This window comes from Zingiber officinale, chromosome 4B (assembly GCF_018446385.1).
Source record: "Zingiber officinale cultivar Zhangliang chromosome 4B, Zo_v1.1, whole genome shotgun sequence".
NCBI classification, from domain to species: domain Eukaryota; kingdom Viridiplantae; phylum Streptophyta; class Magnoliopsida; order Zingiberales; family Zingiberaceae; genus Zingiber; species Zingiber officinale.
Window position 1 is genome coordinate 135,716,062 of NC_055993.1, and position 70,559 is coordinate 135,786,620.

The 70,559-nt window shown below is 39.0% G+C and overlaps 7 protein-coding genes across 8 annotated transcripts in view; 6 read left to right on the plus strand and 1 right to left on the minus strand.

Moving 5' to 3' along the window:
• Window positions 1–11,749: 11,749 nt before the first annotated feature.
• Window positions 11,750–15,303, plus strand: LOC121976912 (nuclear transport factor 2-like). 2 transcript variants are annotated; one of them, XM_042529322.1, is made up of 9 exons: window positions 11,750–11,893; window positions 11,976–12,113; window positions 12,200–12,485; window positions 12,574–12,890; window positions 13,294–13,471; window positions 13,540–13,661; window positions 13,744–13,809; window positions 14,518–14,584; window positions 14,924–15,303. In XM_042529322.1, the coding sequence occupies exons 1-9, from the start codon at window positions 11,843–11,845 to the stop codon at window positions 15,145–15,147; spliced, it is 1,449 nt and encodes a 482-aa protein (XP_042385256.1). In that variant the 5' UTR covers window positions 11,750–11,842; the 3' UTR covers window positions 15,148–15,303. The 2 variants fall into 2 exon arrangements, with proteins under 2 accessions (XP_042385256.1, XP_042385257.1); XM_042529323.1 differs by having other exon boundaries at window positions 13,543–13,661.
• Window positions 15,304–15,939: 636 nt separating this feature from the next.
• LOC121978735 (calnexin homolog) lies at window positions 15,940–23,087 on the minus strand. The gene is made up of 7 exons (XM_042531035.1): window positions 23,046–23,087; window positions 19,605–19,922; window positions 19,454–19,523; window positions 16,845–17,974; window positions 16,674–16,745; window positions 16,442–16,558; window positions 15,940–16,358 (listed from the first exon to the last, which is right to left on the minus strand). Exons 1-7 carry the CDS (start codon window positions 23,085–23,087, stop codon window positions 16,218–16,220), a joined length of 1,890 nt encoding a protein of 629 aa, XP_042386969.1. The 3' UTR covers window positions 15,940–16,217.
• A 39-nt stretch (window positions 23,088–23,126) lies between these two features.
• LOC121978736 lies at window positions 23,127–24,023 on the plus strand. The gene is made up of 2 exons (XM_042531036.1): window positions 23,127–23,297; window positions 23,685–24,023. Exons 1-2 carry the CDS (start codon window positions 23,127–23,129, stop codon window positions 24,021–24,023), a joined length of 510 nt encoding a protein of 169 aa, XP_042386970.1.
• An 11,459-nt stretch (window positions 24,024–35,482) lies between these two features.
• Window positions 35,483–40,040, plus strand: LOC121978008. Its single transcript, XM_042530404.1, has 5 exons — window positions 35,483–36,121; window positions 36,252–36,470; window positions 39,119–39,214; window positions 39,448–39,558; window positions 39,666–40,040. Exons 1-5 carry the CDS (start codon window positions 35,555–35,557, stop codon window positions 39,888–39,890), a joined length of 1,218 nt encoding a protein of 405 aa, XP_042386338.1. The 5' UTR covers window positions 35,483–35,554; the 3' UTR covers window positions 39,891–40,040.
• Window positions 40,041–41,205: 1,165 nt separating this feature from the next.
• On the plus strand, window positions 41,206–42,840 carry LOC121978009 (mitochondrial import receptor subunit TOM5 homolog). Its single transcript, XM_042530405.1, has 2 exons — window positions 41,206–41,348; window positions 42,614–42,840. The coding sequence occupies exons 1-2, from the start codon at window positions 41,262–41,264 to the stop codon at window positions 42,689–42,691; spliced, it is 165 nt and encodes a 54-aa protein (XP_042386339.1). The 5' UTR covers window positions 41,206–41,261; the 3' UTR covers window positions 42,692–42,840.
• Window positions 42,841–64,101: 21,261 nt separating this feature from the next.
• LOC121976913 (magnesium transporter MRS2-5-like) lies at window positions 64,102–67,308 on the plus strand. Its single transcript, XM_042529324.1, has 7 exons — window positions 64,102–64,236; window positions 64,366–64,980; window positions 65,463–65,533; window positions 65,707–65,835; window positions 66,192–66,521; window positions 66,828–66,875; window positions 66,957–67,308. Exons 2-7 carry the CDS (start codon window positions 64,548–64,550, stop codon window positions 67,185–67,187), a joined length of 1,242 nt encoding a protein of 413 aa, XP_042385258.1. The 5' UTR covers window positions 64,102–64,236; window positions 64,366–64,547; the 3' UTR covers window positions 67,188–67,308.
• A 1,426-nt stretch (window positions 67,309–68,734) lies between these two features.
• The window catches only part of LOC121976914 (eukaryotic translation initiation factor 6-2-like), a 3,624-nt gene continuing 1,799 nt past the window's right edge, over window positions 68,735–70,559 (plus strand). The window contains exons 1-5 of the mRNA XM_042529325.1: window positions 68,735–68,877; window positions 69,205–69,244; window positions 69,682–69,778; window positions 69,850–69,935; window positions 70,020–70,064. Of these exons, the coding sequence (XP_042385259.1) occupies window positions 69,235–69,244; window positions 69,682–69,778; window positions 69,850–69,935; window positions 70,020–70,064 (238 nt within the window). The 5' untranslated portion in view covers window positions 68,735–68,877; window positions 69,205–69,234. The remainder of the gene's footprint in view (window positions 68,878–69,204; window positions 69,245–69,681; window positions 69,779–69,849; window positions 69,936–70,019; window positions 70,065–70,559) is intronic.

Consider the following 70,559-nt stretch of genomic DNA (forward strand, 5'->3'; position numbering starts at 1 on the left):
TTCCCTGAGCGACGTCTCCAAAGCCTCCCGTGCTCAACTTGAACAGCTGATCGTCGAGGCCGCTCAGCTAAAGGTTGATCTACAAAAGAGCTTCGAGCTACTATAGGTGGAAATGAGCAAGAACGCTGAACAGACTTCCCAACTAGCGAGGCTTAACAAACAAGCCAGCTCCTTTTAGTCGAAGATCAATTCGGCTAACACCTAGAAGCTCCGAACTATTGAGGAACTGGATATCAAGAATAAGGAGGTTCGGGTCTTGGCTCAGAATCTTAAGGAGGTTGAGGTCGCGCTGAGTGTCAAGCTGGAGAGTCGATCGACAAAGCAAGCTGTGGCGAATGTCCAGCTCACCGCCAAGGATGTTGACTTGGAATCATTGAAGGTCGAGTTGGAGGCATCTCGATCGGTCCTACAAACTTATCAAGATGTAGAGCCTGGTTGGTTTGAAGTCCTCAAGTGGGATTATCTCTGCTTGAACACCTTCAACAACCGATTCACGGACCGAGCACTCCACCTCTTCAACTTCGGAATTGATGGGACTCTTACCAGCTAAAGGACGGTGGCTATCTTTCGTTCGCACTGACCAACAAGGTGATCAACCAAGAGAAGCTGACTGAGTCGCTGCCGGATAACGTGTTGGATTACCTCGAGTGACCCCCCCCCCCTTTCTGCTTTGCAGGCCTTCTTTTGCACTCCCTCTGGATGTTATGTATAAAATTTTCTAAGCATCAATGCATGATCGCCCGTTAGGCGCATCTTTCTTCTACTATTTGTTTTCAAGTATTCCCTTATGCATCGTCATTCGGCGTTTCTTCACTTTGTTAGATTTTTTTTTCAAACGTTCCTTCACGCCTCACCATTCAGCTCAAGTGGGTTGTGTACTACTTAACGTTTTGTGAAATTTCTCCAAGTATAATTCACTGCTTTCTCAATTGTCAGTGTAACTAGTCTCAGAGATGTCCGAATGCTCATTCTAGCATAAGTTGAATGGTAAATCATATCGATGCGTCTTTGCTATGATCACTACTACTCAGCCTGTTAACTTTATTGTCGGGCTTTGTGGAGCCGCTCGACCCTGTTCATCGTCGACTTGGTTATAGAGTCGTCGCTCGGCTGCTATTCAATATAGACTCGAGTTTATAGCCACCGCTTGACTGTCGATGCGTAGAATTAGGTTATAGCCGCCACTCGGCTGTTGATGCATATACTTGGATTTATAGTCGCCGCTCAGTTGTATATGAAGACTAGGGTTTATAGTCGACACTCGAATGTTCACGAAGACCAGGGTTTATAATCATCGCTCGACTGTTGACGAAAACCAGGGTTTATAGTTGTCGCTCGACTGTTGATGAAGACTACGGTTTATAGTCACTGCTCGAATGCTGATGAAGACAAGGGTTTATAGTCACCATTCTACTGCTAATGAAGACAAGGGTTTATAGGCACCACTCAACTTTTAACTTGGTCTATTAGCACAAGAGTCTGGAATATTTGAGATTTTTATTCATTGTCTTCCTGCATTCACAAGACACACATTTATACAAGTACATCTAGATTTAACCACGCATGTCTCACCCGATCCTATAGGGTTGGAGATGGTTCGTGTTCTAGGGTCGCTCGAGCCTTCTGTCGTTTTCATCATGTAGGTAGTAGGCTCCCGAGCAGAGTTTCCGAATGACGTTGAAAGGTCCTTCCTAGGAAGTCTCCAGCTTGGTGACGTCTCTGACCAATTTTATTCTTTTTTACACCAGGTCGCCAACCTAGAATAATCTTGGGATCAACCTCCGGTTGTAGTTTTGCTTCATTCGCTGCCTGTATGCCATTAGTCGGACGGTGGCCTTATTCCGTGTTTCACCCACCAAGTCGAGCTTCATGAGTCTCCGCTCAGCGTTCTCCTCGTCGTAGAGCTGCACTTGATGGAAGGGTATCGACGCATTAGACGTGTCTCCATATGTGCCAGTCGGCTTCTTACTCTGTCCCCAAGCGCGTACATGCTCCGCTCGGTCTCTATATCCGACTTGATGGCCCACTACTGAGGTCGTGGGCTCTTACGCCTGCGCTCAGCTATCACTTGCTGTTGTTGTTACTCCACCATTTTTGCTGCTCAGGCTTGTATTAGCATTTCCAGTTCCTCCTTTGTCAGCGTCAGCGTGGTGAGTCGTCCAACATCCTCCATCTTCGTGTTTCGAATATAGGCTACGTTCTCATAGACGATGTCAATATGATCCTGTCTGAAAATTATGGAGATGGCAAGCTGGAGATGTGGTTGCTACGTTGACTGGATGTAGACTCCGCTTTGCTCTGCGGCACAAGAAACATCAATGCCGAGACAAGGAAGGGGTCCCTGGCGTTAACTCTCCAACGCTCAAGTCAGTCACCGGAAAGTGGAAAAAAATGAAGCAACAGTAGACACAGGCGTGAATAGTAAATAATGTGTACCTCCGCCGGTGTATGCCCCCTCTTTATATAGTGTCATGGTGGGCAATATGCACGTTTCTCGAGGCATGGATATGTTCTCCTATTTGTCGTGGGTGCTAGTATAATATTCCCTACGGTCAAGGTTGACCAAGCTGACTGAGCTTGAATTGGTTCAAGCTCGAGTCTTGATGTTTGGATTTCAATATTTGACGATACATGGAGATGGCAGGTGCAATTGTTCATGTGGGGAGATTGTGAAGGAGAGTCAAGTAGGTTAAGGTTGACTGGATACTTGACTGGAAAATCCTGGTGAGTGAAGTCAGGTGAAAGTCCTAACTGGGAGGTTAGGCAGAGAAGAAAATCCTGATGAGTGAAGCCAGGTGAAAGACCTAGTGAGTGAAGCTAGGCAGAAGGAAAGTCTTGGTGAGTGAAGCCAGGCAGATGAAAAGTGCTAGTGACTGAAGCTAGGCAGAAGAAAAGTCCTAGTGAGTGAAGCTAGGCAGAAGGAAAGTCCTGGTGAGTGAAGCCAGGTAGAAGGAAAGTCCTAGTGAGTGAAGCTAGGCAGAAGGAAAGTCCTAGTGAGTGAAGCTAGGCAGATGAGAAGTCCTAGTGAGTGAAGCTAGGCAGAAGGAAAGTCCTGGTGAGTGAAGTCAGGCAGATGTGAAGTCCTAAATGAGTGAAGCTAGGCAGAAGGAAAGTCCTGGTGAGTGAAGTCAGGCAGATGTGAAGTCCTAAATGAGTGAAGCTAGGCAGAAGGGAAGTCCTAGTGAGTGAAGCCAGGCAAGGGAAATCCAGGTGAATCAAGGTTGATCGGACACATGGTGGAGATAAGTTCAAGTGGGTCAAGGATGACCGGACACTTGGCACAAGGAGAAAAGCCCAAGTGGGTCAAAGGGATTGACCGAACACTTGGTGAGAGAGTCCTAGCAAGTCAAGAGTGACCGGATGCTAGCCATGATGTACCAACAGGTCATGGTTGACCGGATGTTGGTTTAGGGGACTTTGGACTTGATTTTGGGCAAAAAAACCATGAGTTGGATCGATCAGCCGATCGATTGGCTCATGCCCAATCGATCGGCTGATCGATTGGGTGAGTCCCCGCGACAAGCCTCCTCCCAATCGATCAGTAGATTGATTGCGAGAAGCTCGCGATCGCACAGAACAGCTCTGGATCGATCGACCGATCGATTCAGAGCCTCCAATCGATTGCCCGATCGATTGGGAGCAGCGATTCTACGCAATATGCCCTGGATCTATCAGTCGATCGATACAGGCAATTCCCAAGAGCACAAAGGCGCTCTGGATCGATCGGTCGATCGATCCAAAGCCTCCCCAATCGATTGGGAGCAATCCAATCGATTGGGATTCGACCATTGGTGTTGTTTTTAACCGTTGGCGAGCGTTTCTCTCGGCAAAACTTCCATGGCTTCGATCTTTCTCTAGAGCGATCTTCACAGCTACTCCACAGAGTTCTCACCGCCAGATCTTGTAGGTTCTTAGAGGCATTTCCAAGTTAAGAGGCGTATCTACAGCAAGAAGAAGAAGCTAGGTTTAGGGTTTCTTGAGTAAACCGTGTAAACTTTCCCTTGTATTTGCTTCTCTTTGTATCTTGTTGTATTGAGAGTGTTGTAGGGCTTCTTCGCCTTCAGTAGTTACCGTAAAGGAGTGTTTTCATAGTGGAGGCTGCGTGAGTGTGTGGATCGTTGGACTAGTCACCTCTTCTTGAGGTGGATACCAAGTAAATCCTCGAGTTGGCGTTGTTGTATTTGTTTTTTTGTATTTTCCGCTGCACGTCATTGAAGAAACAAGCAACGCCAAGCACGAGATCGCGACAAGCTATTCACCCGCCTCTAGCTACATTTTCGATTCCAACAGTGGGTACATTCTCCAATTTGTCCTATGAAAGAACATGTCAGGAAAATGCTTCTGACACTATACCTTAATAGGACATGCATATTGTTGGAACCCCAAGGTTGTTTTGGTGTGATCAACAAGTTAAGTTAGGTCCTGCGTTGTTTCTAACCTTGTGTCTAAGTGTGCAGGAGTTTAGGAGCACAGGTACTCGAGCGGAAGACGCAGCTAGCGAGAAGGACGGCACGCTGTGCGTCCGAGGGACGAGGTGCTGCGGAAGAGTACACCGGCGGACGAGAAGGAAGTTCCGAGGTACGAAAGTCGGAGCGGAAGATTGCTCAGGGAGCAAGAGACGCAGCTAGCGCGAAGGTCGGCACGGGGTGCGACCGAGGGACGAAGTCTGTGGATGAGTACGCTGGTGGACGAGAAGGGACACGCGGTAATTCCGAGGGACGAGAAGCCGGAGGGAAGCACGCTCGAGAAGACCGGAAGATGGGTTCGGGTGAGCCCTATTCCGGATGTCAGAGATCACCCAAGCAAGCGGAGCCGGAGCAGAAAGACCCGGACCAGAGGCGAGCTGAACTAGAGAAGAGAGCACGGACCAAAAGTCAACTGGGTTGACTTTTGGCTCCGGGGCGCCCGGAACTGTCCGGGGAGCCCGGAAGTGACTTTTTCCCAGGATCGAGCTTTGACTCGATCCAACCATTGGGGGATAAATTTTATCCCCCTCAGGGCGCCCGGAACCCATCCAGGCGCCCCGACCAAGGCTATAAATATAGCCTTGGTCCAGAAGCTTTTCAACAATCACGATCATTTTATTTCCAAACACTTGTATGCTTTAAGTTGTAGTTAAGCTTCTATTTTCTGTGCCTAAACGCTGTAAGAGGCTTCTCCGCCTGAAGGAGTTTTTGAGCTTAATCTTCCTTGGATTAACAACCACATCGGTTGTAACCAAGTAAACATCTGGTGCCTCGTCTTTTCTTTTATGCTTTTATTTATCCGCTTAATTCATTTTACAAGTGTTAGCTTAATCGTTCAAGGAAGGGTTGTTTATTTTTCATTGACAGGTTATTTACCAACCCCTCTAGCCGGCCCAACGGTCCTACAAGTGGTATCAGAGCCGAGTACGCCTCAGAAGGACTAACCGCCGTCTGAAGCAACAAAACGATGGCCGGAGCTAGCGACTACCCACCTGCATTCGAGGGGGAGTTTTCCATCTGGAAACAAAACATGGAGGTATACCTTAACTCAGATTCTGATATTTCTTTAATAATGAAATTTGGTTATGAAGAACCAAAGAACACGAACGGAGAAGGACTCGATCTACGCCTCTGGAACGAAAAGCAACGTGAGGAGTCTATGGCAAATGGGCGAGCAAAATATTATCTTCTGAATGTAATACCAAAGGAAGATTTCAAAAAGGTCGCAGATTATGAAAGCGCAAAAGAACTTTGGGAAAAGTTCCTGCAGCTCTACGAAGAACCTTCAGAAGCTGACACCTCAATAGACACCGAGCCACCGACAGAAGAGTCCGAAATCGAGATAAGTACTACAACAGCCGAAGTACATCCTGAGATCGATGAAGGGGGAGAATCTTGGGAAGAAAGCAACTCGATAGGGGGAGAATCAATTACTGACAAGGTAAGTCAGGTATGGACTCGAACCTCTGATCAATTGAATGATTCAATCGAAGAATTGCCTGAAAATTTTTGCGAATCATCGAAAGAGTTTTTTATATTAGAAAATCAATTGTCAAACTTATCCTGCAAATTTGAAATATTATCGAAAGAGTTCTTCGAATTTCAAAATATCTTAACAAAAGAATTTTGCAAGTTAGAAATTTTGTCGAAAAACTTTTGTAAATTGCAAAATATTTTTTCGAAAGAATTATGCAAATTAGAAATGATGTCAAAAACTTTCTTCGAATATTTTTTCGAATTACAAATTACTTTCTCAAAAGAGTTTTGCAATTCAGAAAATGAGTCATCGAAAAAGTGTTTCGGATTAAGAAATCTATTATTAATAAATTCCTGCAAATTAGAATTTTTATTAAAAAATTCTTGCAAATTACAAAATATTCTTTCAAACGAATTTTGCACATTGTCGAAAGAATTTTTTATAGCGTCGAAAATTTTTATCAAGTTAGAATCTATGCTATCGAAATATTTTTGTGAACTTGAAATTCAAAAAATAATAGAAATTAACATGATACAAATTGTTGCATGTTTAATATTTTTTGCTTTAAATCTGGAAAAGTGTGACTTAAGAATTTCTGATAAATTAAAATGGAAATTTAAACCTTCTGATTAAAGCATAAAACAAATAAATAAATGCATAGAAAATTTCTCTTTATGTTATTAATTCTCTGAAATTTTCTTGCATAAAGCTTTCTGTTTAGAAACTTCTTAATCTTGATGTCGAATGACTTAGAAATTTGTCTTGACTTAGAAATATTTCCCTGAAAATTATTGAAATATAGTTTCAAATTTTTTTTAATGTCAACCCTTAGATTTCGTTTGTACCCCATTTTTATTGTGATCAAAGGGGGAGAAGGGAAAGTATAAGTCTAGGGGGAGGTAGAAAAAATTGAAAATTAAAATTTGGAATGTTTGAAATTTAATTTTTTCTATCATGTTGCATGTTATTGCAATAAACTGTTTAATTTCATATCTATTGTTGACCCTAGCTTAACTTGGGTTGATCACACCAAAAAGGGGGAGATTGTTGGAACCCCAAGGTTGTTTTGGTGTGATCAACAAGTTAAGTTAGGTCCTGCGTTGTTTCTAACCTTGTGTCTAAGTGTGCAGGAGCTTAGGAGCACAGGTACTCGAGCGGAAGACGCAGCTAGCGAGAAGGACGGCACGCTGTGCGTCCGAGGGACGAGGCGCTGCGGAAGAGTACACCGGCGGACGAGAAGGAAGTGCGCGCGGTGGTTCCGAGGTACGAAAGCCGGAGCGGAAGATTGCTCGGGGAGCAAGAGGCGCAACTAGCGCGAAGGTCGGCACGGGGTGCGACCGAGGGACGAAGTCTACGGATGAGTACGCTGGTGGACGAGAAGGGACACGCGGTAATTCCGAGGGACGAGAAGCCGGAGGGAAGCACGCTCGAGAAGACCGGAAGATGGGTTCGGGTGAGCCCTATTCCGGATGTCAGAGATCACCCAAGCAAGCGGAGCCGGAGCAGAAAGACCCGGACCAGAGGCGAGCTGAACCAGAGAAGAGAGCACGGACCAAAAGTCAACTGGGTTGACTTTTGGCTCCGGGGTGCCCGGAACTATCCGGGGCGCCCGGAACCATCCGGGGCGCCCGGAACTATCCGGGGCGCCCGGAACCATCCGGGGCGCCCGGAAGGGACTTTTTCACAGGATCGAGCTTTGACTCGATCCAACTGTTGGGGGATAAATTTTATCCCCCTCAGGGCGCCCGGAACCCATCCAGGCGCCCCGACCAAGGCTATAAATATAGCCTTGGTCCAGAAGCTTTTCAACAATCACGATCATTCTATTTCCAAACACTTGTATGCTTTAGTTGTAGTTAAGCTTCTCTTTTCTGTGCCTAAACGCTGTAAGAGGCTTCTCCGCCTGAAGGAGTTTTTGAGCTTAATCTTCCTTGGATTAACAACCACATCGGTTGTAACCAAGTTATTTACCAACCCCTCTAGCCGGCCCAACGGTCTTACACATATCACCAAAACAGTGGATACGTTTGGTTCAAGTTATCATATATAACCTTGGTTATGTGATTACTAGGTAATCACATAACCAAGGTTATGGGGAATAAAACATAACCAAATGTTGTTTGGTTCAATTTAGGTAATGTAACAAAAACTTGTTTGTTCGAAGGTTTTAATGAATAACCTAATTTAATATTTTACTATATTATCCTTAGTTACAAAACCAACTATACATAATAATAATAATAATAATTCATCCTGTTCGAGCGTTGAGTCGATGGACGCTGGGGATGTGGCGCTCTCCGCTGTCTTCTGATGATGGTGTAGACCTCCGGCGGACCTGCAAAGAAGCCGAGCCGGGAGGGGTTTCCTGGCGACGACCCTCCGATGCTCAAGTCAGGCAATGAAGCAGAAGGGAAGCAACGCTACTGTGGCTACAGTGATGAGAATCGCATACCTCCATCGAAGTCTGGGGGTCCTTATATAGGACCCCGGGGAGGCGCGGGCACGCTTCTCAATGCATGCACGTTTCCCCAAACATACCTTAGTAGGGTTGTGTCAGAAAAGCATGTCTGACGCCATTCCGCAATCGTCCGAGCATATCCCTGATATGATAGTGGAAGCTTCCACCGTACGATACTCCGTCCGCTCCGGCAGCCAGCCATACTATTTGTCGGCGGCAGACGTCTCGAGGATGATGTTATCAGCTGTCCCTTTTGTCTCCTAGCGCTCTTACCTGCTCCCGGGCAGAGCGGACCAGCCGCTCGACGCTCATGGCCTCCGGGAATGCGCATACCTCGGCCCGAGCGGGGAAGCCCTGCTCATGTGCTCGGATGGAATTGCGCCTTATTGCCCTGTGGCTTGCCGAGCGGTTTGTCCGCCCGGCCCATAGACTCTTTCTCCTTAAGCATCGGAAACCCGACCCCTGGTCGGACTGTCTTTCATCCGGTCCGGGAGACCCTTGTCCGGCTGTCCGGTCGCCCGAATGCTCGGTTAACCTGTCACTCCGGTTGACCCTCTTGACCATTGACCTCCACGTGTCGTTGACTTCACGTCGACGAGGGTCCCCCATCCCCCCCTTATTATTATTATTATTATTATTATTTAAACTCTACATTTATTTTTAATTTTTTACCTTTTTCTTTATTTTTATATATATTTTTATTTGTTTTACCTTTTTAATTTTTAAGTTTTTTTACTTTTTTTTTTAAATTTCTACGTTTTTTTGTTTTTTTTTTTAAATTTTTTAAATTTTTAATATATTTTTAACGTTTTTTAAATTATTTTTTACTTTTTTTAAAAAAAAATTATTTTTAAGTTTTTTCTATTTTTTAATGTTTTTTTTAATATTTTTAATGTTTTTTTATTTTTTAAAGTTTTTTACCCTTTTTTTAATATTTTATATATTTTTTATTTCTTTCTTTACGTTTTTCCTTTTTGTCATATTTTTTTCTTATCCGAGGATATTTTGGATAAAAAAAATTCATTAACATCGAAATCAAGAAAAACCTCAATTTTTCGAAGTTTTCCAATTTCTGCTTGCATGCCCCCTTTTTGCAGACGTGTTGGATATGGAACATTACTTGAGAATCATGGATTAACTAAACCAAACAGGGTTTTTGTTGATAACCTTGGATGGATAACCAAGGTTATCAAAAATAACCTCCAACCAAACGCACCCTAGAAGTTTTCATCGCATGATCCGTCTGTTGACCATGTCTCGTATCAGCAGCACTATCTTCCAAAACGATATCTCGAAATACATCAGTGATTCCGTTGATCGACCGAGCTAGGAAGCCGCTTGGCTAGGGACACCTAAGATTGGTCAGACTTCCATGCGGTGATCCGACTCGATAGCTTGTTTTCGCCCGACCGTACTAATGCTCCGGTCGTCCCACGCTCCTTTGCTCCGTAATGAGCATTTGATGATCTAAGCTGCACGAGTGTTCTGCTTGGACCACCTCTTTATCGATCGGGCAGTTCATGTTCGATCGGCTATTGTAGGAGTGTTCCACTCAACCCCCTTCGATGAGTTTATTAATTTTTTGACATTGACCTTTTTTATTTTTTATTTTGATCTCTACGTGGATTGTTGTATCTTTTAACCTACTCTTAGTGGGCTTTCTTATCACATATAATTTTGTTCACGTACAAAATGAATACAATAATAAGGAATACGAAAATTTATATAATCCATCAAACTTTACTTCTATTTGGGAGGAGAGGAGTGAAAGGAAAGAAAAGGTCAAGAGAAAGAAAATTTTGTATCCTGGTCTGAGATTGAGTGAGTTACAGAGGGAAATGGAGAGAAAGATAAGTCTTAAATATGCATGCCAAGGAATCAGCATAATTTCTTATATTTTGATTTGGAGTGTAAGAAAGGGGAAAAGAAATTTAGATGTATGTTATTTTAATTTTCTCTCTAATACCAATGGCTATGTTTGACTTCCTCCCGGCGGTAGCACGTCGAGGAGGCAGTGGCTCCGGTGGTGTGGCAGCGGTCGTGTTTGTACATGATAGCAACGATGAAACTCGCTCATGGAGAGAACAATAGGCGATCGTGCCGACAATGAAACACGGGAAAAGAGAGGGATAACTATTGTGGGATTACTGGAGCTCGATTGGCAGACAGTGTGGAGGTGGCACACTTAGAGCGAAGAGGTTGCAAAAGTTTGTATGCGGGTAGGAGAGGAAGAGGAACGACGATAATTAAAACTTAGATTTTAATTTTTGAAACTTGAGATTAAGTTTAACTTCTCATTCAAAATGAATATTTTTTTTGTAACTTTATATATTTAGTGCCCTGTCTTTTCTGTAAAAAAAAAAAAATAACACATGTAACTTTTATTCCCTTTCTTTCTCTCCTAAACAAGGAAATATAAATATATTTATAAGAATTTTTTCTCCAACCGATTTATCTAGTAATCGGTGAAAATTTTCCGTAGGACTAGATCAATCACCCCGGAATAGTCAATGAGACTAAAATTATTATTATTATTTTAAGTCAAAGAACACAAGTTAACTTTTTTTTAAAATTAACAAGTTAAATTATCCAAACTAAAAAATATAAGAACAACATAAATATGAAAATTACTTTACTAACCTAAAGATAAACATGTAGAGACCAATACGAGTATGTGTAATGCCTTCAAGTCCCTTGGCCATACTTATAATAACAAGGGTGTATTCCACCCAAAGGAAAAGATAGTTCATTTGTAGAGTTTTTAGTTCAAATCAGTTAATTAAATCACCAAATAATCAATTGAAATCCTAATAAGAAATTGTTATTAACTAATAATTAATATTGAATCGACTTATTATATTTTTTAGTCGACTCAATCTACATTCAATTAAATCGAATATCACTAACTTATTTACCAATAATTTTAAATTATAAACCAGTTAGTGGACTCAACTTGCATTCCACTCACTCAATTCAAACAGAGAATAAAGTCATAAAATTACAATTGACTAATAAATCAACTAAACATCCTAGTCGACTAAGACAAATATAAGTTGGCTTTATCTCTATGCTCAATTATATATAATAAGTCTTCACAAGTTTATTAATTGTCTTATCAAGTAATTAAGGCTTTAGCTAGGAGTGAGTAAAATTTCGATTAAATAAAAATAGCTGAACTAATTCAAAAAAATATATTCGATTTATTTGAAAGTTGATTTAAAAAGACACATCAATTATTCTGTATCAATTTAATTTTAATTTTGAAAATCATTTAATTATTATTATTATTATTATTCGGAAAAAAACAAAACAGACAATTCTTCTTTGTTACACACTATAAATAAACTTTTACCTTCTCCTCCTGCTTGTCTGTCGCCCAACTAAAACCCTAGGAAGCAATATCAACGAGTACCGCTCGGGATCCAAATTCAAGGACTGGACATGGGCGATCAACAGTTCGGTGAGGAGAGACCTCATCTTTCTGCTCGAGAGGTAATGAATTCATCTCCCTTTGATCTCGATCCGTGTTTTTTTTCCATCTTTTTTTCTTCTGATTTTGTTGTTTGTGGTTCAGGTGTCGGATAACTTTGTTCCGCAGTATTACTACATCATGCAGCATTCGCCGGAGTTGCTGCACCAATTCTACCGGGACGGCAGCTGGCTTGGTTGGTCGGATGCCCATAGCGCCCTGGAGTCCGTCAACACTATTGATGTGGGTACTCATATCACACCAGTTTATGTTTTTCCTGTAAATATGATCAAAAGATTATTGAATTTTCATCTGAGTTATCGGTTTAGGCGATCGATGACAAGGTTCTGTCGACAGAATTGGGTAGAGTGGAAATAAAAACGGTGGACGCACAAGAATCTTTTGAAGGCGGGGTAACTGTGCTTGTGTCAGGGTATCTCATTGGAAACGATTATGTCAAGAAGAACTTCATTCAATCCTTCTTTCTCGCACCTCAAGAGAATGGATTTTATGTCTTGAATGATGTGTTCAGAGTTGTGGAACGGGAAAGCCACCACCAAGAGCAGCAGCATTTGCCGAATGGTGCCTGTGCACCTCTTGTTGACGATGATCATGGTTGGTCTTTTCTCTTTTCGACTTCATATCCTAGGCTCAGGCTCCATTGCTATTTCATGTTTATTTTTTTTTTTCACTTTTTATGCAGATTTGCCATCAGAAGATGTCACTGAAGACCAAACAGTTCCTTTGCCGGTAGAAGATGTCTCTAATCCTTCTGAAAATGGAGAAATTGAGGAAGTGGCAAAACCTATAGTTGATGTTATTGTGGATGACGCTAATGATTCTCAGCCACGGTTGGTTAATTCGGATGTTGAAATTGTGCCAGCCAATGTGATCGAGGAAGCTACTCAGCCCCAGGTTGTTGATTCAAATGTTGAAATTGCACAAAATGTTGCCAGTCCAGAAGTTGTCAAAGATTCTCAGGAGGAGGCAGTGGATTCAAAACGATCATATGCTTCAATCGTAAGTAATTATACACTGGTTGATTTTTACAAAATGCATGGTTTGTTTGGCGTGCTTAGTTTTGGAAATTGCAAGCTTTATTGGGTTGTATCCATAGAACTAGGATCATCTAGTTTTTTTTTTTACATATGCCTTGGCGCAACAGTAAATTTGTTTCCACGTGACCTTGCTGTCACAGGTTTGAGTTGCAAAAACAGCTGCTTGTAAAATGCAAGGTAAGGCTGCATACAATAGACCTAATATGGTCTGACCCTTCCTTGGGACTTTGCACTGACAAGAACTTTGTGTGCACCGGACTACACTATTACTAAAAAGGACCAACTTAAATTATGTTATTAAGTTTTCATAGTTTTTTTGTTGAAAATTTATTTCATAATATTGTCTTGATGTGTCATGGATGTAGGTGAAACTCATGAAAGAAAAATTCTCCGAATCAGCTCCTGCGCATGCCCCCTCTAAGCCCATATCCATTAAAACTGAACCACAAGCCACCCCCGCACCCACTGTTGCTCAAGTATCCGACATGCCTGAATCCACTTCTACTGTTGCTGATAGCAGCAAAAACCAAGAAATCGCAGAAGGTAATAACTACTTGAATTTGATTTGTTTTTGTTTTGTCAAATTTCATATTGTGTTTTCTCCATTTTAGCAGATGGGCATTCGATATATGTGAAAAATCTTCCTTTGGATGCAACTCCTGCTCAACTCGAAGAAGTGTTCAAGAAATTTGGTCGTATTAAGCCAGATGGTATCCAAGTTAGAGGCAATAAGGTTATTATTCTTTGTTTTATCTGAAATCTTTTTCAGTCTTCGCTTTACTGTGATCTGACAAAATTCTTTAAATCATATGCAGTTACAAGGTTTCTGTTTTGGGTTTGTACAGTTTGAGGCGGCAACTGCTGTTAGCAGTGCGATTGAGGTGATTCTTATGAGATTTAACAAGTTTGACATTATTTTGCTTTACTTCATATCGAAATGTTAATTCTAAGATTCATTTTCCAATATAGCAATCGAATGATTTTAACTAATCATTGGAAGTGCAACATCTTAATGTGGAACTAATTGTCAGATCAGGATTGGAATTAGTCATGGCTTGTATATGTTTTATCTGCCATTGCTTCTTTTTGGGGGGAACCTTGATACTGTGCGATCTACTAGTAACAAAAAAAAATAGAAACAACATTATCGGATCCTTTTGCTTCACATAGGGATTTAGTTATATCTGTCATTTAAAAAAACTATTAGAGTTGTTTACAGACCATCTCTCTTTATCTCATTCACATGGACTCACCTGTAAACAAACTGTCGATATAAAGAACCAGGGTATGTTGAGTTATACGAGCTAATGCATATACTTTTGTTTATCTGTGTTTTGGCTAATAAAAGGAATATGTGAATGGAAAGTATTTTGGTTAGTCACTTGTTTGATAAATATGAAGGGGAGTTTTGGCACAAGGGTATAGTTGCTGCCATGTGACCTAGAGGTTACAAGTTTGATTCTCAGAAATAGCTTCTTGTAAAGCAGGATATAACAGACCCTTGCATTAGTGGGAGTTTTGTACATCAGACTGTCCTCTTTTTACTTGTCTAATAAATATCATAAAATAATTTCTTGTTCAAATCGCAGGCATCACCTGTACTGGTCGGTGGTCGTCAAGTCTATGTTGAAGAAAAACGAGCTACGGGTGCACGAGGTAAAGTCGGCAAGGACTTCTAATTATAGGCTTCACATGAGTACTTTTTGATAGACTTTTCTATATGGATTACATTGCTAGTTTTTGCTTCTGTTTTTTTCCTAAACACTTGTCTTCTCTCCTATTGTTCGGAAAATGCAACAATTTTTTTTAAAAAAAACCTTTTGTACCATGGATTCAAGAATCATTCTTGCTTTGCCTACACAATGATGCAAACACAATCGAAAGATATATTTATTTCTTTTGCGAGCCGAAATTGAATTTACAGTTTTATTAGTTATCATAAGGATATTCAACACTTGAGGGACTCATTGGCATTGCATAATTCTCCATCTGCAGTTACTAATAATAGAGGAAGATTTCCACCAGGAAGAGCGTTTCAAAACAACGGGCGAGGTCGTGGCAACTACGCCGGGAGAGGATATGGTAGGGTGAATTTCAACACCAGATCCGGAACCGACCTTGGAGGTAGAGGTGCTGGTAGTGGTGCCTACTTAAATCGCGGCAATGGCCTTGTATACCAGAAGGTTGCTTCCATGGAATCAAACGACGGTTCCCATTAGCTCTTCCTCTCGTGCAAAGGGTCTTTCGATGGGGACTCCTTGTTCTTATTTGAGTTATTTTTTATGTTATCTTCTATATTATTACCTTAGCGACACTTCGACTTATCTTGGAAATTATTGGTTCAATTGGAATTAATAATATTATTATTGTGAGTTTCTGTTCATCTAATATTTGAAATGAAATGGGTTGTGAAAATATTTAATCCATGTCTTCTTTTTTTTCTTCTTATTTTGATATCAATATTTGAATGATAAGTTTTAGGAATGTAAAATAACTTGAAAATAAGAATAACTGGTTCTAGCACAAGTCATGATCCAAAATAAGGTCAGGGCGAGTCGAGCTCTTATTATTTTTTATTATTCAACTGTTTGACATCATAAAAATCTATTTAAGGGATGAAAGGTCAAAAGCCTTTGGAGTCCTTTCTCGTCAAGAATGGAATGACGGAAAATATTTAATCCATGTATTTTGCTTATTTGATATCGATATTGGAATGATATGGTCTAGGAATGTAAAATAGTAGCAAACATAGAATAACTAGTTCAAGGACAAGTCATGCACGCATATAATATTTCTTAAAATTTTATTAAATTCATTCAAGTGTCGATCTGAACTATTAAAAATTCCTTTTGACAATAACTTTTGAGTAATTATTATTGATTATTAAGTAATAAATAATTTCATCTTAATCTTTGATATCCCTTGCAGCAAAAAGCGAAACTCTCGCCCCCAGGGCCCCCACCGACCGGCCCCACGATCATTGTGAGGGAGGTAAATCGCAGCACCTGAGCTAACATGGGACGGAACATGACTAGTATTCAAATATACATACGATTCCTTTTGAGAAGAAAAACTTTCCAAAAAAGATTATAAGGAACTACATCTACGTAAATTTCCATTCCTGAAGATCTTTCAGGAGTTGGAAAATTGAAGTGCAATCGAGTCTGTTAAACCACAATCGAAGAACAGAGGAAGAGTTTCACTTAGCTAGGCGTGGCATTGCTATCGAGGAACCTGGTGTCGCATTGGGCAAATCTAGCTCACACAAAAATTTTAAAACCTTGCCACTTTACGTCTCCCTCCTTGACCTCCTAGGTCGAAGGCCAGATGCATCGTCAACCTTTTCATTCTCCTCTTTGTCCTCTGCACTCCCTGGAGCATCGTTCTCAGCGGTTTTGATGTTGGTTTCAGAAGTCGATACTACAGGAGCCTGTAAAATGTAAGAAGGTTGATGGAGTTAAAAGATAGGTCAAGAGGCAATTTGCATTAAGCCAGAAGAAAACTAGCAGTGACCTGAGTCTTCTTTTTGCCAAAGAGAAGCCTGAATATAGCCGTAACAAATACAATTAATATGGAAATCAAGACTCCGATGGTGAGAGTAGGTTGTTTCTCTGCCTTATCGATAACATCCTACAAAAGAAACCAGTCATCAGACCTGAAAACAAAAAAGACTAGATTTCTTGACTCGATATAAGGAATTGAAAAAAAAAAAAACTGAAGAAAAAAACTTGGAGCAATAGCTCACTATGATTTTAATCTTGTAGGGCTCCAAGAAAGGAATGTCTGCTATCTTGTAAAGGAGATCGAATATGTTCTTCTGCAATAAAGAATGGAAAGATTAAGAATGTGATGTTCAACGAGAATTAACTTGGAGCAACTAGATTTAAAAACTAGAGTTTGTAGATGGGAACGTCACCTGGAAACCTGAAAGAGCATCTCTGAACCCATAAGTTGCTTCTTCAGTCTCCTCTTTTTCTTTCTCAGCCTTGTATTTAGGTTTCCATGTCTCCAGCCGATAAGACTCAGCAACCTTCTCATCACTAGCTACCAAAATATTGTCAAACAGAATGCCATCCTGCATAGTCCATATCTCAATACCAATGGCAGCAATGGACTCAAAATTGGGCTTGTCAAGTTCAAAGTATTCAGGGTTATCCATCTCTTGGGGTTTCCAGATACCCTTGTAGTTTGGATTGTCAATTAGAGGAGCAGACCATTTTCCCTTGTATGCTGGGTTCCTCTTCATGGGTCTCTTCCACTCTCCACATCCAGGTGCTTCTTCACACTTTGGGTTGTCTATCTTTGGTGCTTCCCATTCTCCATCCTCTTCGTCATCCCAATCTTCTGGCTTTGTGGCTTCAGGGTCATAAATTTCCTCAGGCTCATCATCCAACCATCCTTCCGGCTTGACAGCTTCCTCATCTTCAATCTCCAGTGGTGCATCTTCATTCCAGTCGTCAGGCTTTACAGCAGCAGAGTCTGGAATTTTAGCTCTTTCATCCCAGTCCTCAGGTCTCTGATCATCAGGATCAGGTATTGTCTTGGGTGGAATTAGAGCCGGTTCAAAGTCATCAGCAGACAAGAAATTAGCTTTTTTCTTCTCTTCGCCATCAATCAAAATTTTCAGCTCATTGTCAGGTTTTAAAATAGCAGTATAAACATGCGAGTTTTTGTCAAATGGAACTGATGGAGGATACTTCAGATGATGCTCCACGTACTTGCCAGTTTTAGGGTTCTTGTGCTGGAGGATAAAATGCACCTTATTCGTGGATCCACACTTATCAGGTCCAAACATGATGGTAAATGGGGACTCATTGTCAAATCCCTTAGGACTCCAATCAGCAGCCTGAGGACGGAGGTATTTCAGATATGCACCTCCACATTCAAGTCCATTTTGTAATCGAACTTCAAACTGAAGAATAACAGTTGCATCCTTGACAACAATTGGCCCCTCAAGTTCTTTGACAATGGCATATTTTCTCGCCTTCTCACTCACAAGCATCCCATAGTCTTCATGCCCATCACTCTTGGAGTATTTCCATATGCCTAATTAACCAAGACAACTTCGTAAGAAGGGTGACACTGGTTGCTAAAAACCATAAGCGAAGCAAAGAAAAAAACAACTGGGAAATAGCATACTTTTTCCAGGTAAATTTTCTGCCATGTATGAAACCAACATGTGGAAAAGATGATGCCACACCATACAGGTATTCAAATTTTGGTGGATAATACTTTTGATGCTTGCGTTATACAAGTTAGCAAGAAACGGGTTATGATGGTAAACTACTGGTGGTTGATTTCAGTAAACAAAACAACTAAAGAACATGGTGCTGATAACTAAACTTCTCATAGAGAATCACAAACTCCACCCTTCAAGGTAAAGAAACTAAAATAGTGCCTACATATTTGCTCAAAAATCTAACCTGAAAGCCCATTAGAACAAAATACAATTTGTTCATGTCATGAAAACCAGATTATATATGAACATCAAGTATCAAACCATAAACTCTCAAGATAACATTCTTACTAGAGAGCACATGCAGTGAATACATAGTTAAAAGAGTTTCCTGTGCCATATTGCTTAATTGACATTTTAGTTATTTTATCATAATTCACAGATTTTATTATCATGTTCCTATTCAGTAACATATTAGTATGGATCAAGAAGTAAATGCTCTATATCTCAGATTAAGAATTTTGATGAGGAAATTATAGTTTATTTATTAGCACTTCTGATCTTTCAAAATGCTATTTCTCTCAATCAAATAATTGAAAATGTCACATTCTATTCTTATTTAGTTTAGTTCTCCAATTTGAAAAAATGTGTTAAATATTCAGATCCTTACTGCTGTTGGATACCGCATATCTGAATCTGAGAAACATACAAGGAGTCAATAAAGTGGTCTTGGCCATTGGTCGTGCGGACTACACTCAGATTCGATAAGTTTTTTTCAGAAAGAAAGGCAATGGCACAATAAACTAGCTAAATTAAAAACTTATTGAATTGAAAATTTGAAAGAAGTTTAATCGTGGAGAAAGATAAATAGATCAAAGTCAATAAACACTAAATTCCAATCCTTGCAACTAAGAAAAACACTTACACAAAGTTTATCATCATCAAGTTGTGAATGTCCTGACTATTTTAGATTGGCTACATGAATCCTGTCCTTCAATTGAATTCTGTGTAAAGCAACATCACTAGTACTATTCAAATTTATTTAATTATTTTCTGTTATATTAATTGATGCTTTCTTTAGTCTCCCTCTCCCTCTCCCTCATATATATTTCCTTCAAATAAGTTCATCTCTCCCCTATTTATCAAACTTATTGATCGTCTTTGAACATATAATTATCATTTCAATTTAATTTCTCTCATTCTTTCCCATCATTTTCAGATCTGCGAACAGCGATCCCAGAATCATTTGCCGGATAATGAAAATAGGAAGCAGAAACCGAAAGATGAAGACTTCACTCTGATAACGGGAGATCTACTGCGAATTAACAACAGATCGGAAAATAATTTACCCTGGTAGTCCGCCTTGTCGGAAACGATCCACCGCCCCTCAAACGACTCATCAAAGGGCTCGAAGAACAGCTGGTTCAGAAACGACAGGTCATTAGCTACATCTCGAGAACGCCAATACTGGAAGAAAGAAGCAAAGAAGAGACAAACTACCGGATCCGACGCCCAAATCTGCAGGAAAGTGGAAACGATCAGCACCAACAGAAGTGGGGCGGCCATCATTCTACCGCTCAGTGGAGGGAGACAGCGGATCGCGAAGGAGCGAGCGCCCGCGAGGATCTCCCGATGCAGAGACCGGAGCAGACGTAGGAGCGAATCACACTCGCCGCACCTTCTCGGCTGACTCCTCTCTCTCTCTCTCTCTCTCTTTCCCCGTCTCTTGCCCCACGGGGTTATCTCGGCTGGTAAAGGCGTGGAAGTTTGCCACTGAGAATATGGGTTCGAGTCCGCAGGGCAACGGGGATTTATTCTCTATCTTTGTGCAAAAAGTCTCGGCCCACTGCGTACTTGCCACCGAGCTATCGTGATTTACCTCCCTCGTGATGACCCTGGGTAGGGTGCGACGGGGCCCTGAGGGCGAGGGTTTCGCCTTTTTGCCACCTCTCTTTCCCCGTCTCTCTCTATCGTGGTTAATTACAAAAAAGTAAACACAACGATTTGTTTCTGGCAAGGACACGAAAAAATTACCACGTCGAGTTTCCCAATTAAATGGTGCCATGTCATCAACTACTGTGGGACCCTCCTCCAGGAGACAGTTTTGCAGATTGGGTAGTAAAAAGGTAAACTTTGTGTTCTTTAATTTGATAAGATAGTTAAACTAAGGCAGATTGAATCTAAAATAGATTAAATTAGGTAGTAAACAAGGTAAACTTTGTGTTCTTAATTAATTTGATAATATAGTCCAACTAAGTCAGATTGAATCTAGATTTAATGATGAGATACCTGAATAATTCATAATCTTTATTTATTTACAGTAAACAATAGTATTATTTATCTTAAACGGTTTAATATTATCGGTCCTATTATAAAATATATTGTTTAAGACATCTACAATGTATGCTATAAATCTCTCAATAAAAACTCCTCCCTCACTATATAGGTGAGGTTTATAGTTTTTTTTATAAACCTGAATCAAAATCCTGGGACCATGCTTATAAAAAAATAGTGGAGAGAGGACAGAGAGAGAATTTTAAAAGAAGTGAAGTTTTTTAAAGAGAGAGGTTTTATGATAATAAAAAGTGGTTTTTAAAAGAAGTAAGGTTTTAATTTTTGATGTGATAATAATGTGGTAGAGCAAAAACTTCTCTATGAATGTTCTTATCGAGGGATCAAATATTCAATGAGACATTTTACACTTATTGAAATTTATCTCAAACATATATAAGCAATCATTTATATATATACCAACTAGGTCAACCCATGGTATTTAAATATATTTTTTTAATTGATGAAGACTCCCAATCAAGAACATCTTTAATAAAATAATTCCTTGATTTTGTCATTCGGCTATGTATTAATAGAAGGGTATTTGAAAGATATTTTATTAATTATAACTTATGTGTACAATTTTTAGAATAGAAGAATGTTGGATTTCTTGATCATCCGAAGTACTTATTGATTTATCCTGATGATCGATACAAAATTTTCATATGAGTCTAAGCTGGTCACTTAGGACTAGTCAACGAGGCAAACTTGATTTATTATTTTTTATAATTTTTTTTAGTGGAGTCATCCTGTTGATATGTATACGTTGAATGGATTTAAATGTCTAAATTTATCGAGAAAATGATAAGATAAGATGGACAAATTAAAAATAAAAAGGCATTTAAAAGACGTTTATTATAGGTTTTAAAATTAAATTTATTTTTAAAATTATATACATACTGTCACTCCCTCTCCCTCTTTAAATTCCTGCGAGAGGCCCCTTTAGTTAGTTTTATATAAATATTTGTACTAATTTATTTTGGGATTCATTTTTAACGAGTATAAAAGATTTTGTTAGGTGTCTAATTTTTATATTGAAAAAAAATGCTAAGACCAAATTTCCCATTGTATTTTGAATATCACTTTTAAAGTCGTGCTAGAAGAAAAGAGAAGATAAAAAATAATTTGATAGAGAAATTACCGAATTTTATTAGTATGGAATATACATAAGTATTTAGGATAAAAAAAGCCGAGAAAAATCTAAAAATATGAATTGTTTCATTATTTAAACCACCAATCCGCATATAAATAAATCATCAAATAATAAAAATTTAAATAATTTTTTTAAATGATGAAGACTAACAATAAAGAACATCTCTAAAAAAAAAAATTCTTTTGATTTAGACATTCGATTACGTATTAATGGAGGGGTATCTGGAAGATTTTTATTAATTATAACTTATGTGTACAATTTTTAAAATATACGGATGTTAGACTTCTTGTCGTGAGTACTTTTAGATTTATCCTAATAGTCGATGAAAAATTTTCATGGGAAATCGAATTGATCATTTTAAGACTAATTAATGAGACTAACTGAATTTATTGTTTTTTTAATAGAGCTACTTTATATATATATACGTTAAATGAATTTAAACGTCTAAATTTATCGAGATCATAATAAGGTAAGATTGAAAAATTAAAAATACAAGAGGCATTTGAAAAACATTTATTATAGGGTGTAAAATTAAATTTATTCTTAAAATCATATACATACTCTCTCTATATAAATATTTGTTCTAATATATTTTGGGCGAATTTAGGGTGAGAATCAGGCACTTCTCAAGTCACTATGATGAAAAATTAGGGAGAGAAATTCATGAAACAAGTTTTATTAAAATTAAAAAATACATATTAAATTATATGACACACTAATAATATTTAGACCCCTCTTGGAACTGGCTTAAGGCAAGCACCTTTTGGACCTCACCTCAAGTCCAACCCTGTATACATACTCCCTCTATATAAGTATTTGTTCTAATATATTTTGGATCTATATAAAATATTTGGTTAGGTGTCTAATTTTTTCCATATAAAAATTCTAAAACCAAATGTCTGTATTTTGAATATCATTTTTAAAGTCTGCTAAAAAAAAAAGAGAATATAAAAAAGAATTTGATAGAGAAATTCCCATATCTTATTAGTATGGAATATACATAAGTATTTAGGGTAAAATAGACAGAAAATCTAAAAATATGAACTGTTTAATAATTTCAACCACCAATCTGTACAGTATATTATAATATATAGTGGCACATCTAGAAAAAAAGTACGAAGGTGTTCAAAGAAAGGAGCTGGAGCTTGTCTTCCTTCTCATTGCCCCTTGGATTACAGTATATTGATAGAATTTTCCGAGAGCAAGGGGTGCTCAAGTACACCCTCGCTCCCCCTAGATCCGCCACTGAATTAATATAAGATTAAAACAATTTTATTGTATAATCATAATTTACTTCAATGTACTTGTGGTTTAATTACTGTATTTATATATTACAATTTTAATTCTAATATACTTAAAATTTTAAAATTAACGTTAAATAACATTTAGAAATTAATATTCTCAATAATTTGTTTCTATAAAAAGAGATTAAGTTTACTATTAGACAGCGTCAAAACCGGCACCATCAACTCCTCTTTCTTTTTATTCACTTCCGCCATCTCTGTCTCCTTAACTCCTCTGTCTCTCCCTGTCTCTCGATGTCGACTGCCAACATCGAGACCGTCGCCGCCTCACTGCGCAGCTTCTCTCTCACCGCCGCCGGAGGCAACAGCGGAGACCCATCGCCACCGAAGGTCGGGGAGATCACGGTGGACCTCCACTCCAACTCCGCGCTCCCCTGCCACTGGGAACAGCACCTCGACATGCAGGTGCCATTTCCCTCCCTCCTTCCGACGCGCCCTCTTCTTAAATGCTCCAATCATTGATCATAAATGCGCCGACCATCTCAAAATCCAATTTTGGAACCCATCTCGCCGTCAAAATCCTTCGTTTTTCCCGGCGATAGATTGTCATTAATGCTCTTGTCTTGTTTGTTAAGGTTTAGTTTTCGAAAATCTCATCGCCTCTCCAACTTCTTTCCTCTCGTCGATGGTGATTGCAGTTGCGTGTTTCTTGATCTTCATTATTTTGCATCCTTTTCGATTTATTTCCGTGCAAGATTTGATTTTTTACATCGATTCGATGAAGCTTCGACGCTCTTTCTGGTAAAAGTTAATCCTTTTTCTCGTCGATTTGGTTTTTTTTTTTTTTTGCAGACAGGCGAAATCCACTACATCAATCGCGAGACCGGCGTCAAAACGACGGAAGACCCGCGCATTGCTCCGGCATACTCCTCCGACGAGTACAGCTGCCGTTCTGACTACGAGGAGGTGGAGGACGACGACGACGACGATGACGGCGACAGCGACTCCGGCGACTTCTCCTCCAGCGCGTCCTCTGCTTCCCCTCCCAACACCTCAGCGCCCGCCCATGTCCTAGTGGCCGCCGGCTGCAAGGGTTGCTTCATGTACTTCATGGTCCCCAAGCACGTCGACGCCTGCCCCAAGTGCGGCGGCGGCGGTCTCCTCCACCTCAGCCGCAACGGCTGCATATGAACCATTTATCAAATTTTTTCCTCCTCCCCGTCGATGTAGATCACTAACAAGATCACAGCGATCGCCTGCTTCTAATCAAATTCGCGGCTTGTTCCTCTGCTCCTCCATCTCCTTCAATGCTGCTGCAATCTCTAACTAAATGCTGCAATAATTGCGACGCCCGATGCTCGATATTTGCAGACAGTACCGGCTCGTTCCGTAGTTCGACGGTGGCACCGGGACCGCTCGAGGCCCGCGGAAGTACAAAAATATTCCCTCGCTTTCATTTCGTAGCCAAATCAATGCAATTCGGCGCCCAGTCGCCAGCAAAAGTTAAACGTTTGATAGCAAAAACACAGCCTCCCTTCCTGCTTCGCTTTAATGGGCTGTGGGCATACATAAAAAAGACGCCCCTAATTATCAGGGTATTTTTTTTAAAAAAAAAACAAAGGTTCCGTTAATTGTGTCCGAACCTTGGAATCGGATATCACTGCACTCCTCCGATAAAACTAGACCGTCTCAATAGGATATGTCTGACGTTCTCAAGAGAGAAAGAGAGAGGACTGACATTAATGATTGCCAACTTGACGTACTGTTAATTTTTAATCAGTGATTGTAGTCATTTATTTTTCCTGTGTTAGTAGTTCTTTTTTATCATTGTGTATAGATCTTGTATTTAGGGATATAAATGAATTAAATTGTTAAGTTATTCGAAGTTTGATTTAATAAAAGTTCATTTGAGGTCGTTTAATGAAATTCGTTAAGATAAATAAATCAAATTCAAGTTTTATAATATTCGACTCGTTAGCTCATGAATATGTTCGTTAAATAAAAAATTAATAATTTTGATATTGAATTTATATATTTTATATTTTACTCATGAAATAGATAGACAAATATATTAAATTTATTTATTACATTGAAATTTTAATTTTTAATAAGAATATTATAATTTTCTCTTAATATATAATTTATTTTTTAATAAATATTTAAATTTATAATTTATATTTATTAAGATCGTTTAGGCTCGATAAATCTTGAATAAGTTCGTGATTCATAAATATATTCGTTAAATAAACCTCGAACTCGACTTGATTATAAATCAGTCAAACTCAGACATTCAAGAATTCAGCTTAACTTGACTCGATTACATCCCTACTCGTGTTTAGTGTTGTCTAGAGAGAGAAAAAAATAATTTCAATTAGCCTTATGAGAGTGATCAGTTCAGTTAACCCAGAAACTCAATATCCGTCCTCCATTTAAAAAAAAAAAATCGATAAATAAGTTATATTTGAGAAATAATTTAAATATCTTATCATAATATTATAATAGGATGAAAGAGGAAGGGGGAAGGGAGGAGGAGGAGAGAGGGGGACTGACATTAATACCTCTGAAGCGTAGCCCCCTCAACCGTTTTGCCCAGGGAAAGGAAAGGGACAGGACTTGCGACGGAAGCAGCAATGTCTGGCTGCTGTTGCTGTTGCTGCAACTTCTCAGCTCTTCTTCTATCTTGTGATGCTTCATTAATTCGTTTGGCTTTATCTTCCTGATTGACTCCTCAACTTGCTTGCTGTTTTGCATCATGACCAAATGATTTTTTCTCTGAAAGACGCGTCTTCCTTGATAACAATAATATAATATAATATTAATATAATGAATTTTATGGAAAATCAAATAAAATAATATTATGATACATTTTTTATTTTAATATTATAACAATGAAAAAAACGAATGTCATATTTTATACACCCTTTTGAATTTTTAATCAAATGGACTTCCACTATTGCCCTTTAGAATGATATAGTTATCTTCCAATATAATATTTGATATTATTATTCTTTTATCATTTGCTCAAATCATCCAGTTGTAAGAATTAGATAAGTTAGTGATGATGCCCTTTTTTTAGCTTTTTAGTCATTGAAGGATTGAGTCTCAATCATAGTTTACAGATCTTATGCGAGACTAATTTGGGATTAGTATCGGATTGCAGAATTAAACGATTCTACCATATACAAATTTAAATTAACTAGTATATTAACTCAATAATATTTATCTTTTAATATCACAAAATTAAAGAGTTGAAATTTTCTACTACACTGCAAGAATATAGATATTTATCGACGAATCTTTTTGTCGATAATACATGTGTTTTGTCGCTAATAAATATTTGCGACGATAAAATTTTATCTTAGGATCGCCATTAATTATAAACTTGTCGTAAACACATATTAGTAACGAATTTTACAAGTTCGTTGCTAATATTTTAGCTACATGAAACTATTCGTCTCTAAATAAATATTTCATCCCAAAAACTTTTATGATTATTTAAATAATATCTTCGCTAAAATTGGGAGTTTAGAGATGACATAAACTATATTCATCGCTAACATCTTTGCTGCAATTGATATAAATTCGTCGCAAACAGTTACGAGTCTGTGTATCAGAGAGGTTAGTGACGAAATATCATAATCTTGTTGCTAACATTACGATTTAGCGACGAAAATTAGTATTTCGTCTCTAAACACTTTGCTACGATTTATTTTCGCCGCTAAATAATCATAGTTCATCACTAAAGTTACCATGCATGGTTAGAGGCGAAATTGTATTATTTCGTCGCAAATAGTCATGGCTAGCGATGAAATCACCCAAATTCGTCGCTAACCACTATTTTTTTTTAAAAAAAAATGTTCTTTTTTGTTTTCATTCATATCCTGTATACAGATTTACAAACATATCAATCATCACAATTATAACAACAAATTCACAAATACACTAACAAATAACTCATACCTCAACACAAATATAATCACAACATTCACAAATCAAATTCAAAACATGTTCACAACCAACAATCCAAACAACTTCAAAATAAGTTCATAATAAAAAATCCAAACCAGTTCAAAACAAGTCCAGAACAACATTATATTCATATCCAAAAGTACACAACATCAAAGTTTAAGACTGAGAAAGAGGAGTTGAAGAGGAAGATGAATCATAGATCAAGAAATCTAATATTCCAAGTGTTAATCGATTAAGAATTTGTTCAAACATATCTTATCTTGATTTTATTGATTCAAACTCAGCTTGGATGTTTGCTAACTAAACTCTGGTGTTCGCTAATTTATCTTAGGTGGATTCAAGTCTTCCATGCAATGCAATGTTAGTTGATCTAAATGATGAGATGACCTCTGAAGAAGTGGACCTAACTGACTTTGGCACATTTCCAAGTCATGTGATGTATCCAAACCGAGCACTGATAACCTAATACAAAATTTTGAAGAAAATAAAACATATGACATTATATGATTATATTGAGCATCTATATAAGAGTCTAAATCAATAGTGATCCTGTCTGGAAGCTGAGAAAACGAACCTGCCGGTGTGACGTGTCTGGAAGGTTGACCGCATCCCCATGACCCGGTGGATGATCTGTCCGTTACGTTGACCGAGTCGTCTGGAGTCCTCCTCCGGTCAACTGTACATGTATCCATCGACCGGGTTCCCCCGGTCTCTGGTACCTCGGTGCTCGAGGCGAATCCCACAAATGTATGAGTATCCAGATAATAATAGAATATTGAAATAAATACAAAGAAGGTACGAGAACGTACCCTGGCCCAGGGGGGCGCCCTCGGATGGATGAGTGAGTTGGTCGTGAAACTGACCGAGTCGTCGTGACCCGGAAGGGTGGATGCCTCTGAACCGACCGAAGAGGAGCTGGGTCCGGAGGTGACAACGCGGAGCCGAATGTGGCATGAATCTGAAAGGTGACACACAATCGGAATACAACGGCGACACGACCGGCGTACGACATCGGCTCGCAGGCCGGAATGTGACAACGGCGCGTAGACCGGAACACTAGGCAAAGTCGGCACCAGGACTGCCGGTAAGTGCCGGAGGAGGGCTGCTCCGCGCGGAGGCTGCCGGCGAGGGAGCTGCTGTGCGCGCGGAGGCTGCCGGCGAGGGAGCCGCTGTGCGCGCGGAGGCTGCAGGGAGCTGCTGTGCGCGCGGAGGCTGCCGGCGAGGGAGCTGCTGTGCGCGCGGAGGCTGCAGGGAGCTGCTGTGCGCGCGGAGGCTGCCGGCGAGGGAGCTGCTGGGGAATGATGGCGACGGCACAGCGCCTACGTCGCGAGGAGGAGGAGAGCAACGGAAGAAGTTGCCGGCGAAGGCCGGTGATGACCCCGGCAAACAGTGCAAGATGGAGAGGAAAGCTCCCCCTCCGTTTCTCTCTCTCTGGCGGCGGAAAAACCCCCCTCCTTCTCTTTTCTGTATTGTGCCCTTAAAGAGCAAGAAACCCTTCCCCCTCAAATGACAAAACTGCCCTCTCCTCATATCTCTTTACCGGATCACAAGCCTCCTCTTCAAGTCTAGTCGAAGGAGGCGTGAGTCCGACTGACTGGACAGTCTATCGCCCAGGGCTGAACCGCTCATGATATCAAACTCAAATCGCTGAACCCAAAGTATACTGTCTCCAGCGACCGGTCGCTATAATAATGGTGTCGCATGAGATAGTACTCGTGCCGAGTGGATCAAATCTGTAACCGACCAATGCCTAGTACGCAGCCACGAAGATACCGACCGGACGATCGGAGTGATGCCGATCGGGTGGATAGACGCTGAGCGGAAGATGCTGAGCGAACGACAACACGCTGAGTGCTCGATATGTAAACTGACAGCCGACCGAGCGACACGTGGGACGCTGAGTAGACCGGCACGAGGCCGGGCGTGCGAACTAGATCAAGCGGTGTGGCCGAACGGATGATCGGAAAGATGTCGATCGAGTGAGTAGACGGCGAGCGGACAACGCCGAACGGGCGACAGAGAAAATGACGATCAGTCGATCATGAAATGCTGACCTGATGTGCTGAATGAGCAGCATCGAGAATGGTCAACGAGCGAACATAAAATGCTGGTCCGGCAGTCGAGTAGCGAGGAGTTGGCAATGCTGAACGAGTGATCGGAATGATGCCGATCGGATGGATAGATGCCGGACGAATGCTGTCGTGCGAACGATCGTAGTGCTGCCGATCGGATGTATAGATGCCGGATGGATGATGCCCTGCGTGGTGACGCCGATCGGTCAGATAGATGTCGGGCGGACGATGCCGCGCGTGCGACTGCGATGACGTCGATCAGTCAGATAGATGCCGGGCGGACGATGCCGCGCGTGCGACTGCGATGACGTCGATCAGTCAGATAGATGCCGGGCGGCCGATGCCGCTCGACCCCGAACGGGGGAGATAGATGCTCGCGACGGCTACTCGACCCCAAACGGGGGAGATAGAATATATGATATGCTGGTCCGTGCAGAGGTCTTCAGCCCGGGGGATTCACACCGGTCCGTCTGCGGCCCGACTCTTGGTCGGTCGCCCGGGAGGTTTATAGTCGCCGGTCCGACTGCGGCCCGACTCTTGGTCGGTCGCCCGGGAGGTTTATAGTCGCCGGTCCGACTCTCGATTTTTAACGACGGTGCTCGTTGGCGCGGATATTTATAGCCGGTCGGCGCGGCTCTCGATTTTTAACGACGGTGCTCGTCGGCGCGGATATTTATAGCCGGTCGGCGCGGCTCTCGATTTTTAACGACGGTGCTCGTCGGTATGCTCGGATATTGCCGGTCCGACTCTCGATTTTTAACGACGGTGCTCGTCGGCGCGGATATTTATAGCCGGTCGGCGCGGCTCTCGATTTTTAACGACGGTGCTCGTCGGCGCGGATATTTATAGCCGGTCGGCGCGGCTCTCGATTTTTAACGACGGTGCTCGTCGGCGCGGATATTTATAGCCGGTCGGCGCGGCTCTCGATTTTTAACGACGGTGCTCGTCGGCGCGGATATTTATAGCGGGTCGACGCGGCTCTCGATTTTTAACGACGGTGCTCGTCGGCGCGGATATTTATAGCCGGTCGGCGCGGCTCTCGATTTTTAACGACGGTGCTCGTTGGCGCGGATATTTATAGCCGGTCGGCGCGGCTCTCGATTTTTAACGACGGTGCTCGTCGGCGCGGATATTTATAGCCGGTCGGCGCGGCTCTCGATTTTTAACGACGGTGCTCGTCGGCGCGGATATTTATAGCCGGTCGGCGCGGCTCTCGATTTTTAACGACGGTGCTCGTCGGTCTTCAAGTGAGACTATATACCATATACCCGGCCGAACGGCTCAGGCCTTCACATCGAGCGCTGGGCTCGGATACCATATACCCGGCCGAACGGCTCGGGCCTTCACATCGAGCGCTGGGCTCGGATACCATATACCCGGCCGAACGGCTCGGGGTCTTCGGGTTCGAGCCCCTGGCTCGGATATAAACCTCCCGGCCGATCGGCTCGGGGGCCTTCGGCTTCGAGCCCCTGGCTCGGATATAAACCTCCCGGCCGATCGGCTCGGGGGCCTTCGGGTTCGAGCCCCTGGCTCGGATATAAACCTCCCGGCCGATCGGCTCGGGGGCCTTCGGGTTCGAGCCCCTGGCTCGGATATAAACCTCCCGGCCGATCGGCTCGGGGGCCTTCGTCTTCGAGCCCCTGGCTCGGATATAAACCTCCCGGCCGATCAGCTCGGGGGCCTTCGGGTCTAATACAAATCATATAACTGACAGGATAAATACCAGAAAAACTGACCGTGATCATGAGGATGGCAGAACTATCCGGCGTCGTTCATCTTCACGTTCCAGATCAGGCGCGTTCCCACAGACGGCGCCAATTTGATCCTGTCTGGAAGCTGAGAAAACGAACCTGCCGGTGTGACGTGTCTGGAAGGTTGACCGCATCCCCATGACCCGGTGGATGATCTGTCCGTTACGTTGACCGAGTCGTCTGGAGTCCTCCTCCGGTCAACTGTACATGTATCCATCGACCGGGTTCCCCCGGTCTCTGGTACCTCGGTGCTCGAGGCGAATCCCACAAATGTATGAGTATCCAGATAATAATAGAATATTGAAATAAATGCAAAGAAGGTACGAGAACGTACCCTGGCCCAGGGGGGCGCCCTCGGATGGATGAGTGAGTTGGTCGTGAAACTGACCGAGTCGTCGTGACCCGGAAGGGTGGATGCCTCTGAACCGACCGAAGAGGAGCTGGGTCCGGAGGTGACAACGCGGAGCCGAATGTGGCATGAATCTGAAAGGTGACACACAATCGGAATACAACGGCGACACGACCGGCGTACGACATCGGCTCGCAGGGAGCTGCTGTGCGCGCGGAGGCTGCCGGCGAGGGAGCCGCTGTGCGCGCGGAGGCTGCAGGGAGCTGCTGTGCGCGCGGAGGCTGCCGGCGAGGGAGCTGCTGTGCGCGCGGAGGCTGCCGGCGAGGGAGCCGCTGTGCGCGCGGAGGCTGCAGGGAGCTGCTGTGCGCGCGGAGGCTGCCGGCGAGGGAGCTGCTGGGGAATGATGGCGACGGCACAGCGCCTACGTCGCGAGGAGGAGGAGAGCAACGGAAGAAGTTGCCGGCGAAGGCCGGAGAAGGCCGGTGATGACCCCGGCAAACAGTGCAAGATGGAGAGGAAAGCTCCCCCTCCGTTTCTCTCTCTCTGGCGGCGGAAAAACCCCCCTCCTTCTCTTTTCTGTATTGTGCCCTTAAAGAGCAAGAAACCCTTCCCCCTCAAATGACAAAACTGCCCTCTCCTCATATCTCTTTACCGGATCAAATAGTAAATAGCAACCAAATAAGATGATTATGAAATGTAGACATACAGAAAAATAAGATGATACTGAAATGTAGATATAAAAAAAACATGAATTTAAAAGAACTTCAAATGCTCTCCTGCAAATCAAAGTAAGTGGCTTAGTGAATAAACTGAGAAAATGAATATAGCAATCTAATCACTATTTTAGTTGAAGATTCAATTTAATTTGAACATTTAGGGTATAAACTTACTATAAAGTTACTAGAATCTTTAAATTCAAATAATAATAACAAGTCAACACTTGTGTTCATGATTGATCTAAATACAACTTTAATAGGAGGTATAAACTAATTGTACCTATTTATGCACTATGTGAAACAAACCATTCTTCACTAGCATATAAGATAGTTATGGAAGTCTATAAGTTTCTTCAAAAGAAACTAAGATTATTGTAGAAAAAGTGAAAATTGTATTTGCAGTTATTAAGTAATATTTTCGTGTACCTGATCAATAGAATTTGTTAAACATCACTCTTATCATTTGCAATGTCTTTCTTGTGTTTAAACATATATAGCCAAAGGAGAAAAGGAGTACCAAATGATGATGACTCAAGAATCATCGGAGCAAAATCCGATGAGGACACTAGCATGGATCGTCAGAGCAAAAGCCGATGAGGAGACTAGGCACAGAGGAGAGAATCATCGGAGAAAGAAACAGCAGAGGAGAATCGTTGTAGCAGATCTCGCAGAGAAACGACAGAGGAGAAGGGAAGAATTAGGTTTTGCACGTATTTTTGCTACGAAACTCAAGAGCTTAGCGGTGATTTTAATTCGTAGCTAATATATTTGTGACGAATTTCTTATATTCGTCACTAAAGTATAATTAAGTTTGCGACGGATTGTAATAATTCATCGCAAACATGTGTTTCTTTTACAAATAAAAATAATTTGTCGCAAATACGTTAGTGGTGAAATGAAGAAATTCATCGCAAATGGTTTATTTTTGTGACAATTTAATATTTCATCGCTAACACCATATTTTAGATACGGAAAATTAATTTGTCGCTATTTTAATGATTTTTTGTAGTGCTAACACAATAAAAATAATAATATTAAATTTCAAAAATATTATTTTCGCTCACAAAATGATTCAAACAATTGATATATATAATAGAAGCCATTGAAACCTTTGATTTGAACAAGTAGACTAAAACTAAAACAATACCCATTCAAAGACTCATCACTTTGTGAAAAAGAAACAACCAAATATTTTTGATAAAAACTAATTCAAAAATAACTAAATAAATGTTTAAATAGTCTCATAATTATAACCCTAATTCTACAAATGATGAATATAACTTAGATTATAAATAGTCCAAAAGATAATAAAAAATTTAAAAAATTATAGACCTGTGAAAATACTTTAAACGATGTTTTTTTTAATATGAAACTGGATGATTATAAGTTTTACCCAATAATTAACTGTAGATCCCGAAGATACTTTAATTTAATATATTATAGGTGACATGATTCAACTTGAGATAAAAGTTATGACATCTAAAAACTCCTCCTGATCCTTCCAATCCTACACCAATTCCATTGGGAAAATGATCCTATACGATCCAAGATCGATTCGGTGTTTTGAAACGTCGGATCATGCGATCCTACGATCTTGGATTGCGATTTTGCAAACATTGGTCCCAACTTTGTAAAATTACGGATGAACTTCTCTTAATCGGTAGTTGACCTAAAACACTGAGCTGATAGACCATAGGTTGCCCATTGTGAGTACTTTCTGATTTATCCTAATGGTCAATAGAAATTTTTCTTGGGGGCGGACTAGTCACCCTAAGGATTAGTTAACGTAAGCTGAATACTTAGATGTTAATTAAAAAGAGAATAGTACAAATTCATTTCATACTTGTTGCAAAATTATAGTTATTATAATGTTGTAGTAGTTATGATTTTATAATTGTTGTCGTAGTCATAACAACTACGGTTCGTAGTTGCTTTAATATGAATGTCGTTGCCCCCAGGGCGTAGCGCAGACGGTGGGCGCATGGTATCTCTGGCGTAGTGGTCAGGGGTCGATTCTCAGGAACTGACGACCTGGGGTTTACCCCGCCATGCGCCTATGACCTGTGTACCTGCATGAACCTCCCTCCATATCCGTGGAGTTGACACTAGGGGGGCCGCTAAGGTAGCGGATCTACCTTTTTTAATATGAATGTCGTCGTCCTAGGGCGTAGCACAAATGATGGACGCATGACATTTCTGGCATAATGACCAGAGGTCGATTCTCAGGAACTGACGACCTGTGGTTTACCCCATCATACGTCCGATGCCTGTGTACTTGCATGTACCTCCCTCTATATCCGTGAGGTCAACACTAGGGGACCATTAATATAACGGATCTATATTTTTTTAATATGAATGTCGTCGAACAAGAGAAGTTTATATTATAACAACTACAAAAATTGTAATTGCTACAACTTAAATGTTGTTGAACAAGTATGCATTGTAACCGTTATAAAATTGGTTCAGGATTTAATATATGTTGTAAGAAATAACAATATTGATCATTGTATTTAAGAATAACTGTATCATTTTACAAGAAAATGAGTGGGATGAGATGTCATTTTAATTAAAAAAATGGTCACTTTCAAAGTAACTACTACGATTTATTAAAATGAATTAATGAAAAATCCTATAAATAAAACACTTTTATATATAAACCCCACAGAAAATGAGGGCGGATGACATTGCCCACCTTATAGCAATTTCGTCCGGACATGAACCTAGCAAACTTTATATATAAAACTTGTAAGTTACACACCTGCATCAAAGCTCGTCGACGATGAGTAAGCCCTCACATTTTTGGAGGGTGAATAGATAGAACTATCAAATTAAATATTTTATAAATGCATAAGTAATTTAATGTCATATGCTCAAGAGTGTTTGTATGTGTTCGGTTGATTATATTAAATATTAAATGAATATGTTCTAATTATGATAAAAAGTGAATATGTTCGTTCCTAGCGCTCCTATCAATTCGTTCCATGGCCAATATGGAGGAGGTAAATCACGGGCGGCTACTAACCTTTGGAATAGTGACTAGCACATAAGGGAGATATTTATCTCGATTTTATCGAGATTCGAACTCCAGACCTCATTATAATAACACTTCATGCACTAACCATTAGATCTATCCGAAGAGACAAATGAACATGTTCACAAGCTCATTGACTTGATAATAATTATGAGTTCAATATCAAACTCAAGTGCAACTTGAATTTAAATGATTTTTTTAATCAAATAATTTATGAGCAACTTGAGGAATTAATGCACCCTGTCTTTCATTTGCCTACGAAATTGGGGTATTGAAACTTCATGTTTTTTTAAAAAATTCAGATATCCAATAAATTCTTGGAGGGTTAGTACATTAAATGATTAATGGTATTTTCAGATAAATTTTTTGACTCAAGACTTCTAAAGCCAATAAATATATTTTGTTTGCGTCTAATCGACTGATTGAATAAATATTATCGTATATCAATAATGAATTCCTATCTAACTGATTGTTAAATTTTTAATCAGTTGAAAGTAAATATAGTCGATTGTTTTTTAAATATAAATATTTTGTTTATTTGAATTGACTAATTGAATCCCTCCATTTTTTTTTTCAAATTTTGAATCATGTTTACCGCTCTGGTATTGTAATCTTGAACCTAGCGCTCCTCCATGGTCCGTTCACCCGCACGGCGTTTGCGCCACGTACTTGTGGAGTAAGATTCTAACCAGTCAGATGGATGGTAAAGTTTGGAGTATCAATATGGTGACGAAAAGAAAAGGTAATTTCGTTCTATCTCTTCTTCTACCTCTGTCTCCATCGGGCGAACGCCGGATCGTCCCAGAATCCTCTCCATCGTCAGTTCTTCTCGGCATGGCATCGACCAGGGCTTCCTCCCTCCGGTACGATGCCGTCGATTCGCGTTCCTCCTCAGGCCCCTCCCCTCCCTCCTCCGATCGCAAGAATTCCGGCAAGAACCTATCCTACTTGCGCCGTCTCATCGGAAATGGAGGACGCCAAGCAAACTCAGATCCTGTATCTGCAGCCGTGCCCGTGACAGAGAACTATTCTAGATCCCTCGTCAGGGCGCGGGATGCCAAGAACGGGCATAATAACTTTGGGAGCTTGGTGAAGAAGCTCATGGAGAAGCGGACTAACCCAAAGCTGGGATCGAGGGATCGCTTGGATCTGGTTGTTCCGGATGATAGGATAGTGGAGGAGCTCAAGAAGGGCGCCAAGGCCACGCATTTCTTGGGGTTATCGAAGAAACTTTACCAGAAGGGTGCAGCGGCGGAGAAGAAGGTGCTTACTGAGGTAAAGTCGAACACGCGGACGTTGGCCATGGTGCTGCGCAGTGAGAGGGAGCTTCTCGCACAAAACAAGGAGTACGAGGCAGAGATCTCGGAGCTTCAGTTGCTTATGGAGGAGAAGAACAGAGAAGTAATCACATCTATTTCAAACTTCACCTTGATCATACTAAAGTTAGGATCTTTTTTGGCATCATAGTGTCATTGTATGATGTGGCTGTATCGATTTGCTCCAAGAATTTTCATTATTTTTCTATGTGCAGATTGAGAAACTGAAAGACATGTGCCTGAAACAGAGAGAAGAGATAAAGGCATTGAAGGATGCTATACTCTTTCCGGACGTTATAAATTCGCAACTGCAGGACCTGCTGGAAGAGCAAGACTTTGAACTGAAACAGGCAAAGCACGTCATCCCAAACCTTCAAAACCAAGTCATCTCTCTTACTGGACAGCTCCAGTGCCTCGCAGAGGATCTTGCTGAGGTAAATTTCCACCTCCTAAGTGATCTTATAGATTAACTTTTCTACAAGTGCATTGACGATTCTGATAGATTGAGGGAATAGCCATTATATAATTGCTACTTAAAAACCAATCTCTCATTTTTTTGAGCAAAATGTTTGACAAGTTCAGAGATTAACTGTGAAGGTTGTGAAAGTGTTCATCAAAGTTCGGCATATAACTACTCAAGGTTGTAAAACTGTTCATCAAAGTTCTAAGGTCATTAATCTCACATGCACAAGTATGTCGGTCCATTATCTTTATACATTAAAATGATATTCAATTTCTAAATGACTACTCATTTTGGGATGGAATCAACTTTACTCCAATTCAAAATTTATACTGTGAAAATGAACGAAAGATATAAAAATTTACAAAAAAAAAAAGAGTTCAATATTTGGCATGAGTTGTAGATTTAACTTTGTGGCAGACTTGCTTATACAAAAGCCTAAGAGGGAGCTTAATCCAAATGCAAATGCGAGAGCATTTAGGTGGTGCCATGGAGGGAGATATCATTGTATTTAAGTATATTTTTAAAAATTCTCGTTTGGAGGTGGAGCTAAGGGTATGGTTACTCTCATGGATGGCTATGATTCCACATGGAAAGAATTGTATAGGAATTATTGATCCTTGTTGTTTGTTTACCAAATGAAAAGTAGCGAAAGAAGATAAAGGAGGAAAAAGAAAATTACTTTGTAGCTCTTTATCTTTTCCTCCACTCGAGTTCACTATTCTTCATCGCTAGATGTCGTCTGATCCATCGTCGATCACTTGACTACAGTGCTGACTTCACAACCTCATATAGTCATATTGAAGGTTTGCTGATTTAGAGCAGTGTCAAACTGAACTTACTGCTCCTTTAAGGCTTTCCCATGCAAGTGGATGAGTGGTGGTGGCAATGCTTGTTGGTCGGTGAGGTTGCTGAAGTGGTAATACTTTGGAGTTTGATGAAGGTCCCGATGACATACATGAAGGTTCATTGTCAGCGATGACCTTCAAGAGATTGTCGACTTGGGCCAACCCATGAGCTGCAATAGTAGTCCCCTTTGGGTGCAAGTGCATCATAGATGTAGGAAGGGGAAGTTAATGTAGGAATTTGGTGTCGCTTTGAAGATTTCACTGCTTCAACTCAATTTCTGCTAGAAGCAATTTGTGCCAAATTATTATCCATGAAAGTGGATTTGAGATCCTTCTGCCTATGCTTCTCGTCAGCATAAATAAAGGAAGACATCTCAACTTCCATGTCAGTCTACTAAAATATTTCCTCTCATTGAGGTTAAATGGACCTTAAGAGATGGAGTTTAATCCTCCTATTCACTCCCTACTCTTTATCCTAGCTCTCAAGGACAATACTTCTAGAGGTGATGTATTAATTGCCTTTTTGAGTTTTATCCTCATTTTCATTTCCTTCTTTTTAACATGCCTCCTCAGGTCCAATAGTGTTAAAGGTGAAAGATTGTCTTTCATACCACGTTAAATGTGTAGACTCTTGGTATTTAAACATATTTTAAGAATCCCATTTGGAAATGTTGAACTTAGAGATTAAGTATCTTTGCCTTCTCACTTCCTTCTTTCTTTACAATATCCTTGATAACATAGAAAGGAATTTAATTATTCTTCAATCGAATACACAACACAATTATCAGCGTATATGAGATGATTAACTCCTTACTACAGAGTTTAGTAGATACATGCATAATGCATCTCATACGATACAGTATTGTCTCTCATAATTAAGAACGTGATCAATTTCACTGTTTGAAAGATTGAATCATCTAAAGTTTGGTTATGGATTAATTTGCACCTGACTCTGATAATGTGTTGAAAGTAGGGATGAAAATGGGTACATAAAAAATTCATTGTTTCGGTGCCCAATTCATTTAAATTAGGTCTGGGTACCCTTGTAATTAGGTTTGGCCTGAATTAAAATTTGATTTAAATTGCAAGACCTACATATTGTAGATGTAAGTCAATACTATAGTTTTGTTTCTTATATATCATATTTGGGTGGGTTTAGATGGAAGAACAAATATTTGATTCTGCCATCTGTAGACAACTAAGTATGCAATTGCACCAAAAGAGATATAATTCATTGATTGGAGTCACCCAGCTCTGTAGATTATAGTTTGATTATGGAGTAGAAAGAAATGAAGGGGAGGTTTAGCGCAATAGTAAAATTATTGCCATGTGACCAAAAGGTCACAGATTTGAATCTTGAAAATAGCCTCTTGCAAAAAAACAACCCTTTTTTTATGGAGTAGAAAGAAATAACATCATATATTCTTTTGTTGTGAACTTTTATGCGATATCGTAGCACTTCATTTTTTTTCTTCTTTCCGATGTTCTTATGTGAATTTAGTAGATAATCTTCTTAAGCATTAATGTTCATTCAACATGATCTAAATGAACAAAAAACTAAAAAGTGGAAAGAAGAAATAAGCAATGCTCAACTATGGTGTCAAGGATTCTGAGATGTCTCATAATGTACAATTGAATCATCGATTGGGAGACTATATAAAAATTCTGACAAGTTATGTAATGAATTATGATTAGATTAATCATGTATGAAGATCATACAGACATCTTTTAGGTGTTTGACTTTGCGATGATGAAATTTACTTTCTGATAACAGGTGAAGTCTAACAAATATGGTGCTAAAACGTTGTCAGTCGGACAACTAAACTCTCCAAGAACCCCAAAGTTCTATCAGGAGGCTGCTAACCGATTGGTACTCTTTGATCCTTTTACTTTCCTCAAAATAGTTCAAAAATCAAATTACAAAGAAATTAGCAAACAAAAAGGGAAATAGTAGAAAAATTTTATTTCCTCGCATTATTCGATACACATCATTATAGTAAACATTGAGAATACCTTTTTTTTAATACTGATCCTAAACATTGAGTTCCTTTCTATTAAAATAACTTTTGTGAAGGTAAATCTGATTCTCACACGGTTTCACAGGAATATAGCTCTGAAGATCATATTGGTTCCGAACATGGAAGCCCAGATGAGATGTTCCTCAAGGATTTAAACCCATGTTTAACTCCATGCTTTTCGAAAACAAAGTCTCAGGTAATAACCATGTCTAGAAATTGAAGTCATCTTATATTCTCTATTCAAGTTTATTTGTGCCAAAAAAATCTGGATTGGCTTCTGACTTGTGGTTGCACAATTTCTAGGAAAAAGATGAATTGATTCACGACGCTCCGGAAAATGATAGATCGTTCAAGTATAACACACAAATGAGCCCCAACATGCCTTGTGCTTCCCGTGGAGGAACACTGTCAAAGAGTTCAGAACATTGCCTGAGGCCTAGCTTGGTTAGCAACAGCTTAAAGAAGGTTTACAAATCAGATGAAAACAAAAATTTGATTGCAAAACCACGCCGCCCAGATCTTTCCTAAACTCGATGGTTTTCTCTTTTATTGTTTGTCATCGTCTCTACTTGTTTTCGAAGTATTTACAAGTTCTTTGTATTGTCATTGTATCAGCTGTGTGCCCTTGCACATCTTGTATCGATTGGCATATAAGGAATTTGTTTACGTGGATTGCAATTAGCGTGTCAAAAATGAATTTGATTTGTCAATTTGACTTGAATCGATAAAAAAAAAAATGATAATTTCAATTAGTTTCATTGATTATTTCTGGAGTAATCGATTTGATTTTATGAAAATTTTTCATCGGTTATCATGATAAATCGGGAAGCGCATGTAGCGACTAGCTCAGAAATCAGCATCTTTTGATTATGTTTCTCATTGGAGGAATATTTTTTATAAATACACCGTAGTTGGGTTCAATTTTGAATTATATTGAAATTTTTTATAATATGGTTACTTGGATCCAATTTTAACTTATTTATTCATCTGAATTGATACCCTAATTGTAATGCATTACTAAATAAATATTACATATTAATTTCTAAATTAAGTAAAGAAAAATAATGTATAAGTGTATAAAGAAGAAAAATATAAGAGCATTTTCAATGGGATGTTAAATGGGTATTATAATGCTCATTTAATGGGGGTGAATCCTCTAGTCCGCATAGGCTGGACTAATTCATTAGTCCAGCTTTTGCATTGGTGGGGGCAATGGACCTCCACCTCTTAACTGGTGGAGGCCATTGCCTCCCACCAATCTCCTTGTCTTGGTCCAGGAGCGGACCAGGACAAGGGGACCAGAGGATCCGGTCCCCCATTTAAGACCCTCTCTCTATTGTGAGTGGGCATTATAATGTCCACTCATAAGAGAGTGGAGAGAGGTTGTTCAAAGGTTTGAACACTTTCTCTATTAATTTTTTAATATTTTTTTAAATTATAAATTTTTTAATATTATTTAAAAAAATTAATAAAATGGATGAATAAATGGATGATGAGACCCATAAATAATGAGTGTTAATGTTAAAAGGGATGTAAGTGAAAGAGATATGTTGTTATAATGAGTATATGATAGTGGACCCCATACTTTTTGATAAGATGATGGATATTATAATGGATTAGCGTGGATACTATAAGAAGAGAAAAGTAAAATTACCTAATTTTATTAGGTAAAGTTGAGGTAAACCATTAATTATTATAATATTTTTAATATCATAATATTATTTATTTTCAAATATTTCAACGCGTGTTCCCATTACATGGGCCCAAAGCCCACCGCATTCGTCCTGTTTCAGACGGTGGCGGATTCGTAATTTCGCCCACGAGGCCGGCTATAAAGCTACGCCTCCGGCGAAAAGTGACCCGGTGTTACTGAAACCCTAAAACTGTAACCAAATCGCGATGGCGAAGCCTACTGCCTCCTTGGAGAAGATTAAGGATTTCTGGAACTCTCAAATCAATGACGAGGCCAATTGGGCCTTCAACATGGTAATCTCATATCTATCCGGTCGTTGCCTGCGTGCTTGATGTTGTTTTAGATCGTTATGTTTCATTTTCTTTCTCCGTTGCTGTAAGAAAGGAAATTTATATGGTTTGAGATAACGTCACTAAGTAGAAGTGATTGTTTAATATTCTTTAGATTCTTCACAAGTCAAGTTAATATATTTGTGTACCTGGAATTTTCCAGAAATTATCTACAATTACCTGTGTTTATCGCAGTAGAATGGAGTAGTGCTTTGTTAAAAGTAATTGCATAGGTGATCGTAGATGTTGAAACTGCTTCATGATCATCAGCTAAATGTTGCATTCACCCTAGTCTTTGTTAACCACATCATAAAATTGTAGGAATGTCTGTTGGTAGGGTAATGATATGCTATTTTAACCCAAGAATGATTGGCTCGTACCAATTGTTCTGAAATTTTCAGGAGTAACGTTTTCAGGCTCATGAGTTTGGAATTGTGACATTGTACTGATCAGCTAGTATCCTCTATGTTGTCATTGATTTTCTGAGCGTATGTGTTGTATGTCATACCTAGTTGTATTTAGTTTAGTAGATATAAATGTACATCTCCATATGTGAAATGATTGTTCCTTGATATAGCTCCATAAATTAACTTACTGTAATTTTAGACACAAGTTTGGAATTATGTATCGTTCATAAGCAAGATTGGCATACGGCTGAGCATTGGAGGTTAACTAATATCATATATGTTAGCGCTTTTGTGAAGTCGTGTGGCGGGGCATTCCTCCTTTTAATTACTTTAGCAGATACTCCTTATGCTCAATACATGTTCTTTTACATAGCTGCATAGATTTAACTTAGAGATTTAACTGAGTAGTCTCAGATTGTTAAAATATGTTGCTCCGTCAATTTGACAATATTATCTTGTTTCAAAGCTGATTTCCTCAACTGATTTTCTTCAGTAAAAGAATGATCTTTTGTTTGTATTCATTGGGGTCCTCCGAATCCTGACATTGGTCAACTTCCATATGTAGTATTGTCGGGTGAGTTGGAAGAAAAGTAAAATAGATGAACCGTAGGAAGATGAAGCTAAGATTTACTCTATTGATACTTTCTTTGAATCATTCTTATGATAAATCACGTTTCTGATGTTATCGTAATATTAAGATAAATCAGTGTGCGTTGTCCATGGAGATGTAGGTGATGAACTTAAGTATCCATGAGACAAAAAAAGTATGTTTTTTTTTTGTTGCATAATGTTAGTTTATGACTATTTAAAAACAATTTGCAGAAGCTTCTACGCGCTGTTGGCTTGTTTGGCGGATCGATATTCATAATGCGCAATTTTGGAGATCTTATGGCTATCTGAAGAGATTAAGAGTTGTGTTCAATGGGCTGGGCAAAAATTGTTTGTCCCACTGCTATTTCTAGGATTTTTTGTGTTTGATATGAACTTGTCTTCTATCTGGCGTGTTAGGGATATAAACTCTAATGAATATCAATATACCATTTTGGAGATATCGATATAATCCGATTGTATTTGTTTGGATCGACTTGCATTAAGCCAATCATTTTACAATAGAGGTAGATTGTTTTTCTTCTTTTAAATTACAATTTTTAAAATATATTTTCTATTTTAGAGGGTAGAATGTCTATTTAATAAAATAAAAGTATTTATAGAGGTGGAATTTTTATAATTAAATATTACAAATTATTTAAAAAAAATAATTTTAAAAAATAGAGTAGCTGATTTTATAACTGATAATTTATAAAAGACATATTTAGATTTAAAACTTGATTAAAAGATATATTATATTATGATATTTATCAAATAACATATTTAATTTTTTTTTTATTCTTTTCATTCTACCACTCAATCATTTGTCTATTCTATTTTTTTCTATTCTTTTTTTTCCTTTTTTATGCATGTAATTTATTTTATCTTTCCTCTTTACAATGCACGAATCTTCTCTTCTCTTTTCTCCCATCTTCTCTTTCCTCTCTTTTTAAAAGATATACATACAAAGTATAATATGAGTATGATATGATTCTATATTAGGTTTACAGAATTATAGTTTAATGTGTTTCTTTCGATAACATTTTAACACTTTCGGAGAAGTCGAAATATGCAATGGACGGTACCGTTGGACTCCTTGCAACGTTAGAAATTCGAGACCAATACTCACTGATAGACCTAGAGACCTCGGATTGAACTCATTTCAGACTCTGTCGATTTCTGAGGCTGCAAGAAATCCAACGGTGCTGTCTATTGCATATTTCGACTTCTCCGAAGGTGTTAAAATGTAATTGAAAGAAATACATTAAACTCTAATCTCGTGGGTTTGATATGAACCATGAGCCTGATATGATTCATATCAGGTCCACATTGGGCTTGATTTATCTTATGGCGGATGTTGTCTTTTAGATAATTTTTGTTTTCTTTTGAGTTTGTTTGAGATTGTTATACCATATTTTATCAACTTTAATCGATATAATATGACAGAGGTTTAATGGGGAGCAACAAAACAAGCGAGAGAGTCGGAAGGACAAGAAACAAAATCAGAGCACTCTTACCGTGCCATTCTATAAATTGTTCTTCTTCGCAGACTCCACGTAGTATGTTTTGATGCTGTTGGTTTCGCAGGGAATGAAGTTTATCTACCACTTATGATGGCGCTCTTCAGAAATTTGATCCAGTCCTTTGGAGGAGGTTTAAACGGACATGATGTGCTTCATCAAGTCTCCAAGGTAAGTGCATTACAATCACCTTTTTAGCATTGTATTCCACGATTGGTTCTTTAAAAATACTTAATAGTTAAATAATGAAGTTTGTTGGATAAAGAATATTTGATAGCCATGAATCTGATTGCATACAGGTAGCACTAGAATATTTCTACCTAGCAATTGGAGCAGGCATTGCATCTTTTCTTGATACAAATATTTACTTGACTTCCCATTAAACCTCTGTTACATCATATTTGTAGATTTATATTCTAAATGCGTGATAGACGAATAAAATAAAAGCGGTAAAAACTTACAGCGATCTCCCGCAGATCCACAATCGGCAATGGTGAAACTCGCTGTCGGAAGAGCGATCACAGGATCGGAAATCCCTCCATAATTCCACAAACCAAATCCCGCCGCCTTGGATGTTCTCCTCTTACTCTCGTCGTTGCACACTAGCAATTTCACACACCCACTTGATCCTTGGACGCACCCCCTTTATATAGGAAAATAGACTAGGGGCATAATGGACTTTTTCATTATGAGTAGTGGGGAACGTGGGCCATGTTCCCACATCTCCACTATCCCAATTTCTAACATCTCCCACTCGTCCAAGGTAAATCACTAAGACTAGTTCATTCAGGTAAGTCACAAAGACTTCACATAGACTATTAGAGAGTTTGGTCACATAGACCATATGAGAACATCCAATCCATACTTAGAAAAAATGGTTCGTGCGACAGCAAGCACACTGAGCGATAATTGCTAAGAAGATTGTTACACCTTGACTTAGAGGCTCGTTGAGCAATCAATGCTAATAAAGTTGTTACACTTTGCTTATCTGCTCAAATAAATTAGAGACACACTCTGAATGGCACATAGCCACTTTCCTGGTGGCACATAGCCTTTATCTAGGATTCATCCAATCTTCAAGTGACACACAACCATTATCTTGAAGATATCCATGTCTTGCTATTTACCCAGATTAAATAATTTTCATTTACATCGATATGAACATCTCTAATCCCTTATAATGACTATTATGTCAAGAGCATGTTCCATATCCAATATTCACATTCATTTCTATACTTAACAAATATGTGTCGACCAGTGAATAACAACAAAAGATGTAAATATATTTAATCTTCCTTTTTAGATAGAATCAATTCATTTTAATCAGTCGCTTTCCTAGTTATGCTCCATAGACCGAATCATCCATAGCCATAGGATACACGCTAAAGTAGCAGACACTGATTAAAACTTCAAGTAAACAGCTAAATAGTCACTAAGGTAAAAAATTGAGATTAACATATAATTTCAAAGGTCTCACATAGTAGAGAAACTGGATTCATTCTCCTACTACCTTTATTGGCGCATTAACACATGTGGTATGAATCACATGCTACGATGTTATTCTCTTTACTAAAAAGAGCGCATATTGTCTTCAAATTTAACATCGTACAGATTTTGATCTAGACATACATAATGTCTAATCCTGAATTCAACATATGAATTCTAATATGGCTTTCAACAGGTTCAGTAAATGGTGGGTTCATTTACTTCGATCATTATTAACACATAAATGATCTCATTTTGACTCAATTATCAAGGCGACATTAACTTATGTATTTGTCTCTAATTTTATAATTTCAGCTACGTAAGCTGTTCCACAAGTAACGATCTTACCCCTATTTGTACTTAACAAACAGAGATGATTGTTCATGTGAGTGGACCAATCTCCACCTGCCAACATGCTCACCGAGATCTTATATGAATGTAACAAATACAACATATACACTGAATAAATTATGGCAAATTACACAATCATAACACAAAGTCTGATTGTTATTTCAATATTGTTACATTCTACGAAGTCCCATAGACTTTCCATGTTCTTTAAATGACTCTTTAGTCATTGGCTTAGTAAAAGGATCTGCAAGCATAACACGTGTAGGAACATACTCAAGGATGACTTTTCTTTTAGCCACAACATCCCTTACAAAATTATATTTAATTTCTATATGCTTACCTTTGCTATGATATTTAGGATCCTTGGAAAAAGCTATTGCAGCTTGACTGTCACAGTAGACAGTTACTGGACTCCCACTATCCTCAGCAATTTTCAGATGTTTCAGAAACCTTCTTAACCAGACTGCTTCTTGCACAGCCGCTGAACATGCCACATATTCAGCTTCCATAGTCGACAAAGCTACACAAACTTGTTTCTTGCTGTTCCAAGAGATGACGCCACCATTCAGCAAAAATGCATAGCCTGATGTGGATTTTCTATCATCTAGGTATCCAGCCCAATCTGCATCTGAATAACCTTTCAGATTCATATCTGATCCTTGAAAACAGAGACAATAATCTGTTGTCGCCTTCAGATATCTGAATATCCTTTTTACTGCCTTCCAGTGTCTCGGTCTTAGGTTTGACTGGAAGCGACTGACCAAGCCCATGATATGAAAACATCTAGTTGCTCACCTATGAAAACATAACCTTTGGAGGTCTCATGATATCTTATAAAGATACATTTCTTACCTCTAGGCCCTAGTTTTCCATACTTGTGAGAACTATCATGAACATAAGCAGCTGACCCCCAGGGTCTCAGATTACTCAAATCTGGTTTTTTGCCTGTCCAACGTTCATATGGGGTAGATGGAACTGACTTTGAAGACACTTTGTTAAGTATATAGGCTGCAGTTAATAATGCATCTCCCCAATAGGAGATTGACAAATTAGCATGCGCCATCATAGACCTAACCATTTCAAGAAGAGTCCTATTTATTCTTTCAGCTACCCTATTTTGCTGTGGAGTTCCAGGGATTGTCAGCTGTCTAATAATTCCTCTATCATTACATATTGTCTTGAACATATCAGACAAATACTCCCCTCCACGGTCAGTGCGTAAAGCCTTAACTTTACGTTTTGTTTGATTCTCAACTTCGTTCATATAACGAATGAAGCAATCTAATGCTTCAGATTTGTGAGAAATCAAATACACATGACCGAACCTAGAGAAATCATCAATAAATGTAATGAAATAGGAAGCTCCATGTCTAGCCTTCACATTCATTGGACCACAAATGTCCGAATGAATTAACTGTAATGTTGATTCAGATCTAATAGCCTTACCAAATGGTTTCCTAGTTGCTTTTCCAGCAAGACAATGCTCACATATAGACAATTGAATCTTAGCTCGAGTGCCCAATAGACCCTCTCTAGCTAACCGATTCATACGTTCTTGTCCTATGTGTCCTAATCTAGCATGCCAAACCTCATCAGTTATATCTACATCACTAGTTAAAGCAATGTTTGAAAAACAACCATCAATAGCATAATTGACATCTGGTTCTACATTAAGAACCATAAAACCATTTGTTAAAAACGTATTTGTTAAAAAACCATATCCGATTGACACTGAGTCAATCTTAAGTTCAACAGACCGACTGTAAAAATTAATACAATATCCTAAATCAAGAAGACACGTAACTGAAACAAGATTCCGTCGAATTTCAGGAGCATACAGGACATCATGTAGAAATAAAACTCTACCACCACGTAGGTTGAGTTTGCAAGTGCCGACTCCTTTGACTTCAACTCTTGCATTATTTCCCACATAGATCCACTTGTTGCCAGCTGGTACCCGACGGTACTCAACAAATGTAACTCGTTCCCGAGCTACATGGTTGGTTGCTCCCGAATCTATAATCCACAAAGGATAATAATCAGCTAACAATACTGAACTAGCAAAAAAATGCTCTTGAAAAGAAGACACACTTGGATTTACCTTTTTCGGCTCAGTGCACTCCCGAGCAAAGTGGCCCTTTTTGCCACAGTTACAACAAGTCAACTTGTTTTTAGGTTTCTTTCCAGTCTTCTTGACTATCTTCTTGATTGGGCCCTGTCCCACACTAGTAGCTTTCCTCTTCTTTCCCTTCCCTTTCTTGAACCATTTCCTTTTCTTGGATCCATATGATCCAGCAGAACCTACAGCCACATAGGCTTGTCCAGAAATCCTTGCGGATTCAACTCTCTTCGCCTCCAATTCTACATGGCGTGAGACGTCAGTGAAAGTCTTGATACTCTCACTATGAGTTAAGGTCTGTTTCATGGTCTCCCAAGAATCTGGAAGTGAACGTATAACTGCTTGAACCTGTTGTTCATCAGTCAACTCATGACCAGCAATTTTAAGCTCCCGAATCATGTTCGACATCTCCCTGAGGTGTTGTACATTGATACATTCGGACGCTTTTTATAGCTGTCAAACTTGATTGTCAGCTGTCGAAACTTGCTCAGACTTACTCCACTGCATTTTTCTTTAAGGGCTACCCAGACTTTATGAGCCGTAAGATATGACTCATACTCAAAAGCTATGTCATCTACCATTGAACTAATCAATATGCCATTTGCAGTGGAGTCCTTTTTCTTCCATGCCTTATAGGCATCAATATCTCGTCTGTATTGTGCAGTGCAACCATCTACAGGTACTTCCATAACCTAATTTACAGCCTCTAAAACTTCTTGTTCCTCAAGTACATATTGTATCTTGAGGTGCCAGATCTTATAGTTATCCCCATTAAGTTTTTTCACCTTTGTTGAGTTCAGCTATTATGTTTTTGGTTGCCATAATCTATCATAAATAAACACATTATTTAGTATTCAGTGTAAATCATATGTATGCAATTTATGATTGGCTTAATATTACATTGAGTTGGTTTACAAAATTAAGTGACAACTATGTTATCACTTATCATCCGTATGACCAATCAAATTAATATTAATCAATTCTCTTGCATACATCCAACAAATGAACTAATCATTTATCATATCATGAATTCTTTAATTAAATGAACTAATCATTTAATATATCATGTTTTTTTAATTAAATGAACTAATCATTTAATACATCATGAACTAATCATGCATCATGTCAAGCAAACAGCATAAATAAATGAACACATCATTAACATAAAATTATGCTACATATTGTTAACATATAACTAACTGACATGAATGAAATGGACTAACTATTGTTCATACAAAACGACAATAAAAATAACAGAACTCTAATAAACTAGATAGGCAACTACCACTCCCACAAGGACAGACACTAGTGCAGTGGCCAAAATAATCCCTCTCAGCCTGGACTCATTTGGGGTAATCTCAGGCAGGACAACTTCAAGGTTCTCTATTGGATCCTCTTCTGGTTCCTCCTCGATCATTTCCGGGTCCTCTTCAAACTCTTACGGATCATCTTCAGTCATATGATGAAGCAACTCCTCACATAATACAGAATATGTGACGCGTCCTTGATGACGCCCCCAAATATAGTCTGCTATCATCCTTGGATTTTCTGACAATGATTGCATCAAAGCCCAAATCCTATAACTGTCCAGGACTGGAAACTCATCTCGCTCAAGTTTCCAAAACAGATCATCAAGCCGTCCAATGTATCCGTCGACTCCATAAGCAGAGTTGTACTCTATCTCCTGAATCTCCTCCCTGAGCTGATTTCGTCGCACTTCGCGACGAGTCAATGTGGTAATCATCCGTGCCATCTGTAAAATTGAAAATAAATAAGTCAGTACAAAACTGGCTTATTTCAATTTATACAGGCATAGTACCAACATAATAAATCAAGAAAAACAAATCTTCTCGATTTTCAAGAGTTCAAGTCGACAATTAGAACTAATCTAATTGGTCAAACCCATTGGATCGGTTGATTAGGGATCCATATCCTAAGCTCAGTCCATTGTCCTTAATTAGAACTAATCTAATTGGATAGGAATTTTTGTACCTATGTTTTGTTACTTTTTCTCTAAGTCCATTTCTACCAATTTCAGACTTATTGATCAAACTCAGATCCGTTTGATCAAACCAATGCCCATTGGTTTAAGTCCGACCAATTAGAACAAATCTGATTGTTTTGATCAAATCTGACCTAATAGAACAAATCTGGTGATTTGATCATATTTGGTTCAAGTCCAATTAATCAACCCAAATTGATTCGGGTTTAGATCAAATTTATTTGATTAAACCAACTAATAATTCAATCTAAATTTGGTCTAATTTGACCAATCAGGTTAAACCCATATAATTAATTAAAAAAATGGACCAATAATCCTAATTTTAATTAATTTCACCATGCATATAAATTTTTTTTTTAACACAAAAGCTTAAAAATTTTTCATGAAAAAAAACCACACGAAACTAAAAGTTTCATTTTTTTTATTTAATTGCATGCAGCAATTTCACTTACGTTTTTTTTTATTTGATTTTTCTTAAATGAAACTGTCATTCCCCGGGGAAGTCCCTGTCCGAAAAAATTTCGGCAGCACCTCCCCTGTACAGCTGACAATATGAAAATTTATACATTGCCCTCAGGGCCACATATACATCGGGCAACACGGCCGGAACAATATTAATAACAAGCATACACACATCCAAACACCCACACAGTTTAATAGTGAACAACTCAAGCAATGATAAGAAGACTCAAAAACAACACTACTCAACTACACCCATAAAGCACAAAACTGATGTTCTATTCCACTACACTCATAAAGCTCAAATCCGACGATAAAATCAACTTACCTCTTCTGCCGTCTAGGCAGGCGTGTAGTAAAACAAATCCAATCCAAACCCCTCGATAATAAAAAAATCCATACAAGATCCAAATGTATCAAAATAGAACAAGTCTAAACATAGTCTAGTAAATAAAACCAAAAGACAAATAAACATCTTTGTGGACTACAGGTGACTAGCAACTGGAACTCTCTGGACAGCATCAACCTGAAAATAACAACGGAGGAGGGTGTGAGTCCAACACTCAGCGGGTATCAACTGATATGCATAATAAAGAAAATAACAGGCAACACTGATCATGCGTACAGTCTCCTGATACAAGAAAGATAAATGCAACTGAAACAAAACAGGAAAAACTGTACTAACCAGGACCGAGGTATAAGTACAACAGGGTCGTCAGACCGAGGGTGTCATAAATCCTGTATGCATGTCAATCACATGGATCCATATAAATGCAGCAAATAAATGCAGCAAACACAAGCAATAAATGCATCATGCATATGATGCAAATGTCATGGTCACCCCTGACGCCAGTCAGCCATCTCACACTCAATGGTGAGACCAAGTGGGTAGGGCTGTGACAACCGTGCACTCTAACGTCACTGCTCCTGATGAGTGACCGAGTGAGCGGGATGTTGTCGGAGTACACCTATCCTCCTACCCCAAATCATAAATGGGGGAGCACAATGCTCTCATCTCCCGGTACACGATGACGGGGAGGAATCTCTGTCGGCTACCACGCTGCGTCACACTACCCATGAGCGGACCAACGGAGCCAAACAGAGTCCAACCGCCTACCGGCTACCACACTGCTACACTAAACCAGCGGAGCCAAACAGAGCAGAACCGTCTGCCGGCTACCACGCTGAGTCACTAGACCAATGGAGCCAAACAGCAGAACTGTCACACACCTGTCTGATCTACCACTAACCCATGAGTGGTGGTGTGTACGGATACATGTAATTGGCGATGTGCTCGACAATAATAGAGCAGACTATCGCACAACATGCAATCATGCAATATGATGCATGACACTAAACATGGCAATATCCTGAACAATCCATATATAACTATAAAATGTGTACCACAGGACAATGAATCAAAACAAAGGTACACAGATCAGATAGGGTATCAAATAAACCCTAGGTCCTGAACATAATGTATAATATGGTTGTGTCACTACCTCTATAAAAGCATGTGTGATCAGGTAAGTACTAACATGCAGTGCATAATAAGTAAACAAGCAAGCATGTAACAGATCATGTAGTGACCAACTGAAACAAATGGAAAACACAATCATTGCTATATGTTAAAAACATTATTATGCATATCAAAAGACATAAGTCAAAGTACCCGCCTCCAATCGAAATGGTCCAATCCGATAATCGAGATACTCGTCTCGTATCAAAATCCTGTAGTAAATCGTACAGTTTAGCTAAGTTAATTAAACAATTAGCTAAACAACTTCCTAATCCACCAAACATCTAGGGTTAGTTTCATTAACCCCAAAATTACACCATTAGATAAATTCTAAACCTAAGTTAACAATTATTGCTAACATAACTAGCAAATCACCTACAACGAAAAATCAATTCCTACACTATACCTCAACTCCCAGCCGCTGTTGGAACAGAGTGAGCCAATCTGTTGTGATTCTGGATCAAGGTGAGATCAAGCAACAACACCCAAACAGAGAATCAAACCCAAATCCACAGCTAGGTATGACACTTACCTCCAACCAGTAGCCGTAAATTTCTTCCGCAAGGAAGGAGTCTGAGCTCCGATTAGGGGAAGCAGCAACAAACGATCCAAAATCTTCCTCCTAGTGTAAAACAGGAAGAAGGTCACAAGCCGATAAACCCAATTAAACAAGATCATTGAATCCATAAACTTCTCATCCCTGCTTTACCTTGAGGATCGCTGCTAGGGCACGGGAACACCGACGATGGTTCGACAGTGGCACGCAGAGACAAAGGAAGTCAGGCGATCGTGTGGAGACGGCTAGGGCACAGGGGAGGGGGTCGGCGTCGGCAGAGGAGTCGCTGCCGGTTGTTGGGTTCGATGGCAACACAGAGGGGAAAAAGGGCGTCGTCGGCGTTTGGGTTTTTCGGGCGAGGATCGAGGAAAATGAAGATTCGGCGCCGTGTGGAGGAGAGGATCGGAATGGCTCGGCAATGGCTTTACTTGCGAGGCATGCGGCGGTTTTTTTTTTGTGGCGCCGGTTGGGATCAGTTAGGGCAAGGGATCGGGCGAGGAAGCGGGCGCGCGCGGAGAAGAAGAAATGGTGAGGAAGAGGAAAAATAAAGAAAAAGAAAAGAAAAATAATAATAAACATTTTCTCGCTTAAATGGGTAGCCTAAACAGGCCTTTTCGGGACCCACTTTTATCCCCATAAACTCGTCCATACGAGCTCCGAAAAATTTCTAAAAATTCTGGAAAATTTCCTTATCATTATTTGCCATTTGTTTTCGGTATTTTACAGAAACTTTTTCTCACGAAGCACTGTGCTTCGGCATTTTCACGTTTTCTTCACCGATTTTTTCGCCACTGCCCACGTCGCACACGCCGCTCAAGCCACGCACGCCGCTCACACAGCGACGAACGTTGGTCAGCGGCCCATTGCCTCCCCTCTGCAGCCAGCCTCACAGCGACGAACATTGTGCAGAAATTGCAAGAGGCCACCTCAAGCATGTCGCCGGCCAACATAAATGTTGTCGCCGACCATGCACTACAAGAAAATTGAGATTTTACAACACTTAAAAGACAACGCTTTTTTTTAAAAACGTTGTCTTTTTCTTTTTAACAACGCTTTTAGTGAAAAGCGTTGTCTATTTCTTTATTTTCTTACTAATAGACAACACTTTTTTAAAAATCGTTGTCTATTAGTGATTTTTATGGGTCAAACACAACGCTTTTTAAAAAGCGTTGTCTATTAATATTTTTTTAGTGTCTATGATAATGATTTTTAAAAATCGTTGTCTATTGTCAAGCCCTCATCTAAATCTGGGATGATCTAAATCGTTGGATGCAACTAAGGAATAGAAAAGACCTTGGTTCACTTTGACACCCACCTTTCTCCCAAATCAATCCTACCGACTCACGCATAGTCTTCTCCTCCCGAATCCCTCTCATGCATATGTACTTGTCGGCTGTGAGTGGGAGATGAACTCGACAGTTCGAGCGAAGGGCTTCGGGAGAGCTTCAAGCGGAGGAGGAGGGGGGCTTGTGAGCGTGATTCCGGCGAAGGAGAGGCAAGTATTCTTCCATGGTAGTTACAGAGTGGAGTTCTCTAGGGTTCCGATCGTGATCTTCATGGGATCTGCAAGATTTCTTCGGTTTAAAACGATTGTGTGTTTTTCCGCGGTTAGATCGAGTGTTGAACGCAAGCTTTAAGCAAGCTTTCTTCCATTGTAGATATGGGTAGAACTTCTAGGTATGTTGATCCTGGATTTGTGTGTGTCGATAATGTTCTTGGTGGTTTCCGTGTTGCAGATCTAACGCAAGTGAATGATTTTAAGTGTTCCGTCGAGTTACACTGATGATTTTTGCTCGATGAGCACGGATGTTTTCTGGGTGTTGATTTACGTTGTCTGTTTCTTCTCGATTGAAAGCCCTTGGGTCTGCAAATTGTTCTTTTCCTGTGAGATCGATGAAGCTTTTCGTTTGGTTTTCAATTATTGGAGCTACAAATTTGGTAATGCTCAGGACTGCCATCCGATTTCTTGCAGTGAGATTTGTGGTATTCCATCCAGGGATGTGTGTTTTCTCTTGTTGATCAGGGCTCTTGTATCTTTTTTGTGATTTTTTGATGGATTGTTCGTTGGATCTAGATAAGTCGTCATGGATGTCTTCTGTCAAGTTTTGTACGCACTTGGAATATCTTTTTGAATAGTAGTAGATTAGAATGATTGAAATGTGCAAACTTGCATTTGGAATTTTAGAATCTGTTCATATGATTTGGGCATGTATTCTTTTGTATTCTTTAAATGTTTGATTGGTGCATACTCTACTTGAAATCTTGTACATGCTCTAATTAAATTCCAGATCCTATTCATGTGTTTAGTTGAGCAAGTATTTTAGTTGTTCTCTTGGATTACTTAAAAGATGCAGACAATATGGAAATTTTTGGATGAAACAAGTGCATGATGTACATGTGTAACTAGCCTATAAGATAATACCCAGATCATTATGTTCCTTTTGTATTTGTACACATGAAGCAATAGGTTATCTTTTGTTCCAATATCTATTTAGTTTCAAGATATGGATTACTACAATATGTGTTATCTCTAGATTATTAGTTACATTTGCCTTGTACATGGTAGCATAAGTTTGAGTTGCTCCAATGACTGTTAGCTTTAAGTCTCGGTTTTCTTCAGTAAGAGCTTAGTGATTTAGTTGAGAATTCCTATTGTTGTTCCATATAATTAAAAGATGTTGTGATCTGAAATATTATGGGTACTGCTGTAATTTCTTTTAGTGTAAATGCCTTATCTGGATTTGCAGTGGGGTGTTAGTACTTATGAACAAGGTAAAGGTGTGAATGCTGTAATTGGATGATAAATGTTCTCATGAAGCTCTAAATGTCCTAGTTCTAGTGTAGATGTAAATTGAAATGGTTATTGCCTTAGCTTTGGATTGATTGATAAGGTTAATTGCTCCAGATTATTGTTTCATGTTGTTTGTTGACTAGGAATGTATCCGTATAACTCATGTTTCATGTATGGATTGACATTAGTTAGGAGAAGCTTAGTGTGTGAGGTGACTTCGGAAACAAGTTCACCACACCTGAGTGTCTGTTTAGATAAAGGTTGGGTAGTATTTCCTTATGATGTTGCAGAAATGGGTGGAACCACGTGTTACTGTAGTAATTAATTGTTAACTATGCTTAGAGTAATCTTTCCATTCTTGATGCTTGAATGCTGGATTAGGAATAAAGGTGCTTTCACCTAAATTATTACAACTAGTATCGATGTTTCATATCAAATCTTAAACTCATGATTTTACAATCAGCTTGTAATCCAAGCACACAAGTTGTTGTCCAGGTCTATGTATATTGGTTATGACCAACTGATTTAATAGTTCTAATTCTTTTCAAACTTGCTGCATCACATTTGTCATATTACATTAATTGTACCCACATGATCTAGTGTGAAAGATATTGCTGATGGGTGATTAAGTATCTTATGTTTTTATTGGCCTTATTTAAAAGTGAATGATGCTGATTTACAATTTGGTTGGCAATGTTTTGTTTTGTTGATAATGTATTTTATCTTTCAGATTTTGAAGATACCAAAAGTATGAGACACTCGAATGTAGACAATTGACAATTAGGCTCAATCTATCAATCGTTGCCAACCCATGGCGATTATGATAAATTGTTCTTCATGAGTTATGCTATCATTCATTTTTTTTTTCCAATCTTACTGATATATTTGTTCTGCAATCTTACAGGACTAGCAACTACATGCTATGTAGCACTGCATCCGAACCTCAGAGGTGTAACTGGGAACTACTTCGATGAAGAACTATCAATAAGGCTTTGGGATTTAAGCAAGAAGATGTTAAAGCCAATAAGTAAAGAACATTTAAGTCAAGAGGATAAATAACATCTATCAAGATGCTTTAAGTTCATGCAATAAGATGTAGTTGCTAGGAGTAGTTTTGAGTATCTCCTAATTAAAATTTCTTTGTATGTGAGTAATTATATTTGTTATGAAAGTGTAAGGATGATAATTTGTATATTTATCTTGATTATTTATTTAATAATATGTTATTGATTAAAGTAGATTTGTTTTTATTTATCTTTTATTTGTCTTTAGTATTAAAAGACAATAGTTTAAAACCTCTTGTCTTTTGCTAAAAAAGACAACGCTTTTATATGTGTTATGAAATTGTTGTCTTTGCTAGAAAAGACAACGTTTTTAAAGCGTTGCAAAAACGTTGTCTTTGTCACAAATGACAACGCTTTTAAAGCGTTGTCTTTGATCAGACTTTTAACAACAGTGCTTTTAACAACGCTTTTTAAGTCACATAGACAACGCTTTTAAAGCGTTGTCTATCAGCTTTTTTCTTGTAGTGATGTATCATTTCCCTCAGCGTCGACAAATGACGCAAACTTTCTACAGGAGGCTGTCATGAATACAGTCACCGACCAATATCGGAGACAAATTCTTTGAGTGTTCCTTGGGGCCTATTGTGTCGGCAATTGAAGCATATCGCGACATGGACGCGATCTTGCCATGGTTTTGACGTCAGGCAACAAAATTAATCGGAGTGGCAGTAAATAAGAGGGCATCGATTTCAAACGGGAGATCGTACATGCATTTAGAACTAACTTGGCTCTGATACCAATGTACATTTATATTCTAAATGCGTAATAGACGAATAAAATAAAAGCGGTAAAAACTTACAGCGATCGCCCGCAGATCCACAATCGGCAATGGCGAAACTCGTTGTCGGAAGAGTGATCACAGGATCGGAAAGCTCTCTGCAATTCCACAAACCAAATCCCGTCGCCTTGGATGTTCTCCTCTTACTCTCGTCGTTGCACACTAGTAATTTCACACACCCACTTGATCCTTGGACGCACCCCTTTTATATAGGAAAATAGACCAGGGGCATAATGGACTTTTCCATTATGAGTAGTGTGGAACGTGGGCCATGTTCTCATATCCCCACTATCCCCATTTCCAACAATATCCACTAAAATTGACAAAATATGGTATAACAATCTCAACCAAACTCAAAAGAATATAAGAATTATTAAAAGACGATCTCCACTATGAGATAAATCAAGCTCAATGTAAGCCTGATATGGAACCATATCAGACCCACGTTGGGTTATTTTAGTTAATTTTTTCTATAATATTTTAACACATTTGGATAAGTTAAAATATACAATGGATGACACTATTCGATTCCTTGTAACCTCAAAAATTTATAGGGCTTGAAATAGATGTAATCTGAGGTCTCTAGGTCCATCAGTAAATTTTTCTAGACATTCTTTTGTTGGAGCAATCTAGGTGCCCTAGGTTTTGATGTTTGGGCAAAGGTTTAAGTTAGGTTTATTGTTGTATTTGATATGCATTGTGAGTGTGCAGGATACAAGTACAACAAGAAAAGTCCAAGTGTGATCTTGGCAAAGGAGGAAAGTCCAAGAATGAGTCTTGGCGGTGTAAGTCCAAGCATGTAGTCTTGGCAACGTAAGTCCAAGTGTGACTTGGCAATGGATGAAGCCCCGGAGGTGAGGAGCCTCTTGGCAAAGGAAAACCCGACAATATAGACAAGGCCGAAGGAAGCTCCAGAAGGCAAGACGTGAAGGATGGGGAGACATCCGAGGGACGCGAGGCTGATGGAGGAGGCTAGAAGGCTAGGTCTAGGTTGGTCGGGCGAGAACGAGTGCTGAGTGAATGTACTCGAGGCAAAATCCTAAAATTAGGGGTTACAGTAGCGTTACTGTAGCAGTACTGTAGAGTTACGGTAGCAGCACTGTAGCGTTACTGTAGCAGTCGACTGATGCACTGTAGCAGAGAGCCGTTGAGATAGTCGTTGGCACCAGTCGACTGGTGCATTGACCAGTCGACTGGTAACGGGCAAATCAGGTTCTGATTTGTTCCAAGCTCTATAAGAAGGAGCTTGGTATGGCCGGCCAAGGGGACGAAATTAGACTTGGTTAAAGCCTAATTAGTAGTCACCAAAGTGCTCAAGAGATCTTTGTGTGCCAAGAGGTCTTGGTTGCTACTCGGAAAGCCTAGAGGTTCCACTGTACAAAAATTTTGTACAAAGGTCTGAACCTTTTCCTAGCTACCATGTGTTCTTTTAAATTAAATTTTGGATCGCCTGCGGAACTTAACACGTTTGATCCAAAACTTAATCTATTCGTTCTTTTAGGTTTTGACTTGGGTCTCCTGCGGAACTTAACACGTTCAACCCAAATCACCTTAAGTTATTAATTCCATTAAATATTAATTTCCATAATTGGTTCCCAGTACTGACATGGCGAGGCACATGGCCTTCTTGGATATGGGAGCAACTACCACCGACTAGACAAAACCTTTTATGGAAAGCTAATATTTAATTTCCTAAAATAACTTTAGGTTAACCGAAAAGAACAATCAAATCACAAGGAAAAAGAAAACAAAAGAACACAACATCGAAAAACATATTCGAAATACTAGAATCGCATGCCTCTTGTATTTGGTATTATTTCCAAAAATAACTAGTATGATCGGAAAGAAAATTACTAGTTATACCTTTTAGAAAGACCTCTTGATCTTCTCGTATTCCTCTTCTAACCTCGGACGTTGTGTGGGCAGCGATCTTCCGAGATGAGAAACCACCAAGCACCTTCTTCTCCTTTCTTCAAGTTTCGGCCAAGCACTATGCTTCCAAGAGATGAAGATCTTTTCCACCAATCAAGCTCCAAGGGATGTAAGCTTTCTCTCCTTCTTCTCCAAGCTAAAATCCGCCACCACTTGATCTTCAAGGAGGAAGAGGTCCGGCCACAAGAGAAGAGAAGAGGAAGGAGGCCGGCCACACCAAGGAAGAAAAGAGGGAGAAAATAATAGAGTTTTTACCATGAAGCCTTCTCTACCCCTCTTTTATAATCCTTGGTCTTGGCAAATAAGGAAATTTAATTAAAACTTCCTTAATTCTTTTGTCATGAAAAGGAAAAATTTATTTTAATTAAAATAATTTTTCTTCTCACTAAAACATGGCCGGCCACTTATTTCCTCAAATCAAGGAGAGTTTTAATTAAACAAGAATTAAAACTTCCTAATTTGTTTCCGGAAATTTATAAAAATTTCTCCAATAATTTTATCCCTTCATGATTGGTTTATAAAAAGGAAATTTAATAAATTAAAATCTTTCTTTTAAACATGTGGATAAAAAGAAAGTTATCTCTAAAAATTAAAATCTCTTTCAATCTACAAATAAGGAAAGATATCAAATCTTTTCTTAATCTTTTGTAGAAACTTATAAAAGAGAATATTTAATTTTTAAACTCTCTTTAAATCATGAATATGTTTAAAAGGAAAGTTTTCTTAAAATTTAAAATCCTCCTTTAATCAACAAATAAGGAAAGATTTCAAATTTTAAACTCTCTTTAATCATGTAGATGATTTACAAATAAGGAAAGTTTTACCAAAAATTAAAACCATCCTTTTAAACTACAAATAAGGAAAGAGATTAATCTCTTCTCTTAATCTTTTGTAGAAAGTTATAAAAGGAAATTTTAATTTTTAAACTCTCTTTAAAATCATGATATCCACATAAGAAATAATTTTAATAAAAATCCTTTTTAATATTCTAGTGGCCGGCCACCTAAGCTTGGGACCCAAGCTTTGGCCGGCCACCAACATGGCTCATCCACTTGGACTTGGCCGGCCCTAGCTTGGGTTCCAAGCTAGCTTGGCCGGCCCCATTGGATGGGTAAGAAGGTGGGTATGCGGTGGGTATAAATCTCTATATACTAGAGGCTACGATAGGGACCGAGAGGAGGAATTGGTTTTGGTCTCCCGATGAAATTAAGCATCCCGTGCTCGCCCCGAACACACAACTTAATTTCATCAATAATAATTCATTCCACTAAAGAACTATTATTGAACTACCGCACCAATCCCAAATTACATTTTGGGCTCCTTCTTATTATGAGTGTGTTAGTCTCCCTGTGTTTAAGATAACAAATGTCCACTAATTAAGTAAGTTAGTGACAACTCACTTAATTAATATCTAGCTCCAAGAGTAGTACCACTCAACTTCATCGTCATGTCGGACTAAGTCCACCTGCAGGGTTTAACATGACAATCCTTATGAGCTCCTCTTGGGGACATTCTCAACCTAGATCACTAGGACACAGTTTCCTTCTATAATCAACAACACACACTATAAGTGATATCATTTCCCAACTTATCGGGCTTATTGATTCATCGAACTAAATCTCACCCATTGATAAATTAAAGAAATAAATATCAAATATATGTGTTCGTTATTATATTAGGATTAAGAGCACACACTTCCATAATAACTGAGGTCTTTGTTTCTTTATAAAGTCAGTATAAAAGAAACGACCTCTAATGGTCCTACTCAATACACTCTAAGTGTACTAGTGTAATTATATAGTTAAGATAAACTAATACCTAATTACACTACGACCTTCCAATGGTTTGTTCCTTTCCATTATGGTCGTGAGCTACTGTTTATAATTTATAAGGTACTGATAACATGATCCTCTGTGTGTGACACCACACACCATGTTATCTACAATATAAATTAATTGAACGACTACATTTATCCTAAATGTAGATATTTGACCAATGTGATTCTTATTTCTAGATAAATGTTTATACCAAAAGCTAGGATTTTAGTATACACTCTAACAGACTGGTGCATTGACCAGTCGACTGGTAACGGGCAAATCAGGTTCTGATTTGTTCCAAGCTCTATAAGAAGGAGCTTGGTATGGCCGGCCAAGGGGACGAAATTAGACTTGGTTAAAGCCTAATTAGTAGTCACCAAAGTGCTCAAGAGATCTTTGTGTGCCAAGAGGTCTTGGTTGGAGTTGTGGTGAGGTTTCTCCACCCACAAGGAGGTTGAGCTAGCCGGAGTTTGCCGGGGACTAATCCACCGACGGATTGAGGGATCGTCCACCTTACGGACACGCCGTGGAGTAGGAGCAAGTTATCTCCGAACCACGTACACGCCTTGTGTTAGGGTTTGTGTTTGGTTTGTTGTCTTCTTCCTTCTTGTTTTAGGTTAACTTTCGTATTTGTTAGTTTGCTTTTGTATTCCGCTGTGCACTAACATTATAGGAAGTAAAGTTTTGGGTGAGAAGCTATTCACCCCCCCTCTAGCAGACGTCAAGGTCCCAACATCTTTTTCCAACAAACTTCATTATTTAACTATTAAGTATTTTTGAGGAACCAATCGTGGAATGGAATGCTAAAAAGGTGATTGTAATGCATATACCTTAGAGACTTGATGAAGCATGAATTTGTCTGAAATCTGAGTCAGACGGAGGCCGGCGGAGATGACGTTGGTGTTGACGGAGAGCCGACTTTGACGCACACTTGTATGCGCGTCAGAAAGGTGAACCCACACGTGGAACCCCCAAAGTCTGTGGTAGGAGAACTAGTGGTACTTAGACTCTGCACACACTCAAACAAGCACCCGGAGCATTAGAGATAAAAAATCAGGGAAAAATTCCTAGCGCAGGCCCTTCGACGCTTAAGTCTAGTCCTTTTTCTCCGGGAACGTAGTGTACAATGGAAAAAATAACTGTTGAAGACAAATGCGGATGTGTGCGTACCTGGCCAAGGAAGAGGCCTAGGACCTCATTTTTTATATGACCCTGCCTACCTTTTGAGCCTGACCGCTGTCAGCGAATGTCGGGTGTCAAGGTCCGTCGGGTGAGAGAGGATGTACGATGATCTCCTATTGGTAGAAGGAAGGTTCCACTATCAGGGAGTGACAGATCACTGGAATATTCCCTAACGTATGACAGTTATTCTCTGACAGGATGTTACGATTCTTTGATATTGTTATCGCTTGTGCTTTCTGTCTTACCCAGGTTCAGCTACACATAGCCGGGGATGACGGCTCATATGTGCTCCCAAGACTGAGCCTTGATGAAGAGAATGAGCTGTGGTGAACCGATTGGGTTTTATCTGAGACTGCGGTGAGGGGTCCATCTTTCACGATCTGACCACTGAAAAGTCGGTCGGGAGTTGTCTTAGTGAAAGTACCTAGATGTCAGGACCTGTCGGATGAGAGAGGATGTACGATAGCCTTCTATTGGCAGAAGGAAGATTCCACTCTTAGGGAGTGACAGATCACTGAAATTTTTCCTGTCGTATGACAATCATTCTCTGACAGGAGATTACGATTCTCTGATATTGTTGTTGCTTAGTGCTTTCCGTCCTGCCTAAGTTTAGCTACAAACAACTCGGGATAACTGTTCAGATGTGTTACCAGGACTAAGCATTGATGAAGAGGATGAGCTGTGGTGAACTGATCGGGTTTTATCTGAGATTGTGGTGAGGGGCTCATCTTTCACGATCTGACTGCTGAAGAGCCGGTCGGGATTTGTCTTAGTGAAAGTACCAGGACCATCTATAAAGTCTGAGCTGGAAAACTCCAATCAGTCAAAGGCAGGTTGGGAACTAGTCCAAGCTTCGTCTTATGTGTCAGATCTAGGGACCTGCCTTGACTGCGATTGACTTGGAATTATGTGGAAGATGATGCAAGGCGGTCTAACGACTCCTGTCTTTCCTTGACTGTCAACTATCATGTTCTCTTGACTATTGACTGTCATATCCTTTTAACTTTTTACTATCACGTCCTCTTGACTTTTGACTTCCTGCTCTTATCGGGCCCCTCCTTTAAGCACTGTATCAAAGCACATCATGTCCGTTTGAAGCTCCTCCAAAGGATTAGATCAAATTTTCAAAGAGAACCATCAGAAGTGGTAGAGAAATCCCATTCCTTGCGGCACCAAGTGAACCTAACAGTATCAAGACGTAATTTGTGGAGTCTACGTAGGAGAACAATTTGTAGAAGGGCATGGTGAGCGTGCTCTGATTTTGTTTCTTATCCTTCTGACTCTCTCGTTTGTTTTGTTGCTCCCCATTAAATCTCTGTTACATTATATCGATTAAAGTTAACAAAATATGGTATAACAATCTCAACCAAACTCAAAAGAAAATAAAAATTATCTAAAAAAGACAACCTCCACCATGACCAAAATTCACTGATGGACTGAGAGATCTTGAATTGGACTCATTTCAGGTCCTGTAGATTTCTGAGGCTACAAGGAGTCTAACGGTGCCGTCTATTGCATATTTTGACTTCTCCGAAGGTGTTAAAATATTATCAAAAGAAACATATTAAACTCTAATCATGTGGATTCCATATCAAGCTTGTATTATGCTTTGCATGCATGCATGCATATCTTCTGAAGAAAAAGAAATGAGAAGATGGGAGGAAAGAGAAGAGAGGATACGCGCATTGTAGAAAGTGAAGAGAAAAGAAATTGTATATATAAAAAATAGAAAAGAGAATAAGTAAATGATTGAAGGGTAGAATGAGAAGATTAAAAAATTAAGTAGGATAAATATCAAAGTATTATATATATATATATATATATATATATATATATATATATATATATATTATCAATTCATAAATCTAAATATGTTTTTTTTATATAAATTATCGTTTTATAAAACATTCAATGATTGAAGGGATATCCACTCACATGTGTTCTATGGGCATGTCAATGGCTTTAAATACCAGCAGACAACTTCACAGTCTACTGTGGCATACATAAGAGCACGGGGCCCACTTCCCACGTCCAATACTAATCGACATTGGCCCAGTCCGAAGTGAAACTTTCATTCTCCCCTTTAGTAAGTTTTCAGAATTTACATTTTACACCTTTATAGTTTTGCCATTTCGTCTAATCGAGCCGAGACCACTCCTGTCATTTTAGGAGTGTTGTGTCACGAGAGCCATTGCCGTTCCAAATTCCACCTCCTCAGTCCTCCCTGCCAGCTTCCAGCTCGGACCAATTTCTCCTCTTCATCTTCTCTCCGATCGGATAAGGTAATGAATATGCCTCGGATTATTATTCGGTTGTGTGGATCTTGAGTAGGAATATGAACAAGATTCCATGTTTTCGAACGTTTTTTTTTGCTGTTTTGTATTTCAACTGCGATTTTTTTGGCAAAACAGGTTGATACTGGAAGATCCAATCCCCATTAGGGTTGCTGCAAGTGCCTGAGTTGTTCCAGATCCAGCTCAAAGTTTCCACCTTGCTGTTGCGCTGTGGCTATCATCGAAGAGTTGAATCTTTTACCATAGAGTTTGTGTTTGTTTCGAATATCTAGGGTTTGGGCTTCCGAACGAGTGCCTAGATGAAGGATTCCCACTCACCTCTCCTATCGTTCCTCCCTAAGCTCGCCTCCTCTCCGGAAGGCATCAAATTCGACGGCCACGGGCACCTTGGTTTTCCCGGACTGGGGGCTTCCGGCTTGAAGAAGAGAGGCCAGAGCAACCGCTCATGGATCGAGATCGACAGCACTGGAAGCATGCGTGTGGTTGCGCTTGATAAGACCGCTTTGATGAAGAGGTGCGGCTTGCCGTCCCGGGATCTGCGTCTTCTGGATCCGGTGTTTGTTTACCCTTCCACCATTCTCGGCCGCGGGAGCGCCATCGTCGTCAGCCTTGAGCAAGTCCGGTGCATAATAATGGCGGATGTTGTGTTGCTCGTCAGGTCTGCTGATAACTCTTCGATGCAGTATGAAACAGAACTGTGTCAGCGGCTGCGTATGATGAATGATCAAAATGGTATCTCTCTGCCAACTATGGATAAACTACTCTCTTGGAACTCCAAATTCAAGAACACAGTTTAGGGTTTAGACACTATAATTTCTCAAGTGGATTCAATTTTTCATAGCTTAAGCCCTTGGAAATTTATGCTAAGCGATAGAAATTTCTCTTCATGCTATTCTTGCTGTGGTTATTGTTGCACTATTTCCTAAATTACTATCCAAGCTAACATAATATCAATGTTTAAGGAATAGAGGGACTCTAGATCATTTCCCTATGTACTTGCTTGATCTTGAACTTGCAGGAGGTAATTGATAATGATCTTAGCTTTCTAATATTTAAGAGTTCGATTTCTTTTGTAAAAATTGCTCAAAATTTTAGGGAAATCAGTTACCTGATCAATCTTCTAAGATATAAAGCTCAATTGTTTGATGAAAGCTAACTTGCTGGTGCACCTTTTTGGAAATTTTGCTCTTGATAATTTGTTGTCCTTCTTACAGATGACCTTCCGTTTGAGTTCAAGGCTCTAGAACTTGCTCTAGAAATGGCATGCACTTTACTTGATAGTCAGGTACTTGTATTCTGAATTTTTTTAAAAAAATGTTCTTTTTTAAGCTCACTATCACTGTAATTCTGACATGCAGTATCTATTGTTCTGAAACATAGTATCTTGCTCGTGAATTATTTTTGTGAACATTGGACAATAGAGAAGAGTTCTTTTATCTTGCTTGTCTACTTAAACAGGTAACTGATTTGGAAATTGAGGTTTATCCTGTGCTGGAGGAACTAGCATCATCCGTTAGCACTGCTAACCTTGAGCATGTCAGAAGACTAAAAAGTCAGCTTCTAGCATTAACTCATAGGGTTCAGAAGGTACTTGAAACATTTTTTTACTAGGATAAATTTGGTTCGCCCTCTGAATTTTATAGTTCATTTGAATTGTTTCCACTATTAGAATGTTGCACAGGGACATCCATTGCTAGTGAGTCGTATGATCAAAGTTTTTTTATTCTTGCACCCAAACACAAGTGGTTCATCAGCAAGAATGTTTCTGTCCAAAATTATACTGCTTAGAAATTTTAGATAATTTAGGTGAGTTTAAGATAGATAATTTAACTTCAAGTCACCAAGTTAAATAAAAGTTTTAAAGTTACTCTGATCAACTGAAAGTTTCCCAATAAAGTTATGTGATTTGGTCTTAAATTGATACCTTAGTATCTATTTTTCAGATGCATGACGAAATAGAACAGCTCATGGATGACGATGGGGACATGGCTGAGATGTACTTAACTGAGAAGAAGGAGAGAATGGAATCTTATTTATCTAATGAAGCATACATTAACAACACACAAACTGGTGATTGGGTCTCACATTCTGCACCTGCCTCACCCACCTGTTCTAGTAGTGGTCTACCAGAGAAAGGCTCAAGCAATTTGAGCTTCAGCAAGCATGAGAGCTCAAGAGAATCCTCTACTAAGGGAAGACAAGTTGAAGTACTAGAGATGTTACTTGAAGCATATTTTGTAGTCATTGACAGTACTCTAAGCAAATTATTATCTGTAAGTGTTAGACTCCAGTTTTGTTTATTGACATGCTAAGCTTGTCACATGGAAACATATAAATTTAGTTGTTTAAAAAATAATTTAATGCTTTAGGTGTAAATAAATATTCATTTAATCATAACATGGTAACAACATGATAGTTCATATTTGTTTGTTAGATCGCAAAAGCATATACTGGACTTTCTGTAAAAAGTTTATGCATTTCAGATTTGGATAATTCTATATCATTTCACTAAATTGTCTGATGATTTCTTTCAATATTGATCTTAAGTGTCTAAATCATTTAATTTGGTTATTTCACAGCTTAAAGAGTACATCGATGACACAGAAGACTTCATAAATATCAAGCTGGTAAGTAATTAGTAAATTATCAATCTCTAGTAAGAAATCTGTATTGCTGGATTCTTTTCAAATCATTCATGGTATGAACAGGACAATGTTCGGAACCAGCTCATCCAGTTCGAGTTGCTTCTTGCAGCCGCGACATTTGTGGTGGCCATGTTCGCCGTTGTTACCGGAGTCTTTGGTATGAACTTTGAGGACTCTGTGTTTGACACTGCATCCACTTTCAATTGGGTGGTGGTTTTATCAAGCATATTATGTATAGTGGTATATTCCTTCATTTTATTATACTTCAAGCACAAAAAATTGCTTCCGGTATGAAATGTTCTCCTCGTTGCAGTCGTCTTATATTCATTGATTATTCTTGTGCAGATTCAAACAAACAGTTATGTTGTAGTTTTTGCATCAGGTTCTTATGAACAATTCATATTGTTTATATTCATCTATTATGTGCCCCCTATTTCTAGTGATGTTTTTACGAAATGAACCATTTTATACTTTAGTGGTTTTAAATTAGGGATACCTAGTGAATGCGATGTCTTGAATTGTTTAGTCATTAGTGTAAACTACGTACATTATACTCACATAATATCCTCTTGAGGCATTTACAAAGTTCTTTATTGTGTATATTTTGACCATAAACAGCACTTGATATTATACTTTCAATGTGAGTATCATGTTTTATTTTATTGTATTCTCTGTCTAATTATTTCTCCTTTAATCTTCTTGTATTTGTGTCCATGAATTACGCTCATAAATGAGCCACTCTCTTTGTCTAATTATATATCAAATTGGACAGATTTAAAATTAATTATAGTTTTCTGTCACTTGACTCACTTCAGTAGCTTCCAATTAGATATTAAATTCCTATTCAGTCAATAAATTGATTGCATTAGTCACTTGATTTTATTGGCTAGAAAAACTAATTTCTAACAAAATCTAGCTATTTCAATTCCTTTGTCTCAACAAAGGGTTAGAGTTGTAAAGGAACCAATACTTTGTGATGTTCAAACTTGTGTGTGATAAAAAGAATCGAGTTAAACTAACTAAGCTTAAAATTAAACAAGCTGTTCAAACCAATTGTTTAAATTTGGCCTTTGGTTTTTCTTTTCGAGCTTAAGTAAAAAAAATTGTTTTAAAATTTATTTAGGTGATTAATGAATTTGATATTACAAAATTATCTATTTATTTTATTTTTTTTAAATTTGATTAAAAAAAAACTTTATTCATATTGCAGCAATCCTCATTTCAGTGATATCACGTGTATGTATCATCTGTGACGGCATAAAAAATTTTAAAAAATATATTTATTAGAGAAAAAGTTGATATTATTCAATCTCATCATGGTAAGATATAGATAATCTGAGATATAGATAAATAAATTATGAAGATATTTAATTCTATCACATGACCTTAGGAGGTTAGACTATCAGTTAAAAAAACTTGATTAATGAATATTAATATAATTAAATAAATAGAAAATTATTTATCGTACCAAAAAATCTCCAACCAGGAAAAATCGTTGATAAAATTTGTGTTCAAAATTCATTAACTTTTTCTTTAAAAAAACATAAATTTTAAGGGTCATCATCCAAAGAAATTCTTATATTTGAAAGAAACTAAATTGATTCGGTTAAAACCGAAAATAAACCGGTACACATTTTTTTAGACCAAATTGGCCACCACTGACAGGCCGCCCAATTCGTAAACCAAATCCTGCCTTGGAGCCTATCCAATCGTAAGGCAGATAAAGATGCGAGTAACACCACTGTCGACACGCCAAATCACTGACTGTAACTTTCCTAGGAGTCTGTCCAATCGTAAGGCAGGTAAAGAGTAGGGTAGGAACAGTTCGAATATTTCCGTTTCCTTGCTCACCACGGCTCCGTTGGACCATATAACGCAACGTTGCGCGACCGGGAATCGATAGAAACCCTAAAACAAACCTAAATAAAGCCTAATTTGTGAGCGGAGCTTTTGGCATTTGGCGGCGAACTATCCGGCGATTCAGGTCGTGTCTCCCTCTTTCGAAGCTCTTGTTCTAAATCTTTGTTTTATTTTGGTTCGCTGAATCTCAGGAACTTCTCCATCTCTTTTCTTATTTGTCCGTCATTGCCGCCTTCAGAAGCGATGAAACCTTTTATTGCTTTGGTTATTCTTTTCATGATGTTGTTGCGCTCTGGTAGTGCATCTTCTCTCTTTGTATCTATCACAGAGTAATCGGTGCGCGTGACCCCAGAAAAATTTCTTTGTTGTTGCTTGTCAGATTATTCGAGAAATTTGAACCTGATTCTTACTCTTTCTCAATTATAATTTGTTATTATTCTATTTGTCGTAGGTGTATCTAAATTTCGCAGCAGCCACCAATATGGCTACTCGTAAGTACCAAGACCTCTTCTCAGCTAAACAGTTTTTTTTTTTCTTTTCGAACAACGGCCTAGTTTCTTGAAGTATGCGGTTTGTAGTTTGATGATGACATAAATGGAGTAATTTGATATGATTTTATAGTTCTTTTTTTTTAAAAAAAAAATTGATATGACAAGTAACCAATAAAGAAACCCAGATTCCCCATTATTATTTGTAGCATTCTTCCTTTCATGAACTATGGTTTGTAGGTTCATTCCTGTGCTATATATTCCATCATTCAATGTTAAATGCACTATAAAGGGATGGAAATGTATTGGGCACTAGCTGTTTGTCTTCAACTGGAATTTATACTAGTTTGATTCACTTTCTTATACATTCCTCGAGAAAATTTTAGATACTTAAATGCTTTTAAACAACCCTCAAGAAATGACAATCTCCCTTTCTGCAGGTGTTCAGTTTGAAAACAATTGTGAAGTCGGGGTATTCTCTAAGTTAACAAATGCCTACTGTTTGGTTGCAATTGGAGGATCAGAGAGCTTTTACAGGTTAGTGCTTCAAAATGGACCAAAAAATGATTATGCTTACTCAGTAGGAACACTATGGTTCGCTGATGCAGTGTGTTTGAGTCTGAGTTGGCTGATGTTATCCCTGTGGTCAAGACCTCTATAGCAGGAACTAGAATTATTGGACGACTTTGCGCTGGTAAATACTAAATGGACACTTTATTCAAGTCTGTTGTAACTTTACATGTTTCTATATTATGACATTTTATTTTCTTCAACGCAGGAAATAAGAATGGGCTTCTTTTGCCACACACCACAACTGACCAAGGTAATTTCCTCCCCTCCAATACTTCCCCATTTCTTTTGTTTATCGCCTCTTTTATTTTGGATAATTTTGTTTTTCTTTTCCTATTTTTTTTTTTGGCAAGACTGCGATGCATTTTATAGTTCACTTAACTAGTATGTTCTGTAGCTCATTTGTATATATTTTGTGCCTTTATGATAATGGTGTGAACTCTCAAGATCAATTTACAGACCCTGTAGTCCAACTTTATATCATAAATTATGAACATTAAATCACCAAACATAGTGATGGTTATAGGTAATATGAGTTATCATGGCAAATCTGTGAACCTTTGGGAATAGCCAGTGTTGAACACGGAAAAATGCAGGCTTTAGGAATTATAGGAAGATATGTTAAAATCAGGATAAATATAGGATAATTATATATGTAATCTTACGATTTGTCATAGAGGATCAACATTGTTATTCTTAAGGATCCTGAGGCTGACCATAATCACTTAATTGAGAATTTACTTTAGAG

Bases quoted from the DNA above. Each gene is read 5' to 3' on its own strand.
- LOC121978008 (XM_042530404.1), top strand. From the start codon at position 35,555: ATGGCATCGACCAGGGCTTCCTCCCTCCGGTACGATGCCGTCGATTCG. The intron at 36,122-36,251 runs GTAATCACATCT...TTCTATGTGCAG, and splicing joins TGGAGGAGAAGAACAGAGAA to ATTGAGAAACTGAAAGACAT. The intron at 36,471-39,118 runs GTAAATTTCCAC...TTCTGATAACAG, and splicing joins TCGCAGAGGATCTTGCTGAG to GTGAAGTCTAACAAATATGG.
- LOC121978735 (XM_042531035.1), bottom strand. From the start codon at position 23,087: ATGGCGGAAGTGAATAAAAAGAAAGAGGAGTTGATGGTGCCG. The intron at 19,524-19,604 runs GTAGTTTGTCTC...TTTCTGAACCAG, and splicing joins AGATTTGGGCGTCGGATCCG to CTGTTCTTCGAGCCCTTTGA. The intron at 16,359-16,441 runs GTCACTGCTAGT...TACATTTTACAG, and splicing joins TTGGCAAAAAGAAGACTCAG to GCTCCTGTAGTATCGACTTC.
- LOC121978736 (XM_042531036.1), top strand. From the start codon at position 23,127: ATGTCGACTGCCAACATCGAGACCGTCGCCGCCTCACTGCGCAGCTTC. The intron at 23,298-23,684 runs GTGCCATTTCCC...TTTTTTTTGCAG, and splicing joins AACAGCACCTCGACATGCAG to ACAGGCGAAATCCACTACAT.
- LOC121976912 (XM_042529322.1), top strand. From the start codon at position 11,843: ATGGGCGATCAACAGTTCGGTGAGGAGAGACCTCATCTTTCTGCTCGA. The intron at 12,486-12,573 runs GTTGGTCTTTTC...CTTTTTATGCAG, and splicing joins TCTTGTTGACGATGATCATG to ATTTGCCATCAGAAGATGTC. The intron at 12,891-13,293 runs GTAAGTAATTAT...TCATGGATGTAG, and splicing joins AACGATCATATGCTTCAATC to GTGAAACTCATGAAAGAAAA.
- LOC121976913 (XM_042529324.1), top strand. From the start codon at position 64,548: ATGAAGGATTCCCACTCACCTCTCCTATCGTTCCTCCCTAAGCTCGCC. The intron at 64,981-65,462 runs GTATCTCTCTGC...TCCTTCTTACAG, and splicing joins TATGATGAATGATCAAAATG to ATGACCTTCCGTTTGAGTTC. The intron at 66,876-66,956 runs GTAAGTAATTAG...TGGTATGAACAG, and splicing joins ACTTCATAAATATCAAGCTG to GACAATGTTCGGAACCAGCT.
- LOC121978009 (XM_042530405.1), top strand. From the start codon at position 41,262: ATGGCGAAGCCTACTGCCTCCTTGGAGAAGATTAAGGATTTCTGGAAC. The intron at 41,349-42,613 runs GTAATCTCATAT...AACAATTTGCAG, and splicing joins CCAATTGGGCCTTCAACATG to AAGCTTCTACGCGCTGTTGG.